The 72,089-nt window shown below is 37.1% G+C and overlaps 1 protein-coding gene across 1 annotated transcript; it reads right to left on the bottom strand.

Annotated features, from left to right (window-relative positions):
- Positions 1-21,443: 21,443 nt before the first annotated feature.
- LOC140246810 (uncharacterized) lies at positions 21,444-60,637 on the bottom strand. The gene is made up of 9 exons (XM_072326141.1): positions 60,346-60,637; positions 52,876-54,425; positions 51,512-51,673; positions 49,130-49,312; positions 28,308-28,490; positions 26,835-27,017; positions 24,362-24,547; positions 22,016-22,198; positions 21,444-21,482 (listed from the first exon to the last, which is right to left on the bottom strand). The coding sequence occupies exons 1-9, from the start codon at positions 60,635-60,637 to the stop codon at positions 21,444-21,446; spliced, it is 2,961 nt and encodes a 986-aa protein (XP_072182242.1).
- Positions 60,638-72,089: the final 11,452 nt, after the last annotated feature.

Here is a 72,089-nt window from a genome sequence, read left to right as displayed (position 1 = left end):
ATCTTTACACAAGCTTCCCTGTAATATGATTTGTTTATCATATTATCAATCTGCACTCTCCAAATTCAATATTTTGGAAGTAAAAATGTGATACCAATATCCCATTTCAAGCAGCACATCATAGGTTTTATATATATATTTCTATATATTGTAATGAATAGTGCCCTAACATGCTGACCTCGAGAAATTTCAACCATAAGTACAGTGAAGGTCAACTTGCTTTTCCTTTGTGATGAATATGAAAATGATTGATATAAAATAAAAACATATATACAGGGGATGAATTGAAAGAAAAGGTGATTTCAGCGCATTTCCTATGTATTTCTTTATATAATTATTGGTATATAGCGCCCTCAGTAGATGGCCTTAAGAAATTTCAAATTTAGGGTAATGTATAGAGTACGGGTTGATCTACCTGTGTGCCAAATATGACGGTCATATTATAAAGAAGTTATATGGGGGGGGGGGGCACAATGTGCTCCCACCCCCTTGGGCCTGGAAGGGGTCAAAATAGCTTGGGCCATATAGGGTTAAACACCCTGCTCTTTGCGATGAATGAATGAAGCGTGATCTTTTACGTGCATGAGTTGTGACTCTCTCATACACGGGACCTTCATTGTATGTCCTATCCGAGGGACAGAGTGTTTTGCCTCTTGCTAGAGGGGACGGGATGATTACACACAACATTGCTCAGTCCAGACTCCGGTTCGAACCCGAACCCTAAGAATCGTGAGGCAGACGCACTACCGACTGAGCCAACTCACCGCCTTTTCGATTTTGTGGATTGTTGTAGTGGATGAAAAAGACAATTTCGGAAATAACGACGTAAATAATTACTAAAATTTGTTTTTTATAAACAAATATTAAGTGACATCAACGGAGAGATGTCGTCAGTCTACCTTTTCCCCAGATGGATAGATACCAATTTTTTATCATTATTATTATTTTTTTTTTGCAAAGACTTCTGCAGTATACTTTGATGACGATCTCTTGACCTATGAATATATGCCTTTTCCCCAATTTTAGCAGGTAGTAAACAAAATTGTTGTTTGTGTTTCATATTTCTGCCTACCTTGCAGGATGTGAGCTGCTGTGAAGTCATTCCTGTGAAGAATGTCTCAGGCACGTAAGGACAGGTGATATCGACCCGTTGGAGGTGAGGCATATGGCAGAGAAATTCTGCAAAGTCTGCAGCTGATGATGCCAACTTTGACCTCCAGCCTACCGTAAATTTCATCGAAAGTTCTCGGATCTGATAAAAAAAAAAAAAAACAATGAACAGAAAAAGGCACACTTTCAAGGTTACTCAATTCCTTGTGGCCCGTCCTCGACATGCATTTTGTTTATCTTTAAGTGATAAACACGATTGTGGCATTAAAAAATATATATATGAATAAATAAATAAATATAAATATAACTATATATATTATTATTATTATTATTATTATCATTATTATTATTATTATTATTATTGTTATTATTATTATTATTATTATTATTATTATTATTATTATTATTATTATTATTGTTATTATTATTATTATTATTATTATTATTATTACTTTCCAGTGTAGGGGAAACGCACGACTTACTTAAAAGGGGCAAACAAAATGGGGAGATGATATCGATTGCCCATGCGTGTATAGCACATTGTATGTATCCCCAGGGAACGTTAGTGCAACTCTGACTAGGACTACAAACTTGAATAATGATACTAATGCTTATACAGTTCATATCACTACTATACCGTCTCTATGTGCTTGGAGGGTGCGAGTTCAATACTAGAAAAGGAAAGTACCGTAGATATTGCAGTTTGCAAGAAAATACTTTTTAAAACTACCTTTATATCTTTCAGCTAACTTCTAGATGCACGTCAACTATCATTATTTTCAACCCCCTTCTTTTTTATTTTTTTAGCTTTTTTTTTTTACAGAAAAAGGAGGAAGAGAAAACAAAAATGGGACCATGATGATTTAATCTAAAGGAGATTCGGTAAAATCACAACATCCTGTAATTTGCAAAGGTCTCGTCCTTTACATTCCCCATTGAAATCGTTCATTTGAAATATGGCTTTCGTTTATGCAATCAAGTGGGGTCTTCTTTGGTTTTATTCTGTGACCGAAACACTGACTACACTCTGTCTTCACTTCCGTACGTTATACGTGGCTTAGACCGGGTGAGATGCAAGACAGAGATGGCCAAAGTGCAATCATGTGCAAAAGCGCTTGATAAAGGTGGGAAACTGACTAGCGTAATTGTAATTGACATGTGGATTTGTTGCTATATAAGACAGATTATACATTGCCGTTATGCTTTGCACTGAAGTTGATATCATTGTCCCTTGGGATCCCAACCCCTTACTAGATGACCCTCTGAGTAAGCTCCTTGAGTCATAGTATGATGAGGTTAGAATCTCTCGGAGCAGTAATATCGTCAGTGTCATGCACGAAAAGTAGTTCATATCTCTATAAAACTTGAAATAAGTGTTGTTTTAAAACACTGCAGTAACAAATGTTGCTTTTACCGTACTCTCTCAGTGAAAGCTGCTAGTATAACTGCGACTGACCCGTACAAATGAGAGGCGTATTCGGAATAACTTTGCGTTTGTATTGACTATCAGTTATTGCTAATTCATAATGAAGCTTGAAGAGAATCGGCAGTTTAACCCTATTCTAACTGGGGGGGGGGGTCAAATTGACCCCCCCCCCCGACGTTTCGCGCCACGATTCCGCAACGCGCAAAGATTTTGCCGCGTCGTTTCACGACTTTTTTCATTGAAGTCTCCCGAAAATTCTGAGACCAAGTTTGCGACGTCCGGGTACACCGTTCTGAAGTTACGTAATGTTTTGCTAATGCATGTCAACCCCAAAACAGCTCGAATTCTTGACATCGTGTGCAAATCCAATGCAAATTGTGTTTTTAGGTTAAATTGATATAAATTAGATTATTTCAACTTTTAACCATTAAAATTAATCAATTCTAGTGTAGATAAGCCTGAAAAAGTGCCTGCAACAAATTTTGGCAAGAAACAATAGAAAACAAAAGTCGAAAAACAATAAAATACATAAGAAATTAACAAAACAATAAAAAACAAAAGAAATTGATTTTGATTGCGTTTTTTTTTCCTGAAAATTGTTTGATATGTCTTGAGGAATTCTGACACAAAAATTTAGCAGTCCTTCAGTCTTTTTGATGGAGTTATAGGTGAAAATATCATTTCATGCACAAATTTGCATAATTAATTTACTGAAAATAGAAAGGAAATATTTTTCTATTTTATGACCATGTAATCTTGTACTTGACATCCAGCTCTATCTTTAGGCAAAATTTCGCGGCTATCGCGCGATCGGTGGCCGAGATCTGAAGGGGGGGGGGGGGGATATCCCAGTTAGAATAGGGTTAAGGGATTTCTAGGAAGGGATTTTTCTTCCCATGCGGTCTCCCTCCACGTAATTGAATGAGTTTGCCTGAAACACCATTAACTATGGTCAAATATGTGAAAAATAGGAATTACAAAACAAGAGATATCAACGAATTTTTAAAAAAAATGCTCAAGAACATTGATGGCTGTCAAAATCACATGTTGTAAGACTGCAGTTTTAGGTACATTATTTCTACTCTTCATCACTTATGAGGCCTTTTTTGATATCTTGGTATAGTGCAACGTTAAAGCGGGGTTCCCACTATCACGATTGGCGCCACGATTGAAATCGTGGCCTTAATTGTGAAGGAATCGTGGTGATCTTATCAAATCTTATCAGATCTTAACGTCAGTCGTGGCAATCACATTAATCGTAGAAAAATTTTGGACGGTTCAAAAATTTTCTACGATTAACACGTTTAGTTGTTGATCGTGATCATCGCATCAGGTTGTCTTGGATCGTATCAAAACGCAGCAAATCTCATCTAATCGTACTTCTTAATCGTGTTGATCGGGATCGACTTTTTCACATCCCTCCTACATATATATATATATATATATATATATATATATATATATATATATATATATATATACATATATATATATTTCTTCTTCTTTTTTTAAATTTGCCCTTATTTTGCTCCAAGATCGTACACATTTTGTATTCCGCGAGTATTAGATATTTTTATACATATCATTATTATTACTATACATTGTTTTACCATAGCACAGACGCACAAAAACGGACTTCCCCGTAGTCAATTTGGGGTAATTTTTTAACGAAAAAAAAAAATAGCAAAACTAAAATGACTGTGGTATGTCTGCACGTACTGACTAAGGTCAGTATAAAAATGAGAATGAGTTCCTGAATCGTGCATGAGTGAGCACACATCAAAGGCAAATTTGATTACTTTTTAGAACTATCGCTACATTAATTGTTGTTGTTGGGTTGTTTGTTTGGTTTTTGGTTTTGTTTTGTTTTGTTTGTTTGTTTGTGTTTTGGTCTTGTTTTTTTTTTTTTTTTTTTTTGGGGGGGGGGTAAAGTATTGTTTCTTGTGTATTGTATATAATTATCAATCGCTGTTGTTTCATCATCCATCATTTCACCCCTTCACATCTACTGTAACAATTTTCATGTTTTTTTTTTTCTTGTGGTTTGGTTTTTAGAGGAAAATAGCTGTGTCTACTCTCATTAAACTGCAAAATCCATTTAGTTTAAGATTGTTGTCAGATAATGCAGCTAAGATCTAGCAGCCCATGTCAAGTGAGCATAAGAAAGAGTAGTTATGTCTTCATTGAGTAAGCATGTACACTTTAAAGATGGAGCAAAAACTGCAAAACTGTACTGTTGATATTGAATAGGGGAGGGCTGGCACAATAAATCCTAAAATAACATCACTGAAATATTCACCGGAAGCAGAATGTTTCTCATTCCCCACGAAAACTTTTGTGACTTTTGAAAAGTGACCATTGTCACTCATACATGACTATAAAGATCACTGTCATTTTTCACATAGAGGTTAGTTAATAAGTCATACAATACCCCTGCGAAATAATTTTGCTTCAAACTTATTTTGTGTTAAAAAGTGACATTAGGGGAGTTACTTTTCTGTTGTGTGTATATCGGTTTTGTTAAACACTGTTAAAAAACTATTCATCAAGCTAAACCCGCCAAACTTTCAATACCCCATGTGATAACGACATTTTGAAATAGAAAGGCATATATACGTATTATGCGAATATGAAATCAAACACATAACCAATACTATAAGTTCGGTCAACTTTCTCATACTGAGCCTATAACACATAATAATGTCAGCATTCAAAAAAATCCAATCCTCTATTTAAGCTTCCATTTCATATTTTCTTCATGTGTTTCAAAGGAAGGCGAAAACATTTGTCTTTATCTTTTTTTTGGGGGGGGGGGGAGAGGGGGCAATGATTTGATCTTGCGTATGCATTTTTTTTTTTTTTTGGGGGGGGGGGATGCTGAGGCCGAGCATGTTGATTCAATAATCTTTAGGTTGAATTAGAAGAGGAAATTTCTGACGTTGTGGCTGACCTATATAGGCACTGCATTCTCTCTGATGATAACGTAATCGTCATTCGCAATATTGCAAAGGTCACGTTGTCGTCATCCTCAGTCAACCCTTGCCATCATCGATGGTTGTGGATAGATAGGCCTAATCACTCTTCAAAAGTTATATAAATAATGAAAGACATTGTCAGTCGGACTATAATATTCCCATTCGGGTCCAATCGTGCCTTAAATCGAGTCGGTTTTGATCCCGATCGTGAAAGATATCGTATCTTATCTCAACAGCCCGCATTGCTTCGCGGTATTCGTACTGGAACGTATCAGAACATAGCTGCACGCACCAGATCGGGGATCCCGATCGTAATGATCGTGTTAGATCGAAACATATCGTAGACTCAATCGGGACAATCCTATCGGGTCATATTGAATCGGAGACCACATCGTGACAGATCGTATTGCTTGAAATAGACCAATCGTGACCATATCGCATCCCAGCGAACCATCACGTATTGACTCGCATAACCTCGTATCCAAACGTGAAATTTCAGACGAGTTCAACAAATTTTCCACGATCAGTTACGAATGTCCAATCGTGGCGTTCGCAATTGATCGCACGATAGTGGGAACCCCGCTTAATGTAATTGTACATGTATTATTTGCAAATTCTTTTTTTTTTTTTTTAGTATAATCATTAATTCTTAAGTATCATTTTAATATTATAGTAGATTTGATATTTGTTTTAGTAATAATAAAGAATATGATTATCATTTGAATAGAACCGAATGTATTTCAGCTTCTGGGCTGCTATTTTCAGTCAACAGTTGGAACTCCATGTGTGCGACATTATTCTTATGCTTCAGCCATCCAGTTTTCAACATCTAAAATGTTTGTTATGGTGGACAAATAATGAGTAAAAATGTATAGAAACTGCCAAGCTTTGCTTTGATGTAAGTCAAATCTACGTTTGTTTTTCTTTCAAATGACTAGTAGCTAACTTTCTGTGAGAGCATAACTTTTGCGCACAAATCAGTGACAGAAACCTATAATTTACACGCAGCAGAAAACACCGATTGTAAGGCAATCACAACATAAAATGCAAGTTATAAGTGGGAGGAACAGAAGCTCAGGAAACGATTCCATCGTACCACGGCATTGGGCGATTTATCGGATATTCGATCAGAATATGCAAAGTTGGCACACCGTCGACTTAGGGGTATATTTGGGGTTTTAATATAAAATAAATGAGATTTTTGTGCAGATAGACTGTTTAACCACAGCACATGTATACACTCCCGCTACACATCATAAGATGGTAAAATGGTCTATCTTCTAGATAGACCACAAACACTATGTAAACTGGTCAAACTCGAAGATAGACCATTTTACCATCTGACAGCGATGATTTAAAAAATCTCAGTTAAGAAGATTATATGGTTTATGTAAAAGTTTTATGGTTTATGTTAAGCTCGTTTTACCTCCAAACGATATTACCGACAATGGGCTAACTCAAAGATAGACTGTTTTACCATCAAATCTGAAGGAAAAATTAAAAAAAAAGTACCAAGATAGCGGAAATTATCTCTAAAACAAGACATGAAGGGATTTTCTCGATAGCACCATTGGAAAGAGCACCCTCACATGACCCGGAAAGTGAATTTACCTCAAAAAGTCAAATTTTCGAGTTAGACCGTTTACCATCTGACGGCCGACCCTTTGTGGTATGAAATGGATGCGTTGCAGTTTTCTTAAATTTAAGCAACGGCCATCAAGTCTAACACACACACACACATAAGGTTGGTTTGGGGATGGAGATGTGCAAGACATTCCGTATTATATACTTTTTTCCGAATGTATTGGAAACTGCGTTGCATGGTGCACGCATGACGGCATAATGATAATTGATTATTATGGCCATAAATCAGCTTTTGATGATCGAGATACATCCGCATTTTCGAGCATTCATAACGAAATTTGACCTTTGGTAAATGTGCAAGTTACATTCTTTCATGGCTCAAAAACTGCGTTGCCATGGTAACAGCATAACTTGGGCAATTGGTTGGGAAAATCTTTTGGATGGAGAAAGTTCATCATTTTTCAAGCAAAATGCTTACGAAGCTTGGCACACAATTATTAATGTAGGAATTAATATGTTCAAGAATTCTAATGTGTTAAATACTGCGTTGCCATGGTAACAATTCATTATGGTAATAATCATGTAAACGGCATATTGTGGTAATAAATCTGGACAATATTGTGGATCGCAGAATCTCCTTATTTTTTCAAGCAAAATGCTCAAGATTTTTGGTACATCAACATTGGTGTAGTGGTGACGACATATTTTTTGTTTTGTTTAATGTGTTGGGAACTGCGTTGCTATGGTAATCAAATATCATGAAAATAAATCAAAACAAAAATGTATTTGGATCATACCGCTTCATTATGTTTTACAGCAAAGCTCATGCTATTCGACACGCAGGTCTTTGTGGAACAATTATGGAAGCAGGACGCCTGGTCCATGTTTTGAATGTGTGGAAAGGACTGCGTTGCCAATAGTAATGGTATATTTTGTCTCCAGCGCTCCGTTTTTGTCCCGGGTTGGACGAAAGCAGACTGGGCAGCCTCTAGAAGCTTTCTGTCACACACGATGATTTAAACCAGCACTCAGTTTTAGCCTCGACGCGTATAGTTGGGTGTATGGCTTTTAGTCCTACATAACTGTTGGGAATGCATGTTAACACAACGTAATCAATAATATTGAAATCACCTGACACATGACATGCTGATAGTTGAATACGTACTTTTCGGTTTTTGCAGCAAAATACTGATTTTAGACTGAAATAATTCGAGTTATGTTTTGCTTTGTTAGAAACTGATTATAACATCCTTAGATTGGTCAAACTGTTCATTAAATCACAATGTATGTAAGTATTGATTTTCATGAAAAATGGACTTATTGGTTCGTGCCAACAAACTCTTCAAATGATTCACATGGCCGGCGCCACGTCTCCCAAAGTTTGTACAGATGCAAGATAAGAGGGCGGGGAGGCGTGCGAGCCCCCTGGGCAGGGCTCAGCAGCTGTTCCGCCGGCCCTGATCCAGTCAACTTGCAGATCAATTTTGATTTATTTCTCACACCAAATTAAATCTAACAAACTATACAATTAATTTCAATGTTATTAAAGCCATTATTTTCATTTTGTTGGAATGGGTGAACAAAAAACCAAACAAAAACCAAACAAACAAACAAACAAAAAGACAAACAAACCTCAACTTACACTGACTGTTTATCTTGATTCAGCCGTCACAAGTTCGTATAACAAAACCCAGATAGCATAATGTTCTACAAACCTTGTCGAAGAGGGCAGCAAACTATTCAAGAAATGAAGCTATCAATCTAGCAGCTGCTGGCGTTGTTTGTGAGATTGCCGTGTGCGGTATACAGGGAGGAGAGAACCCAATCAAAAACGTTCAGAATCTGAACTACACAAGATGTAGAGTTGATGATATGAATGTACAGAATAATCATATGTCACTCAATTTTCTCAAAGAATAAGTTCAAAATTCAGCATTGTAAAGCTAGTTACTCCGAGTTAATGATCATGTATACCGTGATTGTCTATAGACATACCGAAAGTAAGAACTTTTGTTCAGCGCATACTGCAAATGCTGCATTAATTATAGCAAACTTCAAATTGAATCACAAATTCCTTTCATGATTATCTGTTTGTTAATTTTGTGTGGCTGTTGTTGTTGTTCTTTTATTTGTTTGCCTTTTCAGTTCCTGACTGAAAAGAGAACACTCAGTGCCCTATCATTCTGAATACATTCATTTATTGATGCCTCACTCATCAAGGCAATGATCTTGCAGGGATGCCAAGTTAAAAAAAAAGAAATAAAAATTATGAGTGAGACTTTCATGACTCGGCATCTCGGCGCGCGAATGTGCGTGCGAACGAGGGTGTGGGAGGGGTTTTTCCTCCCTGTGGCCTCCCACGGTAGTGACCTTTTTCAATTTTTAGCTCTTAATGGTGCGACCAGGTGCATATTTACGTGACTATTTTTTGTTAGTTTGAAAGACAAAAGGGAAATATACCTTCAATTGCAACTATTACTTTAATCCTTTGAGCTATAATCTTATGCTCCTTATTATAGGTCAAAGTTGCAGACTTCGCCCGATGCGTGAGAAAAATGGGTGCCATGCGTGAGATCGTGAGACGGCCCCTAAATGCTTGAGTCTCACTCTGAATGCGTGAGACTTGGTAGCTCTGGATCTTGAATGATCATAGATTATGAAGTTAACCAGTCTTGACTGGTATTAAAATGCTACAGTATGCGCAGTGACACCAAGAGCATTTTGATACAGGTCAGTTACACTATAATTATAGGAGAAGGTGTAAAGATCCAGACTCGCAGGTCCCCCACCTCGCTGGAAGGATTATTGTACCTACTAGATTCCCATTCCTATGGGATTCTTATTGCAGGCAAATCAGTTCTAGTCATGTCACCAAGCTCTTTACTTGTTTGTTTTTCTTGTGCTGAAAAACTGATGTCCATAAATATAATTATCAAAACACATGCCCCATTCCTGATGCAGAGGAACCATTTGTTAGAAGGATGTGTGCTGTTTCCACTTCAAAATGATTCGGATTGGCATACATGCAGCAATTTCGGTTGTGTTTTCTTTTGTTTAGTTTTTAAATTGTGCCTAGTTGACGTGTTTTTGTTTTTGTTTTGCTTTGTTCTTTGATTGATGCATATGACATGATCTCAAATGCATGGTACTGAGAAGATGAAATTGTTATTTTCTAAAGTATAGGGATCCAATCCTGATTTTATCTACTCAGGGCATCCCAGAGCCTTCAAAGCCAGATGATACTGATCTGAGAGTGTTGCTTGTAACCACTTGGATGCTACATAGAGAAGTCCTGAGTATGCCTATAGGAAGGTGTGTACGGGAAATTTATGTTAAAAAAAAAACCCCAAAAAACAACAGCTCATCCTCATAATACATGAAGCATATTTTAGGGCATTGACCTGATGCTGTCTAAAGTTTAAACACAGTCCCCAAATGTTGTATTTGGATGCTTGACAAACTTCATATCTGATAACTGTGTGATAATAGCACAGTTTGGCACTTTTGTAAACTTTATGGCTACTGCCCTCTATGTGTAACCGACAATCTCACAGTGCTCTGATGAATAACGTCAGTGCAGCTGCTGGTATAATGTATGATTTTGTATTTTTGAGCTGTGTGAACTTTATTATGTTCTGCTGTGTTTCTCTATCATCAATAAGCCTATTGCTGAAATATTTACTTCAGAAAATTTGAGTTGTTGATATATTGGTTCAAAAGGAAAAATCCAAGCCCGCTGGTGTCACTATTTATCATAGTAACAAAAAGGTTTGCTCTCCTAGTACCACGTAATGTTTTACAGGGGCACAGAGTATGTGAAAACAAAAAGAAATATAAAGATTGAAGATCTGAATTTATAACATCTCCTAGCAATTAAAGTGTTTCGTATCGTTATGTCTCTACAATGATGTCCCCCTGTACAAATCACACAATTGACCAAAAAGGTGAGTCTATGACTTCAATGCAAATGAGATTGTTAGTGCTGAAAATTTTGCACGAATTTGCATAACTAATCACTATTAGTCCCGGAAGTATAAACTTGTCTGTGGACACGGAAGTATTTCATAACCATGAAAATGAGTTTAAGTTATTGCTTGGCTTTCAAAATAATATTTCTGTCAGAGATTTGGGACGTACAATGTATTATCATTATTTTTTGTTGCTTTAATTCCTATTTGAACAAGGAAACAAGAAATACATTTAGAATCTTGTCACATGGTTCACTTAAACAGCTATTGCCACGTGCACCTTGTTTTGCCACATGGTCAAATGATATGTTTTGCTGTGTGATAACAAGACATGTTTTGCCATGACGTGTCAATTTGAATGTACATTATATCTTCTGTTCTGTTTTTGTATGTTGATTTTTAAATCTGATGTGTGATAAAATCTATCTGTAAAATAATGTTCAAGCTGAGTTATCAGCCTCATGAAGAAGAAGCAATGATCCTTGTGTTTGTATTCCTCAACATGGAGAGAAAAAAGCATTTATGAATTATGATCGAATATAATTGAGTATATGAATATAAGAACGACCCAAGTCCAATTTTTGGCCAAATTCAGTTTGACATGGGAAATTGTAGCTTATGCATGGACCCATCTTGTGTATAAATGATAAATCCTAATTAACCCCGGAAGTGCCTGAAATAAATGAGTTAAATCTTATATGAATGTAAGAATGAAGGACTTGGGTCATTCGTACATTCATATTATAGCGCCCTCTCTCGTTCTTCTATCATGTATATGAATCAAAGAACGACCCAAGTCCATCACACAAAATGGCCTCTCCACAATTAATGTTAATGTTAATTGTCATAATAATATATGTTCTAATTTGTATATACAATGTTGCCTTCCCATCACAGTTAAATAGAATATTATTGGACAAACAAAAAAGATATGAAGTTTTTTTTTTAGTTTACTCGAAATGGTCTTCCATGGACTTGGGTCGTTCTTATATTCATATACTCAATTGTCATTTACGATCAAATCTGAAGATTTGTTACTAGTGTGTCTGTTCCGAGTCAGTATTTCACGAGTGATTTTATATTGTCTTATGAGTAAATGCTGTATGAGTGAGAGAGATGTGTTTGTGTGCGTGCGCGCACGTGTGTCTGTTGGTGTATGTGCCTTTATGCAAGCTCCACATAATACACAGGAAGCACTACACTCACACACAAATATATTAACAAGCAGATGATCTTTTGTAAAACTTATGGGATGCACAAAAAATAAGAACAAAGATGTACCTTAGTATAGTTCCATAATCCAAGTTTTACAGGGTTTTTATGCATGCATATATGTTTTTTTTTTATGTGTGCATATGGGTCTGTGGGTGTGTGTGTGTGTGCATGTGTGTTTGTAGTCTGTCGCTAAAAACAAAACATAACAAACATAAAAGGTTGTTAAATGCTCTAATTTCTGGACCAGAATAACTGTTTTCTGATTCTGCCAATTAAAATTATAACCATACTTTAAAGTTTTCCTGGTACTGGCACTGGTAATTTCATATCTAAAAAAGCAATTGGCGTGAAAGCCAGATAAATACGGTTATAAAAATGGAATATACCTGTGTATAATCAAGATCTATTTGCAGTAAGAAGTTAATTTAGACCATACAAAAGTTATACACGGAGAACATTCGTTTCTAAATGTTCAACGGGTTCTGAAACCTTTCAATTCATACAAGAGAAAATGTAACTGTCACCTTGTTATCTTCAGATAAAACAAGGTATTCACTTTTTTGATGTTATCTAGCATCGATACCTGCATGGGTTCAGGAAAGAGAGTCGCAATCGGATCATCATAACCAAAAGAAAACAAAACATTTTAAGGTTTATCAATAATGAGTTTGACATTATAAGATATACCAAAGCGAGATTTGTGAGTCCATGACATCAAAGTCATTGATTTCAACAAAAGTTGTGCGAATTGGAAATCAAAGGCAGTGATATCTTGATGTCAATCTCTTTATTGATAAAGTGAATATGTTTTTCTTTTTTTCTTTTTTGGGGATGATGTTTTGATTGGGGGGGGGGGGGGGGCTCACGAGACCGACACCTTGGAGTCATACAGCTCATGAGTCATACAGCTCACAAGTCATACAGCCCATGAGTCATACAGCTCATGAGTCATAACAGCTCACATATTGTCTTACAGCCCATGAGTATACAGCTCATGAGTCACAACAGCTCACGAGTCCTTCAGCCCATGAGTTCGACACTAAAAGCTAAAAGGCCAGCGAGACCAACACATTAAGCCCCGTGTTGTATTTTTAGGTGTAGAAATCGTGGGCTGTTTATGCCAAGTGTCGAACTCATGGGCCTTATTTGCCTAGTGTCGAACTCATGTTCTGTATGACTCGTGAGCTGTTTGACTCGAGGGTGTCGGTCTAGTGGATAACCCCCTTTTTTAATGCACGAGAATCTTCAAAATGACGTAACCTTTCTTTCTGTCTTCTTTCGCTCTTTAATGCTTTCATACTTTCTAAGATTATGAGATTAATTTCCCACTCTGTTCATCTTATTAGAGCTTGATATGGAGTTAATTCTTTTGATTTATTTCATCATAAAATTATTATCTTTTTCACATCCGCATACAACAATCACGTTCAATGACACAGGATGTATATAATATGTCCATTTCTGTTTCTAAGTCTTCATTATTTTTCTCTTTTATGAAATAATCTATTGTTTCGTTTAAACTGGACACAAAGCTGCCAAACTCTTAACCTCTTTTCTATGTAACATTAAACAAAAGGTGGGCAGAGTGACAACATTTGAATATTGATTTTTCATTTCTACTTTTTTGTTGTTTCAGTTCACTCCGTACTATGTAAAACGTGCACATTTGATACATATGTTAACGCCTTGTTCTTTCGCAGCTGTCTAATTGCAATATTTTGATTGCTCAGAAAACAAATGATTCCTGTTTTGTCAAGCTGTCATTCCATCAAGCCTGTTAATTACAAATACACGTAGACTGCGAGTACGTCTTTACGTATGGATATCAATCAATCCTGAAAAACAATACTAGCTTTCATTGATTAATAGTACATGATATTTCATACAAGTTTACATGACACCAAACCAGTGCAAACAGACAATGCATGAAAAAAAAGCTTTAAGTTCTTTAAGTTCGTATTCTCCCTTTTGAACAGAAAAAAACAGTTTTGTAACAAATTGCATTTTTATTGTACTTTAATGATGACTTTGATGATTTTACGATGATACACGCAAAACATAAAATACAGTCGTTGTTGTTTTAGCATACATGACTATTTCCACATTTCTGCGATCGCTAAACGACAGATTTTTGCAATAAAATAACATACGATACTAAAAAGGAAAAAGTCAAAAAAGCAGCCACGGCTTAGCGTATGTATTGAATATTTATCATGAATATTTCCATTTCTATGTCCACGTGTCAAGTTGGCTTGGTAGTGGTAAATTATACATTGTATTGATAGTGCGTTAAGTCATGTAAATATTATTGTTGGAAATGAAATGACATGAAATGAAATTACCATACTGACATACACTGCAAATCGATACAAAAATTGAAATCCCAAACTCATAAGATTGTGAGTCTCTCTCACTCTCTCCGTCTGTACATGTATATAATTACATCGACATAATTACAACCACATAAAAATCATAGCACATATCGGAGTATCACAAAAGTCATATTTGTATACATCATGTATTATCAGAAGACTGCTGACAAATGTTTTGTCATTAAAGCAACGACGCCAAATCAAATGTCATAATGCCAGGACGTTCTAGCTCTTATAGTCTCCTGTAGTCGGGTTCAGAAGTATTTACGTAAACGGCCGAAGTCGAATAAATGGCGCCTGTAACAACGCAATCATTATAATGTTGCGAAAAAGAAAGTGTCATCATACCATACTCCCGCATCAGTAAAATATATTAAATGAAGGTTTAACCATATAACACATGAGACAATCTTCTATACATGCATGCACTTAACAAAATTACAGAGAAAATACATGTGCTTCTATGCATATGCACCACTTTCAACATTCAAGAACATCACATATATATTGATACTAAAATTAATGATAAAGACAAAATATAAACAAGAAACTACCCATTTATCTATATCTAAAATTTGACTCAAACTTCAAAATGCATGTTCTTCATCGGCGCGAAATAGAAACATATAGAAATGCAGAACACGTAAGACAGTAATTACACACATAGTGTATGTTTGATAGTTCCACTGAACCTCAATAAGCTTTCATACGTTCACATTCTCATATCCAATAAATATAATTCAGAAGCATTGTAACAACTCACAGATGATGTCTGGCCTAAATAGTAACTTTACGCTGCGTGTTTGTCCATGTTTAAAGAAAAGGGGAGCAAGTATTCCAAATCTTGTTCCTCTTCACTAATATTAGCAAAACGAAAACCAAAAACGAAACGCATGAAAAACAAAGAAACGAACAAACAAGTAACCTTGCCAATATGATCTATGAAAAATGATGGCTGACGTGGCGGAGTTTCTCCCTGCCACCTAAATTTGCACATGTGCTTGCATGTGGATTGTCTCTGTAGGCCTTCTCTCTCTCTCTCTCTGTCTCTCTCTCTCTCTCTCTGTGTTTTGCCTAATGACTCTTTTGTTTACCTTGGCATCCTATTGGTAACGTGAAATGCGCAGTATTTTGCACCAATGTGCATTGACAACATTATTAAACGAATAAATACACACTTTAAATACACCAATATCAAACACGTCACACGTCCAATGAAGTGTGGTGCTCATCATAATGAGATATCCTACACGTTGAGATATTTTACAGTACAAAGCATTGACAACAAAAAGCACAGACGTATGGCACACGCACTTGTGGGATTCAAGAGTCACTAAGGAATTCATAGATGTATTGCCTCGTCTATGCACGTAGTGTGTAGGCCCTACACAACCATTCTTTTTCTTATTTCTGTTAAATGTTTTACATTATAACAGCAACTTGTAACGATGTATCTTCAGTCAGTCATAATGAAATATATAATGTATGGCGCACAGAGGCACATCAAATTCAGCTAACAAAGAACAACAAATATCATAACTGCGTAGACAACGATTTGTTCAAAGTTAAAGGAAGGATGGGAACATCATGTTTGACTTTGTTGTGTTAACTACATACTTGCATTTAATTATCTTGATTATGACACAAACAACAGTTAGAAATCATATCTGAAATAACGTATGATAAGCATGGATAATTCCTATACTTATCTCAAAAGTTGGAAAAGATACTTTATACAAATTTACATGAGACCAAACCAGTGCACACTGACAATGCATAAAAGTGTGTTAAGTACATGTTGTTCTTTTTTTAACAGAAAGAACCATTACAATAATATTGTACTTTAATAAGCGATAACACACATAGCACAAAATACAGTTGTTTTTAAATTTCTTTCAGCATACATGACTATTTCAAAATATTCTAAGATTACTAAGCGACAGATTTAGTATTAAAATATCATACGATACCAATAGGAAGAATCAAAATAGCTAATTCACGGCTTAGCGTATGTATAGATTTCCATTAATATTTCCATTTCTATATCTACGTGTCTTGTCAATTTAATTGTGGTAATCATCTTGGCCAATCTTTGAAAACATAACGATGAATGAACAGCCTCTTAAATGTGTTATACATTGTATTGATAATATTATTACATTATTTTCGGAGATGAAATGACATGAAACGAAATACATTTAAATAAAATCTTGCTCCTGCCCTTATTAACTTCTGCGTAAAATAATCACCATACTGACATACACTGTAATACAATACAAACATAGAAATCCCATACTAGTAGGATCCTAAAAATATCTCTCTCTTTCTCCCTCTACATGTACATACAGTATGCTGTAATTACATCTACATAATAATTATAACATATGGCGTAGTATTATCACAATCATATTCGTATAATGCATCATATACAATCAAACGAGGAATGAAAAATGTGTTGTCATTTCAACAGTGTCAATAAATCAAATGTCACAAAGACAGGAGGTTCTAGCTCCTATAGTCTTCTGTAGATGGGTTAAAAAATGCAAACAAATGACGCCTGTAACAACTAAATCATGATCATGTTGCGAAACAGAACGTGGCATCATACCATACTCCCGCATGAGTACCATCAATTATAATAATGTAGGTTTAAATACATCAACACATACGACAATCTGTATACATGCATACGCTTAACACAATTACAGAGAAAATGCATGTGCTTCTATGTACATACGACACTATCAAAATTCAAGAACATCACATATAAATATCGATACTAGATGATTCAGACAAACTATAACACAAGAAACAACGCATTTATCTATACACTGTATTTGAAATTTGACTCAAACTTCAAAATTCATGCTCTTCATATTGAGGTGAAAAATATAAATATATGGAAACGCAAAACACACACACACACACACACACACGTAATTCCACATATAGGCTATGTTTGATAGTTCCACTGGACCTCAATAAGCTGTCATAAGTTCACATTCTCATATCCAATAAATATAATTCATAAGCATTATGGTTAAAAACATTGAAATAAATCAAAGATGTCTGTCCTAAATTGTAACTTTAAGCTCGGTGATTGTTCATGTTTAAAGAGAAGGAGAGTAAGTATAGTAAATCTTGTTCCTTTTCAAAAAAAGTAATAAAACAACAACAAAGACGAGACGCATGAAAAAGAAACAAACGAAGAAACAAGTACCATTGCCAATATAATCTAAAAATGCTGGCTGACATGGCGGAGTTCCTGCCTGCCACCTAAATTTGCACATATATTATGTGCTTGCATGTGGGTTGTCTGTGCTGGCCTTCTCTCTCTTTCTCTCTCAGTGAGGTTCGCATTATTATGATGCGGTTTGTCCATCTTGGCATCCTGCTAGTAACCTGAAATGCGCATTACTTTGCAGCATTCTACACTTGACAAAATTAATTGAGTAAATACGCATATTGCAGACGTTAATATCAAATACATTACAAGTGTGGTACTTATGAAAAAGAGAGTATCCTACACAAACAATATTTCACAGTACGAAGCATTGACAACAACAAACACAGACGTATTATACAATGCGGGATTCAAGAGTCATTAAGAAATTGACAGATAGATTGCGTTGCCTATATACAGTATGTAGGCCCTACACAACCATTCTCTTTCTTATTTCTTTGAAGTGTTTTACATAATTTATACAAACTACACAGCAACTTGTAACAATGTATCTTCATTCATTCATAGTGAAGTATGCATTTATATCGCACAAAGGCACATCTAATTCACCTACCAACAAACAGCATAATATAATAGGTGCGTGGACAACGATTTGTTCAAGGTTAAATGGAGGGTTGAAAAAAACATGTTTGCCTATGTTGTGTTAATTACATACTTGCATAAATTCATCATTATCATACACATACATATCATAACCTGTTCGAAATAAAATAGATAGTGACGTACAATAAGCATGAACAATTTCTATACTTATCTCACAATTTGGAAAAGGTAAGAAAAAAAAACGATGTCAAAACTCTGTGGTTATATCAAGCTCCTCTATAATAATGTATCATATTGCCCATTACCTTTCATCCGAGGAGAAAGGTGATGGGGCATGAAAAATGCGTCTATCTAGACTGGTTTAATAGCAAATGACGCACACCCTCGGTTATTCAAAGAAAATGTGAAAATTGTAAAACTTTTAAAAGTGGTTTAAGTTAGGGGCGATACTGTTCGTGACACACACTGCAACATTCCCCAAAAGCAGGCCTACACAGAAATGATCTAGATGAGTAAACAGTTATGTAGAGTTCCCGTACGCCGGTTATCAGCTAATTCATTGCGCTCTCCGAGTCTCGTTGTGGAGTCATTCATTAGTGGACCTCCATTCAAATTAGTATGTCTAGTATTCACTACGGCAAAAATTCTCGTCTTCTCATCTACTCGTACCCCTTTCTCTTTTTCCCTAGCTGTTTCCAGATTCGTTCTATCTGATTAATAATGTCTCTCTGCCGATGCCGTTTGTTCTCGTCTTCCTCATCCGCTCCTTTCCTTTTGCCCATCTCTCCATCTCTGTGTCTTTTCTCCCTCGTTGATCCCAGCTTATTTATCTCGTAACCACTCTGTGACATTCTCTACGACGTTAAATCTCGGTACGTTCTGGTCTGACGTCTTGAAGTCATCATTCTCGTGTTTGTCTTGTCTCTCTCCCTGGTCCTCTCGAGAAATCATTTCCACATACATGGTTCCATCTCTTCATGCTGGTAGTTCTATTCACGGCTGTTGCTTACCGAAAGAAACCTCACCTTCTGGGCTGCTGCTACCTCTGCATCTCTGTGTCAGAAGGTGAAAAGTCATTTTTAACTGCGCCGTTTATAGGCCTCTACCTTTATTCTTTTAGACCATTCGAGACCAAACATGCTGTCCGTGTTTGTGTGTTTGTTTGCTTTGCTTTGCTTTGTGTGTGGGTGTGTATGTGTGTTTGTCCATCTATGGCAACATTGATGATTTCCCCGAGTTTAACTACAAGTTCGTCAAATTCGATATTCCGAATTTCATGAATTACGGTGTAACACGAGAAGAACATGAAATCAAACTGCTAAACGCTAAACAGATTCACGAACAAACGCTTTCCATTTACGCTCGAGATTTATACAACATGATTTAGGGATCATCGATATTACAGTTAAATGGAGTATACCATAGTAAAGTGCTCAATAAGGGCGGAAGCCCCACGCTGCACTTCAATTCTAGCCATCAACTGAAGTACAAAGGGGCACTAGCTAAGATTATCGTTATTATTTTAATTCAAACAAATGTCGACAATAATTGGAAACTGATTCACATTTCTGTCTCTTTCTCGAGTGTTTCCGAAGTATTGGTACCCTCTAGTTGGACTAGCACTCATCCGCAGTTGATCTTTGCTTTGATATGCTACCAACTTCTTCCCACCATGCCAGTTTCCAAGAATACAAACAGGTCAAAATAATGGTAGTGTTTAGGTTATAATATTCGCCCCAGTAACCATTCTTCGGAAACCACTGATTTGTTCTACGTATAACCCCTTTCTTCTGTCTTCATTTGAGATGACAATCATAGGAATGTTTAGAATCTACGAGTTACCAGGAAAGAATGGATCAGAAAGAACAAATAGGCCTAACATACTGCAAAATGAGGGTTGCAAAAAAAGACGAAATCGTAAAAAAAAAATACATCGTACGTAGAACACCGTTTTTAATTACACTAATTTGTGGTATATCGAAGACAATACATATATCATAAACGAGAAAAATTGTGTATTAAGAGTGTTGAAGGACGCAGACATTTTCCAGTATAATGTATACGTGACCCTGCATCACAAAACCAACAAAAAGTCGCCGGGCAAATATTTTTAGTTAAGGGCAGATTCTTAAAGAGCAGACTCTAAGCTTTTAGGTAATGAATAAGTTAATTCAAATGCACTCCCCAACCTATCTAAATGCTAAAACAAAAGTGCACACTGTGGAAAAGTGTGGACTGAGAAAAAAGGTCCTGTAGCACAGGGTCTATTCAAACGCTTAATCCATGTAATCTTCACCAAGACGTCATAGTTGTGCAATGAAAGGGACACAACACAGGATGTATAAACCACAGGAGCAACACTAGGAAGAGGTTACGAGATTACGCTGAAATTGAGCATGGTCTATTAAAACATTTTGTCCACAATTGATGCCAAGTTTCAAAGCAGCAGATTGGTCCTTTCAAAAAAAAAAAATTATCAGACTTGAAACTAAAGAGTGTGTAAGGAACATCAAGAAATGAAAAGGAAGATGTATCTGATCATTCTATTCTCCCCCAAAAGGGGCCGTAGGAAAACTGTTCAAAATACACTTCCCCGTGTGTGTTACGATTCCAAACTAAAGAAAAAAGTAGAGGAAGGATAGCTCTTTCAGAATGTGAAAAACTCAAGATTAACACGATTGTCACCTCTTTCACCTTCTTCATGTTTTCACGTAAATACAAGGGGTTAGACTTTTTGTTCGTTTTGTGATGCACGGTCACATACAGTGCTTCAGGGAGGACATCATACACTTTATATACTGCTCCAACCTGGTTATGCCAATACTATCCTATATGCTTATCAATAAGACTGCAGAATTAGACGATCGAATTAGAGTATTTGAAAGCAAATCCTCATCTGCATTAAACAATACGAAATACAGAATAAGATACAATAAAATACAATAAGATACAATATAAAGGGCATACCAGTTCTGTGTCTTTCCTCCTTTACTTGTCAACGAGCCACTACTTTAACGTCTTGCCGTTGATGGTAATGTCCTCAAGCTGTAGCGTGCACAAAAACACAGAAGCGAATCATACGACAGCTGCTGTCTATTACACCGTGTAGGCCTACATTATTTATATAGAATAACTGATTCATGTTTTCATTTCCAATAATAGGCAATTGCTGTGTAGCAATATTTCACTCTAACATCTTGGTCATGCATAGTACAACTTCTTGGATCTAACTATTGTCTCGTCGATTTGATACATTTAGAAACACTACACTGGGGGAAATGTGGTTAAAGTGGTGTAGCGGAGGCAAAAGACAATAATATTCCGGAAAATGGATCACCCTTTCCTTTGAAGGATAGATATCAGATCATTAAGCTTTTGTCGCAAGACCCTTAAGAATTCTGCAGTAGGCCTATATACTTTGATATCGATCCTATAGGCCTATGAATGTATTATGTACATTATATTATATATATATATATATATATATATATATATATATATATATATATAATGATGTTTCCTTCTTTAATAGTAAGGAGTAAATAAAATGGTATATTGGTCCGAAAATACTCATTTACCTTGCAGTTTGCGGGCTGTGAAGTCATTCCTGTGAAAAAAGTCTCAGGTAGGTAAGTGCAGTTGATATTGGCTCGTTTAAGATGAGGCATATGACACAGGAATTCGGCTAAGTGTGTTGCTGCTGATGGAGACATTGACTTCTGACGGGGATCCTTTTCAAACTTCATCGAAAGTTCGCGGATCTGCAGAAAAAGAAAAGAAGAAGGCACACTTACAGGAGTACTCCATTTCTTTTCACTCGTCTTCGTTATGCAGTTTTTACGTGACAAACTTGGCCGGCGTCACATTTTCAAAAGGGGGGGGGGGGGGGGGGGCACTTCCGGGTTTGAAGCTGTGGCAAGCAAAAAGATAAAAAAAGGCCGTCAACGCCTCACAGTTTTCATTTTCAAGCTCCACTTTGAGGTTGGAAAAAAACATATGTGCGGGGGAAGGGGGGGGGGGAGTGACAAAATGGTGACACCTTATGTATTATAAATATGTATTATTTTCTTTACGGGTTCCAAAAAAGTCCATCATCCCCACTCCCCTCCCCCCCCCCCCCATTCCATTAAAAAAAAAAAAAAACCATCGTGCCATTGACAGATACACAACTTTACAATACAAGGTATAGGGAAGACTCACGACTTGCTACAAAGACGTACAGGACATGAAACAATAATGTCGATATACCACCTTTGATGAATTCTCGAGGAACAACATTCTGTTGCAATTCTGACTATACATGTAAGTATCTGTCCGCTAACCTCTGAATTCACGTCAACCATAAACTTTTCTTTTTGATTCCCTTCTTTTTTTTTCTTACTCGTCAGAATTTTTTTTTTTTTTTAATTTAATTAGAAAAAAAAAATAAAACATCCTTTAATTTGGCAATGTCGCGTCATTGCATATTCTCCAATGGAATCGTTTATTCTGCAAGTATGGTATTCACTATTAAATTAAGTACGATCTCCTTATTCCAGGCCGTACTTCTGGTGTGCATGCTAAACACAAATGCAGATTCGACTGCAATGATGTTATGTCCAACAGAATAAACCGCACAATGCCGGAAGCTCAGTGGGGTTATACTACTTCTTTATACTTTTCATGACTGCAAATTTCCAGATATTAGAGTCTTATAGAAAGTTCACATAGATTAGATTCGATCACTGTGACTTATGCGCGTTATTGTCTTTTGTCTCGTTCTGCTTTGTAGACTTTTCTTTTTCTCTTCTTTCTGTAAGCAACTCATATGTCATGTGCAACTCTGCTGTATATAAAATCTAACATTATAAACGGAAGAGAATCTGTGGCAAGACAGCGCAGAGAGAAACCCGCCCCCTCCCCTACCCCCCCCAAAAAAAAAGGTTTGCAACCCGTCGTACTATTAAAAGTATCACTTAAAAAAATGTTCGAGAATGGGAGTTTGTTTTCACTTTTAATAAATAAATACGTGATTTGATTTCACATTTATATCCTTTGTGAAGTTCATGGTAACGACAAAATTGCTAAGGAAATAAGTACACATAACTCCTCTACTCCACCACCTGGTCCGTTGTAAAGTGAGTTGTTACCTTGGTTATTATTTTTTTCTACCAAAGATTCACCTTCTGCCTTCACACAAACCATGTCTTCATTAATTCTGTCGTCATTTTTTGGAGAAGGAATACCCCTACCCCAGGAATGAAAAAAAGGGGGCATGACATTGTAAACTTCAATGGGTCTTTTCAGCGTTTGTTGGTTTTGTGATTTACAGTGATATTAATCTATCGGATTGATCTTAATTCAGGTCATTAAGTATTGTGTATAGGTCCTCCTGGAATGCACGCAATGCTTCCCTGCTTCTTGGGAAAAATCCCCCCCCCCCTTAAGAACAAACAAGAAATTGAATTGAAGTTATCACTGAAGAAGTTATTATTTCAAGTTATGAAATGCAAGCTGTAGAGGGGTTATTCTGTTACACTACACGTGTTGATACAAGCAGGATTCGGAAATGCTTTTCTCACTGAAGGACATTTTTTCAGCCTTCAGAGGATAATGAGACATTTTCTGTATAGGACAACTGATCTCAATACAAATACTAAATTTATTTTTCATCGAAAATGTGAGCTGTGTTTTATGTTTTATAGACCTGTTTAAAGCAATGGCCTGTGTTAAGGTTGAGATAAACACGTAGTTGGAAGTGGCGCTGTTTCATGTCTATGCGGAATCCCCCCCCCCCCAAAAAAAAAAAAAATACAAAATACAAAAAATACAAAAAATACAAATAAAAAAAATACAAATATGATATCAACATTACCCCTTATGACAATAGTATTGTCGTGTGTCATGTTATCAAATATAACAGTGCGCACTGAAAGGTGACGTACCTGGCAGGATTGCGCCAGCGTTGCGGCTGTAGAGTAGAAATCACCCTGTGGCAGCGAGAAGCATTTCACACTGAAGGTTGAAAGATGGGGCAGAGTACATATCACTTGTGCCAGATCTTTGCGCAAAGAGGACGCATGTGAATCATCACTCCCCCAGTCCTCGATGACCAACTCCAAATGTCGTATCTGTAAAAACACCAACCAAGCAACCAACCAAATCATCGCTCAAACTACACATAAACAGCTTGTTCGTTGAATTCATTAATCGATTATGTTCAAGTCCCTGTTATTTGTAATGTGAATGATACTGAGATCAGTCACTAATGTCTAACTTCCATAATAGAAGGTTGTATTTTCAGGATTATACCAAAAATGAACCAAAAAATTGTACTTTTTAATTGTGTTCCGCGGTTAAAGCCAACACACACACACACACAAACACACATTTGAAAGCAAACAACGATGCAGAAGCATGAAGAACAGGAAAACTCGCAACTGTTACGATATAAGCGTTGTCACATAATTATTGGAATATCATCCTTCACTCTTAATTTATTCTCTCTTTTTTTACAGTATTGCAGTACAGAAGTGCCATGTCACATATACAACGAATGAGACTGGATTATACAATGCTCTTATTCAGCGGTTTAAGAATCCCGCGGCTTATATTTTAGATTAAAGGTACTCTCATAGTTTCTGTTATCAATATGTTGGCCATTTAATACATGGGAAATATATTCTAGCAAAGCACATGCAGATGTCTAAAGAGATAATCAGAAGTTATAAAGAGCAAAAAAAAAAAAAAAAGATGAGAATAAGATGGTTTCTATGACAGTATACTCGCAACTAATCATCAGGTGCTACATGAGGTAATCATTAGGTGCTCGATAATCTTCAATGAAATGGTGTATACTTCCTCAAGCAGTGCCAATCTTGTACCTTCATATCAACATGTATGATGATGTACTGGTTAGGACTTGCTTCAGATAGCCAAATTGGGGGACAATGCATGTTTTAAGGCTGTTTGAATAACATAGAGATATAAGAGAACCAAACCAAATGCCGTGTTCAAAACAAACACGTTGAATAAGGAAAAAAATGTCCGAAAAATTAAATCAATCTGTAGATCTATGAATAATACATGTCAAAGGAATTCTACTGCGTTCAGCTTGTGTAAAATGTATTAAAACATCAAACATGAGGAAATCAAATCAAAAGAGACAAGTCTCTGGATAGCCATTATGGATTTCAAGCAGCACTAAGGGCAGGGAACCAATACATGCAGACCACAGTGCGGTGTGTAGGACGAGTCTCGAGTAACTCGGGCAAGTGTCTATGGGAAATGCGTTTTGTAGCAAATTCAGTCCGTCCTCAAGTGGTTAATCGTGAGATGTAAGAACTTTTATTGCATTCTTTCTTTTATTTCTTTTTTTTTCTTTCTTAGAAGAAACGTACACTCTCCGACATTGTATGTACGAGAGAATAATTCTTTGTTTACTATGTATGGAACTATGGCCCGAAATTTAGGCCTCTCTTGATGTCAAAGCACACCCTTGCGTGCCTCTTTTGGGTTAAGAATTCTTTCATGGATTCTTCTATCGATATGTTGGCCAGTTGAGACATTAAATAAAATGTCAAAACACGTGGGAAAACAGAAGATAAGAAGTTGCAAAGAATTAGATGATTAAAAAGGACACCAATACACCACAAGACTCTAGTACACGAAATAAATAACCATTTCCGCAGAAACTGGCATGGTCCTATATAACTTCACTGTTGATTTTTTTTTTCAGCAATAATGTTGCGGCATTAACTTTTCATTTTCATTATAGAAAATTATCAATATGACAAAATATCATTTTTTGATAATCTTCATTGAAATGGTGTACACTTACTCAAGCAGTGCCAATCTTTTACCTTCATATCAAAATGTATGATGATGTAATAGCCAAAGTGGGAGACAATGCATGTTTGAAGGCTGTTTTAATTATATCAAGATATAAGAGAACCAAACAAAATTCCGCGTTTAAAACAAACAATTACGGTAAAAATGTACGAAAATTGAAATCAAAATCTAGGCTTATGAATACTATTTTTGGGGGGAATTTTATTTGTTTCGGCTTTTGGAAAGAGTATAGAAAAATATATATTCAAACAAAAGTATGAGGAAATCAAATCAAAAGAGACAAGTCTGTGAATAGCCATGGATTTCATGCAGCACTAACGGCAGGGAACCAACACATGCAGACCACAGTGCGGTGTGTACAAACATCGCACTCGATTAAGCCCATTTTACACTTCCAGGGATCATCACGGACGATCATAATCCATCAAATGCCGTTGTTGATCCAATCCCAGCCGGATGTTGACACGGACAAGTATTATGGTGTTTACAAGAATTATTCATACACACACGAAATATAGCGCTGTATAGTTATGTACATCGTACATATTAAGTCCTTACATGACATACCTGACATGATGATGCTAAGGTGAAGGCTGCTGAGAGGAAATCCCCATCCAGGTAGTTGCAATCCAGACTGAAGCTTGACAGACTTGGCAGAGAAGTTACCAATCGGGCTAAGTCACCTCCCACTGAGGATTCATGTTCAGAACCATCATCCCAATACTCTAACGACATCTTCAAATCTTGTATCTGGAGGAAAGCAAATAATACCAACACAGACGAAAACATAGCGTTAAGTTAAGAAAAAAAGAAAGAAAATAAATCAAACATAGAGACAATGACTGATTAAATGACTGTACACAAATACAATGTTCGTATAGACGCCTGTAGGACGAGTCTCGAGTAACTCGGGCAAGTGTCTATGGGAAATGCGTGTTGTAGCAAATTCAGTCCGTCCTCAAGTGGTTAATCGTGAGATGTAAGAACTTTTATTGCATTCTTTCTTTTATTTCTTTTTTTTTCTTTCTTAGAAGAAACGTACACTCTCCGACATTGTATGTACGAGAGAATAATTCTTTGTTTACTATGTATGGAACTATGGCCCGAAATTTAGGCCTCTCTTGATGTCAAAGCTCACCCTTGCGTGCCTCTTTTGGGTTAAGAATTCTTTCATGGATTCTTCTATCGATATGTTGGCCAGTTGAGACATTAAATAAAATGTCAAAACACGTGGGAAAACAGAAGATAAGAAGTTGCAAAGAATTAGATGATTAAAAAGGACACCAATACACCACAAGACTCTAGTACACGAAATAAATAACCATTTCCGCAGAAACTGGCATGGTCCTATATAACTTCACTGTTGATTTTTTTTTTTTCAGCAATAATGTTGCGGCATTAACTTTTCATTTTCATTATAGAAAATTATCAATATGACAAAATATCATTTTTTGATAATCTTCATTGAAATGGTGTACACTTACTCAAGCAGTGCCAATCTTTTACCTTCATATCAAAATGTATGATGATGTAATAGCCAAAGTGGGAGACAATGCATGTTTGAAGGCTGTTTTAATTATATCAAGATATAAGAGAACCAAACAAAATTCCGCGTTTAAAACAAACAATTACGGTAAAAATGTACGAAAATTGAAATCAAAATCTAGGCTTATGAATACTATTTTTGGGGGGAATTTTATTTGTTTCGGCTTTTGGAAAGAGTATAGAAAAATATATATTCAAACAAAAGTATGAGGAAATCAAATCAAAAGAGACAAGTCTGTGAATAGCCATGGATTTCATGCAGCACTAACGGCAGGGAACCAACACATGCAGACCACAGTGCGGTGTGTACAAACATTTTACACTTCCAGGGATCATCACGGACGATCATAATCCATCAAATGCCGTTGTTGATCCAATCCCAGCCGGATGTTGACACGGACAAGTATGGTGTTTACAAGAATTATTCATACACACACGAAATATAGCGCTGTATAGTTATGTACATCGTACATATTAAGTCCTTACATGACATACCTGACATGATGATGCTAAGGTGAAGGCTGCTGAGAGGAAATCCCCATCCAGGTAGTTGCAATCCAGACTGAAGCTTGACAGACTTGGCAGAGAAGTTACCAATCGGGCTAAGTCACCTCCCACTGAGGATTCATGTTCAGAACCATCATCCCAATACTCTAACGACATCTTCAAATCTTGTATCTGGAGGAAAGCAAATAATACCAACACAGACGAAAACATAGCGTTAAGTTAAGAAAAAAAGAAAGAAAATAAATCAAACATAGAGACAATGACTGATTAAATGACTGTACACAAATACAATGTTCGTATAGACGCCTGTAGGACGAGTCTCGAGTAACTCGGGCAAGTGTCTATGGGAAATGCGTGTTGTAGCAAATTCAGTCCGTCCTCAAGTGGTTAATCGTGAGATGTAAGAACTTTTATTGCATTCTTTCTTTTATTTCTTTTTTTTTTCTTTCTTAGAAGAAACGTACACTCTCCGACATTGTATGTACGAGAGAATAATTCTTTGTTTACTATGTATGGAACTATGGCCCGAAATTTAGGCCTCTCTTGATGTCAAAGCTCACCCTTGCGTGCCTCTTTTGGGTTAAGAATTCTTTCATGGATTCTTCTATCGATATGTTGGCCAGTTGAGACATTAAATAAAATGTCAAAACACGTGGGAAAACAGAAGATAAGAAGTTGCAAAGAATTAGATGATTAAAAAGGACACCAATACACCACAAGACTCTAGTACACGAAATAAATAACCATTTCCGCAGAAACTGGCATGGTCCTATATAACTTCACTGTTGATTTTTTTTTTTCAGCAATAATGTTGCGGCATTAACTTTTCATTTTCATTATAGAAAATTATCAATATGACAAAATATCATTTTTTGATAATCTTCATTGAAATGGTGTACACTTACTCCAGCAGTGCCAATCTTTTACCTTCATATCAACATGTATGATGATGTAATAACCAAATTGGGAGACAATGCAGGTTTGAAGGCTGTTTTAATTACATTAAGATATGAGAGAACCAAACAAAATGCCGTGTTTAAAACAAACAATTACGGTAAAAATGTACGAAAATTGAAATCAAAATCTAGGCTTATGAATACTATTTTGGGGGGAATTTTATTTGTTTCGGCTTTTGGAAAGAGTATAGAAAAAATATATTCAAACAAAAGTATGAGGAAATCAAATCAAAAGAGACAAGTCTCTGGATAGCCATGGATTTCAAGCAGCACTAACGGCAGGAAACCAACACATGCAGAGCACAGCGCGCTCTGTATACAAACATCGTACTCGTTTAAGCCCATTTTACACTTCCCCGGATTGCTATTTAGACGGATCATCACGGACGATCGGAATCTAGTAGTATCGTTGTTGATCCAATCCCAACTGGATGTCTACACGGAGAAGTACGGTGTCTACAGGAATTATGCAGACACACAAGATGTTTAGCGACCAACAGTTATGTACGTCATACGTAGACCCGACATCATAGTCCTAACATGACGTTCCTGACATGATGATGCTGAGCCGATGGCTGCTGACAGGAAATCACCTTTTAGATAATAGCATTCCAGACTGAACCTCAACAAACTTGGCAGAGTGAATACCCATGGGGCCATGTCAACGCCCATTGAGGACAAATGTTCAGAACCGTCATACCAACTATTTAATGAGAACTTTATATCTTGTATTTGAAGAAAAGAAAGCAATAAAAATGTAATTTTATTATATATAGCGTAAACTTCAAATGGATATATGAAACATTACAAACAATGACTAAAGGACTTTAAAAAAAAAATACATTACTCATGCAGAAGCCGGAAGGCATAAGCTCAATCGTAAGATGTACAAGCTTTTATTTTCACATTGTCATTGCAAATCTATCTTTACTCTCCTTCACACTCACTTACTCTTCGGGAGTTTGTACGAGAACATAATTCCTTGTGTACTTTGCATGAAGCTGGTATTGTTCAAACTACAGGCCAACTTAGTGGCTAAAGGAGCCCCTGGTGCGGGGCTTTAGGTTAAGAATGCTCCCATGGATCTTGCTATCGACATGGTGACCAGTTGATACATAAACCTTTCGTCAAAGCACGTGGGGGAACAGGAAATGAGAAGTTGCAAAGAGTTAGTGGTTAAAAAACACAACAATGTACCACAAGATTAATATCACAACAAGAAATTAACAAACTTTTCCACAGAGGTACATTTCTATTGCGTCATCATTGTTACATACCTCATTACAAAGACTTATCAATATGCACACGCTTTATTTCTGGAATAATCATCATTGGAATGGTGTAGACCTACACTTCTTCAAGCATTGCCAAATTTGCACCTTCGTATCGAATGAATAGTGATGAAAGTGGAAGTGTACAAAAAAAAATTCAATCAATGTCTGAAGAATTCAATCAAACAGGGGCATAATTTGTGAAGACCCTTAGAATTTTGAGCAGGACGGGGGTCAGGTAACTGAAGAATACATGCAGAGTACAGCATGGTGTATGCACTCTCTGCAGGCATGTACAGATCAGGGCCCCGTTGCAAGAAACTTTGCGTTTAAACGCAACTTGCAACTGATTGTCACTGGCCAATCAAAATCATGGTTGCATGCATGTCTTCTTAATAGGGCAGACCCTGAGCCAATCAGAATGGTTGTTTCAAAATTAGCAATTATTTGCAATTGATTGCAACTTTCTTGCAACGGGGCCCAGATCTGTAGATCGGACAAAATAATGCCTAGATTATTAAAAAAAAAAAATGTCATGTACGTAAGTGAATACCATTTTCATAAGTTTGGACGTTGGAAGTGTGTGAAAGAAAGTCAAAACATGTACAAGTATGTAAGGAAAACAAATCCATTACCATATGGTCCAAACAACATATTAAATACACCGTGAATCAAACCACAGTCTTACACACTGTGATCACAGGGTTATAACCACGTATTCCATTACACTGTGCTAGTCACCACATAGCTCACACACTATGGTATTCACCACATAGTTTACCACACTGTGGCAGTGACCACATAATGAACCACAGTACATTGTGGTAGTCGTTGTTGTTGTTGTTCTTTTAGTTTTGTGGAGCTCTCTGCCGGGTGGGCAATTTACTCCAAAAAATATATTGAATTCAAATGCAATTGTGAAAACCTACTCGACTTCTAATTATTTACAAAATCTAATTATATTTATTTCAATATTTACAAATGAGATATTTACAGAGAAAGTAAGGGACAGGTTTTAGGAAAAGATGTCGCCTGCCTACTCCTGCAACGAAATGCAAGGTTACGCCGTTCCCGTCGGCCAAGCAGGTAGAGGACCCACCGGCCAACGTCGGTGAAGTCTCGGCCTTTCCAGGGGGCACGCGTAGGGGTAGTTGGTGGTCACGTTGTTGTTGTTGTTGTTGTTTTAGGTTCCAGTAATGGCAATCAGTCATAATTTTGACTATTTTTGCCAGACTATATAATATATATATTTCCCTATAGATTAATCATCAATATTTCTTAACAAATTCAAATTCTATCATAATATCCATATTTGTTTTATTTCCAACCATATTTTTATTTTAATTATAAAAATTTTATTGTTTTCCTCGCTCAGTCAAAACGGCCACGTTGCCACCCTCGGTTCTGTCTTACCAACCCGGCGAAGTGCGTTTCGCAGGCTTCTCAGGCGTGCGCCCTAGGTAACTCGAGAAAGATGGTGGCGATCGTCATGCCTGAGCGTGTGGAGAACAATATTCCGATATAATCCAAATCCAAATATATGTATTTCATTTATCTTTTTTTTTTTTAAATATGTATGTAGCGAACATTTGTGGGCAGAATCAAGGGTGCAAATGATGAAGATAGGTGCACTGGTGGTAGGCCTATACCTTCAACATATTCTAATGTATAATAAAACATCTACACTAATCTTCCAAATACTAATATACAGTAATACTTAACATACTGCGGCATATAATATAATATGCCTGTGTGTATATGCCCATATACACACACATACCTACTCATGTATACATCTGAGATCATACAAATACACATTCACATAATATCAATAATTCACTGTTTTACAAATTTTACAAAATAAATTTTCTACTTTACACTTCATTATAAAAATACTACATTTTCAATCTCTAAGGTTCGTCAAACTTATCCTTGACTCAAACGATTTGTCCTGTACACAAATGTGATTATGGAATTTTGAATATTTCGATTTTGAGACGCTAAAAGTTTAATGATATCAGAGTCACGTTTTGTGTTGGTTTCTGCCATTAACATGGCTCTTTCTATTGTATCTTTCGGGCATTATATTAGAAAATGTTTAACTGTTTCAGGAGTGGGGCAGTAGGGGCAGTTTCCTGTGGGGTGTTTTGCTATTTTTGCTAAATCATAGTTAAGGCCGAGACAGCCCATTCTCAACCTGTGTATAATCATTTCATGTTGTCTGGAAAGATGACATGTGAATGGCTGAAAATTTACAGATGATTGGACGGTTTTTAGAAAGGAGGTTGAGTTGTTCCACTTACTTTGCCATTCTGTTTTATACTTAGTTACAAGGACTGACTTTATCTCTGAAAAACTAAGGTCGTTGTAGATTTCGATAGGTTTCGTCAAGGCTTCTTTAGCTCGGGAATCAGCGGCTTCATTGCCGTGAATTCCACAGTGTGACGGAATCCATTCGAGTGAGATGTCCGTGCCTTCATGTTCTAGACGAGTGACAATTGTCCTGATTTCAGTGATGAAGTTGTCGTCGTACGGTTGTGATTTGATGGCTTTAAGTGAGCTCAGCGAATCGCTGAATATGACAGCTCCTGTGTGGAGGTCTAATTGCTCAAGCCAGTTTAGGGCGAGGATGATTGCAGATAGTTCTGCTCGATATGATGATGTGTGATCACGTAATCTTTTGCATTGGGAATAACGAAGTGATGGCACGTAAAAGGCGGCAGCTGAATTGCCTTCATTAGGCAATTTGGATCCATCAGTAAATATGTGAAGTTGATGTTTCCATTTGGAATTGATCAGTTCTAGGCTCCATTGTTTTTGAATTAAAGGGTTGTCGTCTTTATTGAGCCACTCAGTTAGCTCTAATGAGATTTTGATTTCGCTTAAGTGCCAGAAGGGGATTTCTGGGGGAGTGAGGGGTTCGAGTTTTGTTGTGATATTTGCGCTTTGAATTCTAAGTCCGAAAGGTTTACGTGATTTTTTTTCTCTTTCATATACTCGTATTGCCAGCAGTTTTTTGTGCTTTGTGATACCCGATGGTTTGCGATTCTCGTCAAAGACGCATAGTATTTTGTAGTCAGCATCTTTCTTCTGATGTATAAGGGGAGTTCTCCCATTTCTACTTGAAGGGATTCTAGAGATGTGGCGGGAGCTGCACCAGCACATACTCGAAGAGCCTGATATTGGATGGAATCCAGTGGTTTTTTTGAGCTTTCTGAGGCGGACTCATAAGCTTCACATCCATAGTCGAGAAGAGACCTGATCAGTAGCAGCTCTGTACACCATAAGAAGGGTTTTAGAAAAGTTACCCCATGTAGTTCCCGCCAGACTCTTTAAAATATTTATTTTGGGTTTACAACGATCAACAACATCATTTATGTGTCTATTCCATGTTAATTTTTGATCAAAAGTGAGACCCAAAAATTTCTGACTTTGTTGATATTTCACTATATTATCATTTATTTTTATCTCCGGTTTTTCAAGTTTAATAGAGTTTGTGAAAATTACTGGGGTTGTCTTTCTGTCGGATAATCTGAAGACCCATTCGTTGAACCAGGAGTTCAATTTTCCAAGACATTAATTGATTTTTTTGCCAATGAACTTTACATTTTTCCCTGATTTCCAGAGTACGCAGTCATCAGCGTACATTGACATATTTACAGCGGGATCAGTGGGTATATCATACATCATGAGGTTGAGAAGAAGGGGACTGAGTATACTTCCTTGTTGAAGACCATTGCTGATGGTTTGGGGACTAGAATTTGTGTTTGGATCCGCACTTGAATTGATCGATTCGTCAGGAAGTTATGTAAAAAGCGAACCACGTTCCCTTTTGATCCTATGCGTCTTAGTTTGAATATAAGTCCATCAATCCAAAGAGAATCAAATGCTTTTTCGATGTCGAGGAATACAGCTAATGTATGCTCCTCATTTCCTAGACTTTTTTGAATGCTATTTTCTAAGTTGACTATGTTGTCTGTAGTACTACGTCCCTTCCTGAAGCCACTTTGGAGCGCTGGAATTAGATTGCGTTTGTCTGAGTACCACTGGAGACGAGATTTTATCATACGTTCCATGATTTTAATAAAGCAGGAAGTTTAGGTGATTGGACGATACGAGGAGACATTTTGGGGGTCTTTGTTTTGTTTTGCTATCGGGGTGAGTATAGAGTGCTTGCAGGCTTTGGGGACGTGGCCAGTATTCCAGATTTGGTTTATGAGTGAAAGCATGGTCGTTCGTGCTGAAGGGGGCAATTTGCTGTAGACAAGATAGTTGATTTGATCCTGTCCTGGGGCGGATGTTTTTTCCACAATCCAGAGATTTCGACATTTCGTTCATGGAGAAATCTTCATTAAGTACTGAAGGATATTTTTCTAGTTCGTCATGTCGGTTTCTCTCTAGAACGGTATCGTAGAGGGCGGTATTTGGTTTCTTTTTTCCGATATTTGCAAAAGATTGCGCGAAAACTTCAGCCTTCTCTTTATCTGTTATTACTTCAGTGTTATTTACAAATAACGCAGGTATATTCCTAGTAAATTTAAAAGAAACATTATTCATTGTTTTTATGGTTTTCCATATTTCACTGGTAGGGGTAAAGCGGTTCAGTTTGGCGCAGTAGTTTTCCCAGTACTGACGTTTGGCTTGTCTAATAACTTTTTGAGCTTGTGCCTTCTTTATTTTATAATCATTTAGGTATTGCTGTGACATATATTTTGCTGCTCTGTTTTTTGCTTTATTTCTTTCTCTCACTTTTTCAGAGCATTGCTTGTTCCACCAGGGAACAGCTGGACGGTCTTTTTTTTTCTTTTGAGGAACTGATTTTGAGATGATTTTTTGTCAAATTTGTAATAAAATTCTCATAAAAAGTTTCCGTGTCCTCGTGCTGAATGTCAGCGGACAACAAGGTTTCAGATAATTCTGCAAAAGTATTCCAATCTGCGTTTTTAAAGTGATAACGACTTAATCGATCTTCTTGATTTACTTCAACACTGCAAGAGAAATTCTTAATTGTTTTAGCCAATGGAAAATGGTCGCTACTGAAGCGATCGGTAAGGACAGACCAGTTGTTTTTATTTGCTATGTTTGGGCTAGCCATTGTAAGGTCAAGGCATGACAGTTTGCCGGAGTATGGATCTAACCTGGTGCCTGCGCCGTCATTTAGCAGGACCAGGTGTTGGTCGTTGATAAATTCCTCGATGAGGTGACCACTGCGATTTGTGTGCTCGCTTCCCCACAGGACATTTTTAGTATCATTTCGATTGCTTCTGATTGACTGCGAAAGTGCCTCAATTGTGTTTTGATCAATCTTTTGACAGGGGTTATAGAAATTTATTACAGTCAAACGGGAAGAATTTATATGGAGAGTTCCGCATGAGAGGTTGGCGAGTTGAAAGGGATAGTGTTATGCACGTAGATGGCACACCCGCCTCGGGGGCCACTCCTCCTATTTCGTGGGAAGCATATATATATATGTAGTCATCAGGTGTATCAATATTTGCAATGCATGAAGGCACGGTTACTGACTAGATAACACTGTTATTGAATATGAAATTACCCTTTCATAACAAAATTTATATCATTGGGCATGTTGGGTATTTCATAACATTATTAGACAATAATTCAAAGGAAATCCCAGCATAATACTTCGAATTTAGAATTATTTTTATGAATTCACTAAAATTTAGGTTGCTTTCTATGAATATTCATGAGCTATGCAAAAAAAAAAAATACCACAGAAATTCTACATGAAGTATCACATACTGCTTCTCAGCACTTACACTTAATAGGTAATAATGTAGGAGTATATATATATAGGACAGGTTAAGTACTACTTAAATAAATTGTCATAATTCACAGCATAACTCATCTATTAATGAGATTCTGGAATATGTGTTTTGTTTTGTTTTTGCTTTGTTTTTGTTTGTTTTTTTTCCAGTTGGTACGACTGTGTGGTACAGCTTTGTGGTATTGTCCTGTGATAGTCATGTGGTATGGCATGTCCAGAAAAAAACAAACAAACAAACAAACACAAGAATATCCTGTGATATTTTTCTGCCTTTTATTAAAGTGTACAAGAAAGCAGTTGCAAACACAGTGTGTATCAGTGCTACTGAATATTCTCGGCACACTACTAGAAGAAATTATTGTGTGCAAGTTACAGGCAATGAAGTGGAATTTTTACAAGGTTTTGTGGTACTGGAAGATGATAGTGATGCTTTCGATGATGGCCCATTTGTAAAGAATAGAGACAGGGAGAGCCATGCTGATGCTGAACACATCAGAGTAGTAAAACGTGTGACCAATAGATTGTATGCAATACCTCTTAATGAAATCGTAGCAAAGTATGTGATTTATGAGAGAAACAGGGAAATTATAACATGTCAGTTTTTGTTCTCTTTCCATAAGTTGATACATAAAGTTTCCTAAAAACAGGTGGGGGAACATGCAATGAGAAGCTGCAAAGAGTTGTATATCATTGGATTACTGGATATTAATTCCATTTCGATTGTACGTAACGATATCCCTCTGCCAAGTCATGTCGCAATAAAGGGGCGTCACCAGCTTTTTTTCAGGGGGGTGCGTTTTAAAACTAAATAAAACGCCTATTTTTTTTGGACAAACATTTGGAATTCAGGAAGCTCTCAATCCCCAGTCTTTTAGGATTTTTTTTCTTTTTAGGGAAACCAAGCAGGAAAAGGGCACCGGCGTAGCTAGGATTTCATTTTTTTTTTTTTTTTTCTGGGGGGGGGGGGGTAGTATGCGAGGGAGCGAAGCGACCGAACCCGAGCGAACGGAGCGAGAAAACTTTTTGCATTTTGATGTTGTAAATCGTGCAATTTGACGCATATCTTTGCTTGTTTTATCGACTTGAAGCAGTCCCTCTTGTTTAAGGTAGCAGTATATTCTGATGTCGAATATTATTGAACAATAAGCCTATAAAATCATATCATCAAAGTAAACTTTCTGTGTTAATATGTACACTGAATAAATTATCATGAACGCGACCAAGAAAGAGCGAGCGGAGTGAGAAAGGGGAGGGGGTGGGAGGGGGTGTCCCCCTCCCACGATTAGAAGCTTTTGCATAATGATGTCGTAAATGGTGCAATTTGATGCATGGTTTTCCTTGTTTTATCGCCGAATTGAAATATTCCCACCCGTTTAAGGTAGCTGTATATTTTGATGAAGATTATTATCTAACAATTTGCCTATAGAATAGTATCATCCATATAAACTTCCTGTTTTGATATTTACACTGAATATCATGAACGCGACCGAGCAAGAGCGAACATGATTTCAGCGTATTTTCTATGTAATTTTTTTTTTATTTTAGTGAGTAGCGCCCTCAGTGGATGACTTTGAGAAATTTCCAATATTGGGTCATGTAAAGTATGAGTTGCTCTACTTATGTACCAAATATGATGGTTATACATCATTTGTGACCCTGAACCTCAAAACAAACAAAAGGTCGCCAGACATGAATTTTTAGTTAAGACCATACTCTGAAAGAACAGACTTTAAGCTTTAAAATGATGTACAACTCAAATCAAATGGACTCTCCTAACCTATGTAAATAGTGGAAAGAAAGCACAAACTCAGGAAAAGTGTGAACTGAGAAAAGAGGCTCTGAAGTACAGTGTCTATTCAAGCGCTTAATCTTCACCAAACCGTGCTGGCTTTGCAATGAATGGGACAAAAAACAGGAAGTAAACCACCAGAGTAACAACAATGAAGGGATTATCAGATTAAAGTGAAATTAGACATGCCTCATTAATACATTCTGTCCATAATTAATGCCAACTTTCAAAGCAGTAGCACTATCCTTTCAAAAGTTATAGGAGTTGAAACTGAAGAGTGTGGACATGGTTTTTCAGAAATGAAAAAGGGATTCTAAAAACACACCTAATCACACTATTCCACCAAAAATGTTCGAGATAAACTGCTAAAAAAACACACTTTCCTGCCCGTTTTATGATGCCAAATTTTAGCATAATGTAAAAGAAGACCCTCTCTTTTAGAAAATAAATATATGAAAAAGTCAAGTTCGGCTAGGTTGACCCACTTCACTTATTTTCAGTCCTCACGCAAAATCAGTGTGTGCGACTTTATGTTCGTTTTGAGGTGCACGGTCACATATGATAAAGAAGTGCCTGGAAGGGGTCAAAATAACTTGGCCTTTATAGGGTTAAAGGGGATGGCTAGTAACCGATCAGTGAGAATCAGTGGGAATGCTGAGGGATGATTGTTCCAATCCTTGTGGAATTCATTCAAATAGATTCGTCGTACAATTTATATCGAAACAAAGCTTGGCATTCCTCTTTAACTTTGCCTACTATTATGCCCATCTGAACAGAAATTTTTAGAAGTTATACACATTGGAAAAACAGAATTCATTCTCAAAGCATGACTACCTTCGTGTCTCAGAATAATGTGGCACACAGGGGGTTTCCACCAAGGCACATAAAGAGTTAAGAGTACATTATATATCTACTGTTGTGTGAAAATTATTTGCTTCAGAACGATCTCATATTCAAGTAATGTGCAGATAAATGCCCCGTCACTTTACCAGGCACGCTAACCTGGAAACATTAAATTGCACATTACTTGAATATGAGACCATTCTGAAGCAAATAATTTTTCACACAACAATAGATATATAATGTACTCTTCAATGAATCCAACAAGAATTGGAACAATCATCCTCCAGCATTCCCACTGATTCCCACTGATCAGTTACTCGCCATCCCCTTTAAGGTAGCAGTACATTTTGATAGAAATTGTTATTTAACAATGTGCCTATAATTGATGCCATTTAAATAAACTTCTTGTATTAATTGTTACACTGATGTCATGAACGCGACCGAGCCCGAGCAAGCGGAGCGAGCGAGGGAGAGGTTGTGGGAGTAAGGGGGTCGTCCCCCAGCACGGTGAGAACTGAAATTGCATTTTGATGTTGTAAATGGTGCAATTTGATGCATCCAGAAATTGTCATTCCCCGTTGTGTACTAAGCCTAAAGAAGGGTCAAGGCAATGGGAGGGTGGTAAGATACCTCTCCTATATTCGATCATAATTTTTCCACCTTCCAAATTCCAGGTCAAAATCTTGGGGGGAAGGAGGGGGGGGGGGAGGAGGGGCGACTGCTCTTTCGCCCTTCCCCCCACTCACACACACACACACACACACACACACACACACACACACATACTTTTAGGTGAAATATTTGGACAGATTTCTAACAAAATAAAGCAAGAAAATATTTTCATTTCGGGAATTATAATTATGTGTGGGTGGTGCAGATATGGGGCGCTTTCTTTTCTTCCAAAAGCAACAAAATCTTCTCATCTCATTCAATTATTAATTATGGAGGGGGCGCAAAATTATAATATGCTTGCCCGGCCAATTTTTTAGTTGGGTAAACTTTTTTCTTTTGTTTGCCCCCCCCCAAAAAAAAAAAAAAAAAAAGAAGAAGAAGAAAATATTTTCGTCTCGATAGTTAAGGGGGGGGGGGAGGGGGAGGGCAATATTATGATATACTTGCCCTCCAGTTTTTGGTTTCTTTTCTTGTATGAGGTTAAGGCTCGCGCTTGGGCTCGCATTATCAATATGGATTGGTCACCAGCAACGTGCTGTACATAGACCCTTCATACTTGTAAGTAGCACGAAGCACGTACATGCAAACATGTACGTGCTCCGTACCGTACAGTACGGTCGATAAACCATAGTAAACACTGTAGAATACTCGTAGATATGTATGAAATCAGTGCTGACAGAGCCCAGGATGAGAATCGTTTTTGCACACGATTTTGTTGTCCCTGATGGAAAATAAAAGAGAGAGAGAGAGAAAAAAACCCAGAATAATCATTTAGCGTCCGACGTTGAGGTCGCTCTCAGACTGAAGTGGTGATTTTCATTTTTTTTTTCTTCTTCTTTTTGCGGTCTGAAGGGGGGTGCGTCCGCACCACAACGCACCCCCCCCCCCCCAGTGACGCTTATGCGATCTTACGTTATGTTTGACTCTCACATGGCTATGTCTGATCAAATCACCAACATTAAAGCAGTCCGTTTCCAACTGCGCACATCGGTTTTTTCGCAGGTATTTGACTCGCTCTGCAACGGAAAAAAAAAAAATGTTCACGCACTCATTTCTTCACGCCTTGATTTCGGTAATGATTTGTTTTTCAATCTACCAAACTACGAATTGCTCAATTACAAAAGCTACAAAAAAGCCGCTGCACGTATTGTTTCTTTGTCATGTAAACACAGTCATATTACCCCTATCCTGAAGAGTCTTCATTCGTTACCTGTACAGGAGCGTATTCGGTTTAAGATACTTCTTTTGATTTATCACGTTACTGAGAGGGCAGTTCCTGATTACATTGTTTGTTTGTTTCGTGAATACCAACGTAAACGAACTCTTCGATCCTCAACTTCGGGTGTTTTACATATTCCGTTTTCTATAAGAAATCTTGGGGGAACTAACTTTCGCTCACGCCCTTCCAACACTGTGGAATTCACTTTTTCGTGAGCTGAAAGATTCATATTTCTTAAAATCTTTTTCGGAGTAATTTAAAATCTTATTTATCTATCAGTGAATTTTGAAGACAAGTGCCTTTTGAAGACGGACTTTTATATCTTTTTTTTTTTTTCTGCTTTTCATCTTCTTCTATTACGGTGATGTATTTGTATCTACAGTCTTTTTTTTTGCTTCCATGTAAAGCGCCTTGAGCATTAAATTAAAGTGGAGAATGGCGCTATAGAAATTGTATGTATTATTATTACTATTAAAAAACACATCAACCCAAAATGAGACTTATGGCAGTACATGAAATAAATGATTGATATTTCATGTTTAATCACGGCGGATCCAGTAGTGCCCTGAAGGGGGCGAGTTGGGGGAGATAGAGGAGGCGGGTTTTGTTTCACTCTTTCAACATTTTTTTTTAAAGCATGCACGGCAGATTTCACCAAACTGTTGAATGCGATCTTTTACGTTGAATTCGCCATATCAAAACATGAAATTTCAGTCAGTAATGTCCTTATAGCACTGACTTAGCTCTATTAATTGTTTTGATTTGACGGAAGAAGATACCCCCCCCCCCCCAAAAAAAAAAAAAAAAAAAAAATCCAGAGTTTACGGACTCTGACCTTTCAACTCCTCCTCCCTCTTTTGGAGATTGAGGGGGGGGGGGAGGTTCGAATAGAAAGAAATAATGAAGATCGTATCACCATAAAGATGCTATCGGCTAGGTTTGGGGAAAATCCGTCAACGATTTTCTTTTTTGCGCCCCAATGTGTAAAAGAAAGGAACTGCAACTGTAAACATGAACTAAAAAGATCTTCCTTTTCTAAATGTAAGCCCTCCTATCCTTGTTACCGACCTGAATAACAACATTTTCACAAAAGTTCGTTCAAACTCTTATTGCAAAATAATTAGATATCCCCCTGGCTGCGAGAGTAACACATTTTCCTTTTTTTTTTTCATTTTCGGAATGACAAACCTTTGGGATAATGAATAAAGGGAATAACCAGGAATTCGGAGCAACGATTCGTTGGGAGAGGAAACGTATCAAAGTGCGACCTCAAACCTATTACTCAATCATCTCTTTGTTAACATGTTTTGTTTTTTTAAGTGAACACAAAAGTACAAACAACTCGACGATCTCTCTGTCTCTTAAATGTACAATAAAAAAAAATAGTTGGAATGGCAAATTACTATTGCTTTTCATTGATGAGTATAAAAACACCATATCATGCTAAACGGAGGATTTCCGTGTTTTCATCAGACAATGATTGTATACTGCATCATTTTTGTTCGTTTGTGACGAAATTTCAATGCATGAAAAATAAACAAAAACAACCCCTACAGAGAAATTCACCGTCCAGGTAAGGGCATGTCAAACTGAACCTCAACAAACTTGGCAGAGTGAATACCCATTGGGCAAGGTCACCACCCCTTGAAGGCAGCTGTTCAAAACCGTTATACCAGCGCTTTAATGAAAAGTTCATATCTTGTATCTGGAGAAAAAAAATAACAAGAACAAACCAAAACATGACTTAAACTTCACATTAATGAATGAAATGATAAACAAAATGACTAATTACATGAATTTACACAAATACATTGTTCAAGCAGAAGCCTGAGGGTATAAGCTCAATCGTAAGATGTAAGAACTTTTATTATCACATTGCTAATGCAAATCTCTCTTTACACACCTTTGCACTTCCGTACTCTTCAGCAGTATATTTACAAGAACATAATGCCTTGTATACTATGCATTAGGCTAGTATCGTCCAAACTGCAGGCCTACTTAGTGGCTAAATGAACCCCTGGTGTTAGGTTTAGATTAGGAATTCTTCCATAGATTTTGTCAATATAGTGACCAGTTGATACATGAACCTGTCATCAAATCACGTGGGAGAACAGGGGAAAAAAAGAAATTGCAAAGAGTTAGGTGATGAAAAAACACACTAATATACTATAAGACTTATGTTAATACACGAAAGAAACAGACATTTCCACAGAGGTGCATCTTTAGTTTATATCTTTATTGTTAATTTTCTCCACATTTATATTGCGGTATCAAAGTTACAATTGCACATACCTCATGATAAGGAGTTATTAATTTGACCACAGTTAATCTTTTTCTTATAATTATCATTGAGATGGTATAAACCTACACTTCTTGAAGAATTACCCATCTTGTAACTTTATATTGATTGTATTATGATGTAAGTGGAAGTGTATTAAAAAAAGACACATGAACACACAGTCAAAGTAATGTATGAGGAATTCAATCAAACAGGGACATACTTCGTGACGAGCCCCCCCCCCCCCAAAAAAAAAAAAAGGATGGAGGTCAAGGAACTAACCTTGACAGCATAACGCCGAGATCATTAAAAGAAATAGAAAAAAGTGAAATGTAAAGAGATTGGTAAATGTCATAAGCTATAGATTTTGAAAGTGTTAAAAAAAAAACACGTACGTATTAGAGGAAAACAAATCCATGAGGAATCTAAATTTTGGCGCATATTCATAAAGATTGGTAAAACTCTGAGCAAACGAGCTGGGGACCTAATACATGCAGTGCACAATTTGCGGTAACTCCATACACCACGCTAGATGAGCAGACTGCCATGTACACCTTAGAGAAATAGGCTTGTTGCTTGAAAATGCATACACAAGTGATGGCCTACGTACCACAAATAACTGGCATAATGCAGATTAGCAGCTAAGGAAAGTTCAACAGATCATCTCGATCACAGTTGGGTCTTCCCTCTAAATGTCAGCAAACTTAACTGTTCTGATCATTCTATGCGTTTCGGTTTGACGACGTGAAACTATATAACGTCCTGAAGCAAATATTGCGTACAGTATTGGCTCTACATAATTATTTCCAGAGACAATACGTGTAGTATGAAGTACAGAATGTGAATAACAGGATGGCCTCGGACGTGATCAAGGGAATTCGTTAAGCAATATGTGATCGGCATGTGAAAGGTTCATATCATTGGTTAATTTCCATTAGAATTATTTATTTGTTTTTCTTAGGTCTCTCGAATTCCAAGATTGTCAACCAAGTATAGGGGTCACACCTGTAAATATAATTGAATATCCCTGAGTGCTTCAGAAATTGAACCAAAGATGCTAGATATTGGTAAAAAAAAAAATACAAGATAAAAATCATAAATGCAGTTTGGCGAAAAAAAGAGACTATAGGGTGCACAAAATATTATAATATATATATATATATATATATATATTTTTTTTTTTTTTGAGGGGGGAGGGGGAGACTCGTAATCTTGCTTTGCGAACCCTTAAACAGAGTTTGACCTGAAAAACCCCCTCGGAAATTTGATTGAAGGAAGGGATTATCTCACTTTTTTCAGATAAGTGCAGGTAAAAAAACCTCATTTCTCCCAGCGATTTTAAATACAGAGATTCTTTTTTTTTTTTTTTTCTTCACACACGTCTCTATGGGGAACGAAATATGCGCGTGACTCCTGTAGCAGAAGCGTTGTTGAACGGGAATTTTCAAAAAGCGCCGGGATATGTAAAAAACTTTCAATATCGACTGGGAATGTAAAAACGCTGTAGCGGAATGTTAAAATCATGTGTTTCAATGGTATCATCTACCGATGGTATATGTAGAAGAACTCGATGTCTAACAGAATTGCTCATGAACCATTACCGCTGCTTCAATACTTTTGTAAACCTCACAACAGATTTTCACCAAACTTGGCAGATAACGTCTTTATGGTGAAAATTGTTATGATCGTATTTCTTTGAATGATCCCCCCCCCCGACGAAGATAGGAAGGACAGAGGAGTTGAAACATCAGAGTACATGAGCTTTTTTTATCTTTTTCCTTCAAATCGAAAAAGATAGAGCTAAGTTGGTGCTATCAAGACATTAATGACTGAAATGTCGTGTTCAATTGTGACATATCCAGCAGCAGAAAGGGGAGAGGGAGGGGGTTGAAGCCTTGGAGTCCATAAACACTGTATTTGTTTGTATCTTATTCTGTCGAATTGAAAAAAAAAAAGTAGAGCTAAGCTGAGTGCTTTGAAGACATTAATGACTGAAATTCCATGTTTGTTTATGGTGGATTCAGAGGTGTCCTAATGGAAGAGGGATGGGCGGAGGAGTAGTATTTTTCGCTTTTTTCACCTTTCGTTTTTGCTTTGTTTTTGTTTTTAGTTGGTACTTCTGTGTGGTACTGCTGTGTGGTATTGTCCTGTGATAGTCATGTGGTATAGCATGTCAACAGAAGAAAAACAAGCACAAAAATATCCTGTTACATTTGTTCTGTAATTAAAGTGTACAAGAAAGCAGTTGTAAACACCGTATGTATCCAAACTACTGAACATTCTCGGCACACAACCAGAAGAAATTATTGTGTGCAAGTCACAGGCAATGACGTGGCATTAATGTACATGGTTCTGTGGTTTTGGAAGTTGATAGTGATGCTCTCGATGATGGCCCATTTGTAAAGAATAGAGACAGGGAGAGCCATGCTGATGCTGGACACATCAGAGTAGTAAAATGTGTGACCAATAGATTGAATGTAATACCTCTTGGTGAAATCGAAGGAAAGCATGCGATTTATGAGAGAAACAGGGAAGTTATAACATGCCACTTTTTGTTCTCTTTCCACAAGTTGGTACACAAACTTTCCTAAAAACAGGTCGGGGAACATGAAATGAGAAGTTGCAAAGAGTTGTATATCATTGAATCATTGGATATTAATTCCATTTCGATTGTAGGTAACGATATCCCTCTGCCAGGTCATGTCGCAATAAGGGGGCGTCACCAGCTTTTTTCAAGGGGGTGCGTCTTAAAACTAAATGTAACGCATATTTTTGGGACAGATATTTGGAATTCAGGAAGCTCTTAATCCCCAGACTTTTAGGATTCTTTTTTTTTATGGAAACCAAGCGGAAGAGGGGCACTGGCGTAGCTAGGATTTCATTTTGTTTTTGTTGTTTTTTTTGTTTGTTTGTCTGTTGTTTTATTTCGGGGGGGGGGTAGTACTGCTGTTGGTAAAGCTTGTGGTAGGGGGTTGTCCCCCTCCCACTTTAAGAACTTTTTGCATTTTAATGTTGTAAATGGTGCAATTTGACGCATATCTTTGCTTGTTTTATCGACTTGAAACAGTCCCGCTTGTTTAAGGTAGCAGTATATTCTGATGTCGATTATTATTGAACAATATGCCTATAAAATGGTATCATCAAAGCAAACTGCCTGTGTTAATATTTACACTGAATATCAAGAACGCGACCAAACAAGAGCGAGCGGAGTGAGCAAGGGGTAGGGTGTGGGAGGGGGTGTCCCCCTCCCCTCCCACGGTTAGAAACTTTTGCATAATGATGTTGTAAATGGTCTAATTTGATGCATGGTTTTCCTTGTTTTATCGACTTGAAATATTCCTACCCTTTTAAGGTACATGTAGCTGTATATTTTGATGAAGATTATTATTGAATAATTTGCCTATAGAATAGTATCATCCATATAAACTTCCTGTTTTGATATTTACACTGAATATCATGAACGCGACCGAGTAAGAGCGAGCGGAAGGAGGGAGAGGGGAGGGTTTGGTAGGGGGCTATCAAAAGATAGACTCAAAACTTGAATCTTGGCCTGTGAATTGAAATCAAGAAAGTATATAGTGATGTTGCTATCAACGTGGTATCCAGTAGTCATTATAGGAAAGGCATACCGACAAGTGACACCAAATAAATAGGACTTACTTACTTACTTACATTGACAATTCATTAGTAAAGTCAGTTACATTTTTTTTTCGTTTGCATGATTTTCACACAAAAAAAAATGAGCTAAGATCATCCCATTACTCAGAGTCTGCGACGCACATTTTTGTCTTTTTATTAATGAAATATTTTTGATATAATTATTATAAGATGGACTCCGTGGAGAAAATGTGGATATTCTCAAATGTTAAAAGGAAAGGAAATGACTATAATCGAGACATTACAAAGTTATTGATTTAGCGCAGCCAACAACTCAACAACAAAAGTGATTACTATACAGCTGTCCAGTCTGGTTTCAACGAAGCTTTCCGTTTTTAGGCTAAACTCTAGAGCGAAGTATTTTTAGTATATCCTGCGCATCTTTCCTTTAATACTACCAATAATCAGATAGATTAATGTAAAAAAAGAATAGCAATGCGATATCAATTATATGGAAGTTTACGAGGCTATCCTGGAGTTTGCTATGTGTAATTTTGATCATAATTCTAATTGGCCATTCTTCGGAAAAGTGTGCAATTACCGTTGTACAAATGACCCAACAAATGGAAAGAAATCAGCATTGAACATTTCATCCAGTCTTTTATCAATTCAGAAACTTCATTACCTTAGAAATACAAAACAATCAACGCCTGATTTTTGAAAGCTCACATTTTCCCCTACAAACATTTCCAAACATAGAGACCCCCCCCCCCCTTTTTTTTTTGCATGTTAAATCCAAATATCAGATACGTTGCCAACGGCAGCATCTTAAAAATCTGTTGATTGCCGGCTTATTTTTTGCTTCAAAATGGCAATGCTTATTTGTTAAACAACAACCTGCGATAACATAACACACATCATTAAGCTTTGATTTAATCTGTAATAAGAATGATCGCAATCTATAAAGTGAAGGCTAAAAAAAAGTATACATATATATATATATTTTGGTTTAAAATAAGTTCACCTAATCTAACTTGTTTTTTCCTCCATTCTAAATATATCAATGATCTTATTGATCACGTATGCAACTTTATTAACAAGACAATTACACTTCTCATAAATAGCAAATGTCAGGTAACATCTCCATGTATGCGTTACACTGCAAAAAGTCGGGTGTGAAATAGTGAACACCGAGTTGGTGTTAAATTTTCGGTGCTCATTTATGGTGTTAAATTAACACCTTCGGGTGTCATTTCCAAATTTTAAACTGTTTTTGAAGAGTTTCTTAGTAACTGCACTTCTTGTTGATTTTTAATTTAAACAAGACGATCAAGAATTTTACATTAAAATACTAGATTTTTGAAAAAAATGTGAAAATAAATTTACACCAAAGTAACACCAGCTGGTGTGGTCCCTTATTGAAGCTGGACGGGTGTTAAACCATTGATATTAACACCAGCAAATATCAAATCAACACCATGTGGTGTCATTTTTGAATAAACACCAGTACAGTGTCAAATTAACACCACGAAGTGTCAGGTGAACACTTTTCAACACCATCACAGTGCATTTTTAACACCTGTGGGTGTGGTCCTTTATTGAAGTTTGATCGGTGTTAGATTTAACACCCGTGGTGTTAAATCTAACACCGATGTTTTTACAGTGTAGGTTGACTTTGTTTGACACATGAAATGACACTGATATGCGGCATTATACTTTGATATTCTCTCAAGAGTCTGGAAAGGGTAACCTAACTGCGATTTGGCGACATGATTGAAGTAATCCCTTAGAGAAATGTCAAACTATCATATTTTATGTGATATTTCATTTAGGCACTTGAGGGGCAACAAAATGAGGTACAGAAGAATTGATTTGAATGATATGTTAACGATTAAAAACTTTTTATATAATCGCTTCCTTCTCTGGAGGCATGGGGTATTTAGGGTTACATCGGTTACTTGGGATCGTATTTTTAATATTATCCCGGATGTCCTTATAGTTTTATTGATATGTATTTTATGGGTCTAACCTCTCGAATGAATGCATCAAAAATAAAGATTTCTTGAATAGGTAAAATAATCGATGTAAACTGTATGAACATGGTGGCGATACGAAAATAAAAGTTTTGCACACTTTTGGGTAAAATGGTCCTAAGAGCTCATTTTATGAACATTGTGTACCCATCCTGTGCGTGTAGCAAAACTCATACCATTTCCCATATATTCAAAGCAAGATGCCACAAACCATTTCAGCACCATAAAAGTTATAATCACTTGTCAAACAAAATAATGGCTACCATGAGCATGCCTCCAGAATCATGAAGAGACTAAATCAGACGGAAAAAACAATGCATATTAAAAGTCCAAAGTATAAATCTAACATAGTCCTGACATGACGTACTTGACATGATGATGCTGAGGCGATGGCCGTTGAGAGGAAATCACCGTCCAGGTAAGGGCATTTCAGACTGAAGCTTGAAAGACTTGACATAGTGAATGCCCATGTTGCCAAGTTACCCCCAATGGAAGAGTGAAGTCGACAACCGTCATCCCAGCTTTCAATAGATATACTCACATCTTGAAGCTGTAGAAAGACAAATTGACAAGATTCGAATAATAACTTGTAAATAGGTTGTTCGCAAGGAATAAATGCAAATAAATCGATAAAATATACTGCAATTTAAGTAACTGCAGGACGAATGTGAAGAACATATCAGTTAAAACAAACAAACAAACACACACACACACACACAAAGAACTCGGACCTTTCTTTTTTTTTTTTTTTTTTGCAATATCACATTAACCACATCCCATCCCTTGTGTTTGTAAAAAGCGACATGTCTAATTTAACAAAAGACAGACTCAAAACTTGAATCTTGGCCTGTGAATTGAAATCAAGAAAGTAGATAGTGATGTTGCTATCAACGTGGTATCCAGTAGTCATTATAGGAAAGGCATACCGACAAGTGACACCAAATAAATAGGACTTACTTACTTATTTACATTGACAATTCATTAGTAAAGTCAGTTACATTTTTTTTTTCGTTTGCATGATTTTCACCCAAAAAAAAAATGAGCTAAGATCATCCCATTACTCAGAGTCAGCGACGCACATTTTTGTCTTTTTATTAATGAAATATTTTTGATATAATTATTATAAGATGGACTCCATGGAGAAAATGTGGATATTCTTAAATGTTAAAAGGAAAGGAAGTGACTATAATCGAGACATTACAAACTTATTGATTTAGCGCAGCCAACAACTCAACAACAAAAGTGATTACTATACAGCTGTCCAATCTGGTTTCAACGAAGCTTTCCGTACACGTTTTTAGGCTAAACTTTAGAGCGAAGTATTTTTAGTATATCCTGCGCATCTTTCCTTTAATACTACCAATAATCAGATAGATTAATGTAAAAAAAGAATAACAATGCGATATCAATTACGTGGAAGTTTACGAGGCTATCCTGGAGTTTGCTATGTGTAATTTTGATCATAATTCTAATTGGCCATTCTTCGGAGAAGTGTGCAATTACCGTTGTACAAATGACCCAACAAATGGAAAGAAATCAGCATTGAACATTTCATCCAGTCTTTTATCAATTCAGAAACTTCATCCCAGCTTTCAATAGATATACTCACATCTTGAAGCTGTAGAAAGACAAATTGACAAGATTCGAATAATAACTTGTAAATAGGTTGTTCGCAAGGAATAAATGCAAATAGATCGATAAAATATACTGCAATTTAAGTAACTGCGGGACGAATGTGAAGAACATATCAGTTAAAACAAACAAACACACACACACACACACACACACACACACAAATAACTCGGACCTTTTTTTTTTTTGCAATATCACATTAACCACATCCCATCCCTTGTGTTTGTAAAAAGCGATATGTCTAATTTAACAACTCACCAAGTCGTATAATGATTGTAATTTATGTTTGGTGATTTCAAGGTATCTATTTCCATGTTACACTGTATCATTCATGTAGTAAAAATGTACTTACACGCAAGCTGCGGATTTTGCGATAAGCATAAGCTGATCTATATAATAGGGGTACGACAGAAACCTCTTGGCTGGTCAGCTTTTGTCTGACCCGGGACGAAAACGGAAGTGCAGGCAATAAAATATGCCTTCTATATAAAAACGCAGGTTCTCCAAACATTGAAAAATACTATGTGTTCTGCTCCCCTTCATCCACCGAACAGTATTTGTGCTGAATTGGCAGCTGCATGGGTACTAATCAACAAGAACCAAAAAAAGTAGAAAGCTAGTTTTATCCAGAAAAAAGGTCCTTATTTATTGTCATAATAAGTGATAGCGATAACAATATTTTGGTTATCATAGCAATTCAGCATTAAAGAAACTGTATACATTTTTATTCAGTAGAAATTACAAGAAATTTCTGGAATCCCAGCTGCACAGTAATTTGTATAGTTTCAGTTACTGGAAGCAATTTTACTGTGAAACTTAAGTTAAATTACTGTAAAACTTACAATGAATTGCCCTAGGTCTTACAGTAATTCATTGTAAGACTTACAGAATAATTTTTTTCGAAAAAAAACCCCATAATTATGACGTACATGATTTACTTGTGCCTAATGCAGACAGTGCCTACAGAAAGAGAGGGAATGATTCGGCGAGGAACAGCACGTATTTTCTTCATAAAATTGTATACTTACACATCGTACATACTGTTTATCACTTCAAGTTCAGTTTGTATAGCACAGGGCGGGAGCTTCGAAACTGCTAGTATCGTGGACGATCTCACCTGACAGTTCGAAGCCTTGTCTCCGATGATCTTGTAGAAGTCCGCGTGGAATATTGAGTGCTTTATTGTCACTTTGCGCAGCACACGGCTGGAACACATTCCCTCCGCCAGGTCACGTGACACAGTTCTACCGCAGTTGACCTCGTCAAAAGATAGCGACCGCTAATGTATGAAACAAACATTAATTCATGTAGATAAAACATAAAGGTGGAACTCTAATACACACACACACACACACACACACACACACACACACACACACACACACAAAAAAAAAAAAACAGTCGCATTCAATGTGGACGGGGGGGGGGGGGGGACAAAAAAAAAACATGATTACTGCATTCATGTTTTCATTCCAGCCTCCAGGTACTGGATGGTATAAATGAAAAAAAAAAAATGCCTGACCTGCTTCATTTCTTAAAGTTCCAGTTTACCTTTGGGAGCAGTGATTTCAAAAATGTTCAAGATATCACATTTGATTCAAATGTGTAGGTCTGTTGTGTCATGAAACATCCTACCATATAAAATTCTTGCAATAAAGCCTAAAATGTAAGGAGATATCAGTGTTTTTCTCTAGAAACCGTAACTGTATACGCTTTAGTCTGGAAACATTTTTATTATAACTATTGTTTATATTTTGTGTATTTATCAACACTTGACATCGATTATACGGATTCAAATTTTTACAGTAGTTGTTTCTATCCCTAACTCACATTTTAGAACAATTTAAAGCACTAATGCTGGGTATTTGTTTCATCTGCAAATGGTAAATTATGCCTTTAACGGGGCTGACCCAGAAGAAAGAAAATGAGACGGGGATTCATAATACATTGTACTGCGAGCCCTAAATGTACGCACGACGTAGTGTATATCGCATCGAAACATTAAGACAGGAAACTTTTTGAAAATTGATCTGATTTGTCAAGAATATGAAACAGTTGCAGTTCTCTTCCAATGAGATATCACTATTTCTTATTATCTTGGGAAACATCGTAGGGTTGTTTAATCGAAACATTTCAAGCAGGCTGTTGATATGACATTTAATGTCGTATTTATATCATTAACAAAAGATACAGACAATTCATAACAGTTTCATATCAACTCAAAGGCCAATTATATTGATATTTAAGAGGAAAGCATTTTAAATCAAATGCAACATTATACATCTATTTGAAAAGAATATGCTAACGACAATCAGCGTAAGTTTTCAGAATGTTAGCGATTACATTGTATATGGCACAGAAGGTAAAAGGATTCACACCCAGTCATGCAGAGAAGCCACCACTAAGAAAACGGACCAAAAATATATTACCTTTTTTCGTAAATTATTATTTTCAAGTCGATTTGCAAGTCGTGTCACTTACCGCTTGTTCAAAGCTCACAATGAATGCTACTCCTGATTTTGTATGTTGTGGCATTTCCCGTGATAGCTCGTATTCTTTCCACCCTTCTCCGACTGTTTCGGCGGCCTCCTCAGTATGACATTCAAACGCAACGTCAATGCAGAACTCCTTGTCATCACACTCTAGCAGATCTTTTATGATACCAAGGCAAAGTTCTTTTCCTAATGATGAGGCGAAGTAAAGTAGGTAGCGAAACTCTCGATATCGAGGGAGAAGTGTTTGTTTCAGCTGGTTGTACTTAGCACGATTATTGACGTATACATTTGCAATATATGCTCCTGCAACATATTCTTGGAACAATTTGTGGGGGAAAGAAACCACTGACTCAACAAGGGATGTACTATTAGCATCATGCCAACGCTTCTCTCTGGTGACATTTTTCTCTATTGTCAAAACCCCAACTCTGCAGGATGTTTCCATTGAATCGTGACAATCTTTGAAGCGTTCTTCAGGAAATGAAAGCCGTTTAGCAATCAAACCGTTCAACGCTATTTCACCTATGTCTTGAATCGCCCTACCAGCTTCTGTCAAATGATCAGTAAACGCTTTATCCTGTAAACGTTCACAGGCCTTTGATGCGTAGTGTACTTTCAGAAAAGAAATCATTTCTCCAAAAATCTGAGAGAATGTTTGCAGTTTTGCCAATTCTTTCCGTTTCTCTTCAGTAAAGTACTCCCACATAAGGCAAAGCATTGCACAGTAGATGGGAAACGGGGCCATGTTAGACCGAATGATGTCATTTCCCTTCATAAAACTAATCAAGCTTTCTGCAAGAGAATTCTTCTGTCTAATCTGAAAGTATTGACTTATATAAGTTGCTAAGTTCCCCTTACTAAATCCTTCTACGCTGATAAAAGTATACCTTTCGGCTACTTTTTTTGTCATCTTGAAATCGTGGCTTTTCCACGGTCGTGTGGTCACGATTACCTTACATAACTTATATTGCTCTAATGCTAGAATTCGGATGACCTCACTGTTGCTCCGTTCTTCTATATCTTCCTTAAACTCGTCAAAACCATCAAACACAAGAAGAATTTTTTTTACATTTGTTGAGATATAGCCGTCTATCTGGTCCGGTGTTGCTGCATTTGAATCAGGCAAATAACTTTTCAGAATCGCACCCATACTTTTGCCGTCGGTGACATCTCGAAGAGGAATAACAATCACCAAATCCAGATCCTGGAGAATCCTTCCCTGACACCAGTCCCAGGCGATCTTGGAGGAAAGCGTTGTTTTACCGACACCTCCCTCGCCCTCGATCAGAATGTGCTTTGAAAGTTTTCCGCTCTCGTCATTTGCCAAAATGTCCTCGTAGGTTATCGGTGTTTTCCGCATGTTACCTCTGTCTATTAGGCTCAAATTTGTGTAAATGTCATCCAAGCTAACACGTTCCATAAAGTTGAGTGGATCCACAGTGACCATACGCCTTGACTCACGGTAGTACTCCTTCAGGTCTTCCTTGCATTGCTGTACTTGTTTCTCCCCAAGCGACGGGGGGAGGGGGGTTGGTGCTGATAGCGACGGCGAGCTGGGTGCTGAATTTTCGGAAAACACAAAAAAAAAATCACTTTAAAATTCTTTGTCATTTTTTAAGTTTCCTGGGAACCTGCATAGAGGCAGATGCTTGTTGGAGTTGGTTTCCCGAAAGAAAGTAAAACATATGTATATATAATTATACGCATTATTGTTATTATTATTACTATTATTACTAACACTATTTCTAAAATATACAAATAACAATAATACATACTATGTACAAACACAAACACGCACACACAAACACACACACACACACACACACACACATATATATATATATATATATATATATATCGAGAGAGAGAGAGAGAGAGAGATAACGTGGCAGACTGGCAGATGAGGGTTGATATACCGTCATTAGAGAGATTCTACAAGCCCTTTTACTTTACCTGCCCGCATTTTCATAATTTTTAGATTACTCTTTCTTCTATCTTTAATTATTATTTTAGTTATTCTATTACTTGAATACTGGTACCCTCTTCTTGTACACCACTTTTGCTTACTCGTATTTTGAATCTTTAAGTGTTTTTCATCACTCGATGCATTAAAAACTTGCATGTATTCTATTTCTTAGTTGGATTACGTGAAAAGATAGAATAACTGAGATTTCAGTAATGTAGATCGAATACCACCAGGTATTGTCTTTTACTGGCCTTTCGCAAAGTAAAGGCAGAGATCCGAATGAAACGTGTCATGATCTCTATTTTACTCTACAGCTTTGCCGTTGTCTTTATACTCAAAGCACCAATTAATTACGGATAACAACAACCACTAGGCATGCGTATGAGAGGCCTTAAACACAAAGTGGTTGTGAAGGTCATAAACACATTCAATCGAAAATACTGACATAAAGAAATGTATAACAAATATCTTTGTGACCAACAGTTAATGTTCTTTGCCATATCTTTTGTATATTCACATCTCAGCAAAGTTAAATACACTATACAAGATATCTGTAGCTTGTTTTACAGTCTTCAAAGTATATTTTGTTTTGCAGATCACAGGGGCGTCACCAGCTTTTTTTCAAGGGGGATGCGTTTTGACACTAAATGCTTACGAGATTTTTTGGACAGACATTTGGAATATAGGAAGCTCTCAATCCCTAGACTTTTACTGTTTTTTTTTGAGGGAAACTAAGCGGGGAAAGGGCACCGGCGCGCCGGTAGCTAGGATTTCATCCGGGGGGGGGGGGGGTAGTATGCGAGGGAGCGAGCAAGGGTGGGGGGACGGTGTGGAAGTGCCGGAGAGGGTTGTACCCCTTATAAATGGATTATACAATGACGGTGTGAAACGACAAATTACTCGCAGCGATATCAGGGGAATGGCATGATAATCAAATGCGAGCGAGCAAATAGAGCGAGCTTGGAAATTTTGACATTTTACAGTCCAAAAACTGCCGTTTGTAGCCATATTTTTTCGCTTTGGAAATAAAGGAGGGGTGGGGCGCAACGGGCGCAACTGCCGGTAATTACTGGCAGCAACATCAGGAGAATTGCATAACAATTAAATGCGAGCAAGCGAGCAAGCGAACTTGAAAATTTTGACATTTTACCGTTCAAAAACTGCTGTTTGTAGCCACATTTTTTTTGCTTTGGAAATTAAGGGGGAGGGGGGCGCACCGGGCGCAATGCTGGCAATTACTGGCAGCAACATCAGGTGAATGGCATAACAATTAAATGCGAGCGAGCGAAGAGAGCCAGCTTGAAAATTTTGACATTTTACAGTCCAAAAACTGCCGTTGGTAGCCATATTTTTTTTTTTTTTTTTTTTTTTTTTGCTTTGGAAATTAAGGGGGGGGGGGGGGGCGCACCGGGCGCAACTGCTGGCAATTACTGGCAGCAACATCAGGTGAATGGCATAATAATCAAAAAGTAAATGCGAGCGAGCAAAGAGAGCGAGCTTGGAAATTTTGACATTTTACAGTCCAAAAACTGCCATTTGTAGCCATATTTTTTCGCTTTGGAAATAAAGGAGGGGTGGGGCGCAACGGGCACAACTGCCGGTAATAACTGGCAGCAACATCAGGAGAATTGCATAACAATTAAATGCGAGCAAGCGAGCGAGCGAGCATGACAATTTTGACATTTTACAGTCCCAAAACTGCCTTTTGTAACCGTATTTTTTTTTTGCTTTGGAAATTAAGGGGGGCGCACCGGGCGCATCTTACTGCTGGCAATTACTGGCAGCAACATCAGGTGAATGGCATAACAATTAAATGCGAGCGAGCGAAGAGAGCGAGCTTGAAAATTTTGATATTTTACAGTCCCCAAACTGCAATTTGGAGGCATATTTTTTCGCTTTGGAAATAAAGGAGGTGGGGGGGGGGGGGCGCACCGGGCGCACCGGGCGCAACTGCCGGCAATTACTGGCAGCAACATCAGGAAAATTGCGCATAACAATTAAATGCTAGCGAGCGAGCGAGCGAGCTTGAAAATTTTGACATTTTACAGTAAAAAACAAACAAACTGCCGTTTGTAACTATATTTCTTCGCTTTAGAATTTAAGGGGGCGCATCGGGCGCAACTGCTGGCAAATACTGGCAGCAATATCAGGAGAGCATAATGATTACATTGAAAATATCACATTCTACAGTCCAAAAACTGCCGTTCTTTTCTGAGCCATATGTTTTTCGCTTTGGAAATTACGGGGGGAGGGGCACCGGGCGGAACTGCTGGCAATTTATTGGCCGCAACATCAGATGAATTGCATAACGATTAAATGCGAGCGAGCGAAGAGAGCGAGCTTGAAAATTTTACATTTTACAGTCCAAACACTGTTGTTCTTAGCCATATTTTTTCGCTTTGGAAATTAAGGGGGCGCACCGGGCGCAACTGCAGGCAATTACTGGCAGGAACATCAGAAGAATGGCATAAAGATTAAATGCGAGCGAACGGAGCGTGCGAGCTTGAACATTTTGACATTTTACAGTCCTCAAATTGCCGTTTGTAGCTATTTTTTTTTTTTTTTTTTTTTTTTTTTTTGCTTTGGAAATTAAGGGGGGGGGGCGCACCAGGCGCAACTGCCGGCAATTACTGGCAGCAACTTCAGGAGAATGGCATTACGACTAAATGCGAGCGAGAGGAGCGAGCGAGCTTGAAAATTTTGACATTTTACTGTCCAAAAACTGCCGTTTGAAGCTATTTTTTTTTTTTCGCTTTGGAAATTAAAGGGGGGGGGGGGGGGACGCCCGATGCGCCCTCTCCCTGGATCCGCCACTGGTAGTCAAGGGTGTGGGTTTATGTCCATGACTGGGGGAGGTATGACCAGCGAGGTGGCGTCGAAGTGAACAAGCGGGAAAAGGATGTCCAAAATCTGCACTTTTTAGAGCATCCCCTAAACTAATTGTGCGTGTTTGTTTGTGTGTGTGTCTTATATGTACATGGAAAAGTTAGGAATTAGCCCAGGTCAAGTCTTTTTTATTGGCAATGCAAGACATTTTTACATAGACTAGTATGTAAAGCAACACTGCAAAATCAATGATCTAGCTTTGATATAACGAAGCGTAAAGTACAAAGGTGTACATTCTACATCACATTACGCAACATTGTAGCGACTCTTCGTTCGGATGTACTGAGTACACTGCGCACATCCTGCTTATATGCAGAATGCCAACCAGGAATCACGCTGAATCAAACACAATCTTTTGTCGGGTCCGGGCTTTTTGAACAATGTTTCACACTATATACCTATCTAATTATGGTTAAAAGAAATCATAGAAAAATACCTTATTTCTTGATCACCCTTTCATTCAAAAGCAGTTTACTAACACTTGAGGAATACTATTTCGGTAAGTCTTTTTTTTTTTTTAAACCAGCGGATTGGGAGGGGGCGCACCCTAATTCCCCCCTCCCCCTCCCCCCCCCCCCCCCGCTCCGTAGTTACGCCACTGCTTTTGGGTGAAATAATTGGACAGATTTCTTGAATTCTAAAAAAAGCGAGAAAATCTTTTCATCGCGGATATTATGATTATGTGGGATGGGGCAAACGTGTATAAGTGCGCCGTATCGTACGGATTTACAGTACGGTCGATTAATAGTAAACACTGTAGAATACTAATAGATATGTACAAAATCAGTGCTGCCAGAAAGTGCGAATTGATTTTGTGTGTGTGTGTGTGTGTGTGTGTGTGTGTGTGTGTGTGTGTGTCCCTGGTGCAAAATATAAACAAAATTAGAAAAGAGTAATTATTTAGCGTCTGCCGTTGAGGTCGCTCGCAGACTGATTTTTTTTTTTTTTTTTTTTTTTACGATCTGAAGGGGGGTGCGTTCGCACCCAACGCCCCCCCCCCCCCCTGGTGACGCCCATGTGATCATAATGATAATCCCTAGCGTAAAACAAAATGTTGTTTCTGTCCCCAGCTGTCAACAGTTCGTTTATGTAAGACGTATTGGGTTTGGGTTGATCACGAGGTGCAATCTTGTATTTGTGATAATTTCTTTTTCTGTGTAAAAGAATGCATAAGGACACCGACACCTAAGGAAACCTTGAAACTATTTATAGTAAAAAATAAATGGCTCTTGCTTAGGGATACATAATTGAGTATATGAATATAAGAACGACCCAAGTCCATGGAAGACCATTTCGAGTAAACTAAAAAAAACTTCATATCTTTTTTTGTTTGTCCAATAATATTCTATTTAACTGTGATGGGAAGGCAACATTGTATATACAAATTAGAACATATAGTATTATGACAATTAACATTAACATTAATTGTGGAGACGCCATTTTGTGTGATGGACTTGGGTCGTTCTTTGATTCATATGGACTTGGGTCGTTCTTTGATTCATATACATGATATTCTGCTATAGAGATGAGAGAAGGACGAGAGAGGGCGCTTTAATATGAATGTAAGAATGACCCAAGTCCTTCATTCTTACATTCATATAACATTTAACTCATTTATTTCAGGCACTTCCGGGGGTAATTAGGACTTATCATTTACACACCAGATGAGTCCATGCATAAGCTACAATTTCCTATGTCAAACTGAATTTGGCCAAAAATTGGACTTGGGTCGTTCTTATATTCATATACTCAATTATATCATTTTACTCATAATATCTTGAAGATAGCATCATGACAGGATAACTTACTTCGTCTATCTAGCATATCATGTGGACAATCGGAACGTGTTATGAAAAAAAAAAATCTCTGTAGGCGAGCAATATCTTCAGGAGTTATTATTCTTTTCAATTCACGGGGCCCAATATCAACTTGTTTTTTCGCTGAAAAAAAAAATAAAAAAATGTATGATGACCTTCAATAGGATGAAGATCACACACATCGGTGGCAATACATTTGTTTTTCTAACATAATCAGTACGTAAATCGGAATGAAACTTAGATATTCAAGATGCTTAACTAAATGCAAAATGTTAGTAAACACATCAGTGAAAGTTGTAATCATTATGCACTACAATATCTGTACAGTAAAAAGAGAGAAATCTAGATATTAAAAGTACACATTCCCTGGACTTGTTACTGGTAAAGTTCAAAGGTCATACTATTCCCTTTCTGAAGCAGGTCATTCTAGTGCTCTCTCATTATGCTAGAAAAGTCAAAATCCGTTGAATTTCTGAATATTTTCTTTGTATTGTATAGTGCACATATGATGCCATAAACTGTAGTAGTCTTCTGAATCAGCTGTCTCGTCGCCAATACTTGAACGGATTGTCAAATTTTCCTTAAACTTTCACTGATGCATTCTATTTGTATTGCTGCATTCACTGTTTCGACATGTATCTTGGAGGTTCATTTTCCTTGAAATTTTCCGATGATGCTTGTCTGCGTGGTTACTCTTGTCAGATTTACGGCACCTTCAAGACTGCACAGCCGCGGCGGGAGTGCACTTTACAAGTCTCTAAACGGGCACAGCAGTGTGATGACTAACCTGATTGTAGATATGTTTCAGCAATCCGAACTAGCCTGGCTCTCATCAGAGCCTCACGTAGGTCCGATCGAAGTGACGACGGACTCACTCTGTGACTCCACTTACGAAGCATGCAGAGAGTTCCATAGCTCGTTTCTTCGCGATATTGATGGTTAGTATGTATGAACCTCTTGATTTCTTCCACAGTGAAGTCCAACTCTTTCCCAAGGTCCTCAATGGCTTCATCGTCTGGAATATCTCTGGCAATGTCTTTCAGAAGGGATTCCGCATCACTCGACTGTTTTGTAGCCATCCTGTAATAATTTGAAAAAAAGTATTCACTTTTTGCGCTCTTTATTTGCATTAATTAATATGAATACTAGCGCTTTGACTTGACTGTGATTCATAAAACTGTCGGTTGACTCGCAAATCATGATAGCCCTAATTAACGCCTATAATAGGGGATAATGTTCTTAGTGGACACATCAGTGCGTTTCTGTCTATATGAAATGTGTAAAGTAGTCACGAAAACGTCGAACTAAGACACATTATTTTGCCAGCATGTGACTCATTCCAAGTCTTATCGCTTTCCAGGCGACATGCACGATAGTCTCCAATTGCATTGCAAGTTATTTTCCTTGACGTATGTGCTTAGTATGTGTTTCAGTGTTCGGTGACAGTCGTATAATAAGCGCCCCTCAGCGTTTCATCAGAGTATGACTTAAACATAATAGATTTCAATAGCTTTTCGTCGTAGTATACCATACATACAATACATGATCACCACGTCACGTAAGCCTGCACCATCCAGTACGCCGGTGAAACACACATACATCATTGGTTAATTCATTGATCCAAACACCAAATTTTTCTTTTCAAATATCTGAGCATTATTTTGAAATGTGTCACCCTTTACAAGTTATAAAACTGGACAGTCTTACCTCTTTCACTATCTAATAATCACCAATGTTAAATAACACATTTCTGTGAAGGATTTTTTTTTTCTTCTTCTTCATCTTCTTCTTCTTCTTCTTCTTCTTCTTCTTCTTTTTATCATATTTTTAAGGGGATGGTTAGTATGCCATGAAGTGGAAACGACTTAAAGCTTGTAAAGTGCTTCCCAAGAAGATTTTTTTTTCTTAAAGAGAGAGCACCCATTAAAATTATCCACCCGCGTGAAAATGCTTCGATTAGTTTATAGATGATTTGAATCGTGCAATTGGACATGTCAATAGTTACATTTGTTTTATGTCAAGCGTCATACATGTTTTTCCGATTTATCGTCGCTCAAGAGGACTACCAGTTTAATAAAGCCGAAGCTATGTTTCTACTTTTGATCTACTGAACTTGGGTAAAAAAAAAGAAATGATTGATTGATTTACTTATTTTTTATCATTGTTGTTGTTGTTGTTGTTGTTGGAGGTGTTGTTTTTTTTTTCGGGTGGCTTGTTTCTTTGTTTCTTTGTTTATCAAGTCATTGTATACGCATTTTCATTTACTCCCTGGTCGTCAACATTGAGAGTAAGATATAGTTTGCTAGATTTCACCGAGACATTCCTGTATGACAAAAAAAGAAGAAATTTATCAATATGTTGATGACACACTATAACTTACCTCACGTCATCAAACTGGGGTTGAAGCTGGTCACGTTTTCAAGCCTTGCTGGACATTTCTTCCCTTTCGGGTGTTAACGCACGCTTTTCAGATATGACTGCATGTGATGTGATGAGGAATGTGATGATACAAATTTATACTGATCCCCAGCGGTGCCTGCAGACGGTTGACTAGACAGGTGAAGATGGTTCAGGGCGGTGAGATCAATTCCTCCTGTACTGGTAATACCATGTAGTGAACCACGTAGTCACGAAGAAGGGCGTGGCTAGACCCAACTTATTCCACGATCTGCAATGATAGACGCATGAAGACCAATTATTGTCGCCGTCATTTAGCGATATATTCAAAATAGGTTCGGGCTGGGAACCTGTTTAATTACATTCAATTCCATTTCATTTGTACATATTCGCAGGGAAAGATAGAGTAGAAAAGATAAAAAAAGTCATTATGTTTTTTTTTTCTTTTTTAACACAAATGCATTCGAACACTAGTAATATCTACGTGTGCCTCAGACCGATAAAAGATTGAAACAACAAAATTAAAAATGAACATTGGTTTGGAGATATTGAGGACAATGGAACAAACGTTGATCCCATAAAATAACAGCAAAATATATTGGAGATATGAGTGCATGAGGCTATCGTTTAATAACCAAGTTTGAAGGTACGACATCATAAGACATTTGCATTTTGATTTTACGGTTTCGCTTTTTTGTTTTTTGTTTGATTGCTCGCGTTCCGGGAGGGGAGGGGTTAGAGTAATGTGTGCATGTGTATGTATGGAAGGGGGGAAGATTACACTAACTCATACCTACAGGAAGGTCTCTGGCATTGGAAATCTAATCTGTAAACTGCTAAATAGAGTGGACACTACTGTTACACAAAACAAACAGGGTAAATTTTGTTCAAAAGGAAACATAATGTTCTGATTTTCTTCATGACAGTGGTGGGTCAGTTGCACTAATCAGTGCACTAATGTACGGCAGCTCATCTAATCAATCAAGACATGGTTCCTAAAAATATATTTTATATGTTTAATGCTAAGCGGTGTAATATCTAGACGCGGGACGTTATAGCTAATTCGACCATTTTAAAAGTTCTTCAAGAGAGCTTCGAGATATGAGAGTCTTCCTCGAACTATAGGATGGTGCCCATCAGAGCATATGGATACACGAAATCAACCTTCTAAAGTGTATAATGATCTTTAACAATATGTTTATATTTTTGATAACAAAATTCAACACATATATTTGCATGATAGAAAAATATGAAACTGCCCCTTCATTTTTTTTTTTTTGACGTGTCCTTGTTACGGCACATTTTGGTGAATTGCATATTTTGGTACAGCACATTTTAGTAAAATAACCAACTTTCTGCTCCTCCACAATCATCACAAAAACAAATTGTAAGCGTAGTCAGTTTTCGTCCCCACCGAATCGCTTCGGTAGACTAAGGGCACTATACGAAACCGCATGTTTGTGTGTGTGCCTGTGTGCATTTGTAAGTATGTTCAAAGTGGTAAGATTTGCTTCCTCTCTGTGCCGATTTTGCTTCTGATTGCTCTGAGTTATGAAGATAGGTAAGGGGTCTGAAACTCCAACGCAAAATTCTGAAATTCATGAATTATACAAATATATGATTTTTTTTTTCCAGAATTGAAATTAACGGAAATTTTACTTCTCCTACATTTAAGAGTGGGTTTTGATTCTGCTTATATTATTTGATAGGGCTTGGTTGGGACTACCAAAGTTCAATAAAGAATTCTAAAATGTATGAATTATGCAAATGTATGGAGATGCATGTAAAATTATGGAGTTTATTTTAATACTCGAAAATTCTACTATGTTTTAGAGTGGATGTGCTTGTTTTATCTTATAGGGCTTGGATTAGACTACCGATCCTAATCACAGAATTCTGCAAATAATTCATTATGGAACTTTATGAAAATGTATTCAATTTTTCAGTTTTTAACAAAAATGCTTCTTCTCTAATTCATTTAACAGTGTGTTTTGATTCTGCGTGTTCAATCTGATAGGGCTTGATTGGGACAGCCAGAGTTCAGCACAGAATTCTGAATTTCATGATTTAAGCAAATTTATGAAATCAATGTATTTTTAATTGAAAGTAAGAAAAAATGCTTTTTCGACTTTTTTTACAATGGATTTTGATTTTCGTTTTTCAATCTCATGGCTTGGTTGGCAATAAATGCCCAATTCGGAGATAAAGCACTGAATCCACGATGACACACTATACCGGCGACGCCCCCAACACACCCACACGTACGCAGAAGAACGCGAAGATGGTTCTGTAATGTGGTTCTCCCCGTACCATAGCCCCTGACAGTGGTCGTGAATTACCCTCCAACCTTCGAATCTCTGGTGAGAACCTGGGTCCACCCCTCCCCCCCCCCCGGTCCATGGTACATGAATATAACTTCAATGACCCGGAAGCGTTTGTATACCATAGAGTGGGACCTTTGTTTGTCTCAGATTGCATAGGTTTTCCCGCCCATACAGTTTCATCAACTTTACATTCGAATCAATGAAAAGTCGCTCAAATTCAAACGACTTTAATCACTGCTCTACTCACACAACTAATTTCAAATCTTTGAACCTTCACTCACACTTCATGTCATTTTAAAGCTTCTTTTGTAATCAGTTGAAGAGAAATGCATTCATTTTAAAGACTCAAATGACATCATATTTGACGCCAGCTGGACAGACATTCAATTTTGTCCCAAGTATACCATTTTTATTTTCATTTATGGGAACAAAACATCGGATAAATTCAATCAACATAAAGAAGTTTCCACGTGTTTCTATAACGCGTCCTCTTTTCACTTTGATATATTGGAATTTTCATTTCAAAGTTTCATATGATCAATTCATTTTGTATCGTATCCATTGCCTTCCTGCCCACCTTTCTTCCACTTTCAATTGTTTGTCCCCTCTACGGTTGTAATAGTTGGGATGGACATACCAAGAGTTTCTTATGCCCACGTCCATATTTACATATAATGTTGATCCCATTCTTAACCTCCCCGTGTCCATATTATGAGTTGATACAACTCAGCTGTATACATGTACTCTTTTTTTTTTTAATACAAGAGTAATCGCTATACCCGGGTGTCCCCAAAAAAGCGGAACGGTGGATTTTCAGTACCTTGCGTTCTAAAAGTGATATATTTTTTGACATCATTGGAAAGAACATCTTCCGCAGAAGAGCATGACTCGATACCAAAATCATTAAATTTGGCTCAGTACTTTTTATTCTACTCTAATTTCTGTAAATGCAGTCATTTTCAATTTTTGGCTACTTATGAGATAATAATTTGGGTGCGACTCGCGTTCCATACGGTGAATTGTGTAAGCTCGTTGATCCATGTCAACAAAAGATAACGCTTTCATATTGGGAGCGCGCGCACACACACACACACACACACACACACACACACTGTTTTTTTTTTCCTGGCCCGTGCCCAATGTGAAAGCTGTATCTTTTGTTGACATGGATCACCGAGCTTACACAATATTTACCGTATGGATCGCGTGTCGCACTCAAATTATTATCTCATAAGGCGCAAAAATCCGGCGAAATTTGACAATGGCTGCATTTTCAGAAATTGGCATAGAATAAAAAGTACTGAACCAAATTTAATGATTTTGGTATCATAGTCTTCTGCGGAAGATTTTTTTTTCTAATGATGTCATAGGATATATAACTTTTAGACCGCAAGGTACTGAAAATCCACCGTTCCGCTTTTTTTGGGACACCCGGTATAGTCTTGCTGGCTGGTAAATGTTTCACCCGGTAATCCTTCCCGGATTCGAGATATCCGGTATACTCTTCCGTAGCAGGGTTAAGGTCGTGTAGGAATAAACTGTACATGTATGTGTTTGTGTTAAAGTGGATTCATACGAGGTATTAGCTAGTATACGGCAATAACCCCATTTCGAGGTAGATTGATTTTCTAATTAAAACAGATGAGTAACTACAAAGAATATAAGCAACAACAACAGCAACGTATGCCTATTGGTTGTAAATTCAGTTTCCTTGTGGTGAATTTTATTTCCTTAACCTTCTTCACGGCGGAACCGATGCAAATTTGAATGAGTTTTACATGTATTTTGCATTGAACACCCTTTCCTCACGTTTATTTGATAAACTCACATGCCAATGAAATTAAATTGAATGAGCTAGTTACCTTCTTGAATGTTTATCTCGATGATCATTCAAATACACTCGAACTTGAATCATCCCATCGTTAAATCCAACGCAAAACTAATGAAATTCGGAGGGAAACCCTATTTTAGGTTTTCCCGGTCAATCGTATACCTTTGTCGTTCAAGTTCATATTCCGAGCATTCGATTGCACGCATTCCACGCTTGCAGCACTAAATTAGCAATCAAATTCAAGATCCGGTCATTCGAATTCACTATCGAAGCATTCGAATTCAAAAGAGGAGCAATGAACATTTAAATTCATGTCAAGCTGGTCATTCAAATTCGTGAAAAGGCAACCTTGTTCCAAATAACTGACTTCAACTTTTTAAAAGACGTCCTGAATTTAGTTAGTTTGGTACCGTGTATTCGTGTCTTTTTCATTGAGCTTTAGATTATATAGGGATCTGTGACTGAGGTTATATATTTTGCAGTACAGGTCCACCTTTTCATTGAAAATTTTGAAATCTGGCTTCACGAAAACGAATGTCGTGACAGGCACATGTCAATCACGTAGAACATAACGTGGAGGCTTCATGTGTGAGAGAGTGACAGCTCATGCTCGTAAAATATCCCACTTCATCCATTCATCGCAAAGAGCGGGGGTGCTTAACCCGGTGAAGTGGACAGGTCCTATTGCACTTTACATCAAACTGGGCCCCGTGGAAGACCAGCTATTGCAGCTGAATATGGGCTACCCAGCCATCTTCTTAGATGGAAAATAAAACAAACAAACAAAACAAACAAAACAAAACAAACGAACAAACAAACTGACAAACACAAGGTACTGTATGCATACTGACGGGCATGATACAGAAGGTTGGTGGACACCTTCGGAGAAATAAAAGGCAATTTCGACTTCTATTTCATTGAAACTGATAACATTGAACTTTGGATAACGTCTTGTTTGTTGTTTATTGCTATCTTATTGGTTTACCTATGTGGTATTATGTGAGATAATTGTGTGTCAGGTTGTCTTTAAAGGGGGTGGCTAGTAAGTGATCAATGGGAATCAGTGGGAATGCTGGGAATGATTTGTCCAATACTTATGGGATTCATTCATAAGAGTACATTACATATCTATTGTTGCGCGAAAATTATTTGCTTCAGAATTGTCTCATATTCAAGTAATGTACAGTTTAATGATTCCAGGTTAGCAAGCCTGTACAGTGATGGGGTGATTGTTAACATTAAACTGAACATTACTTGAATATGAGACCATTTTGAATCAAATAATTTTAACATAGCAATAGATATATAATGTATTCAATTCAAACTTTATTTCATTTTTCGAAAAGAACATAAACATTTCATTTTCTTTGGTAACAGAGAATAAGGTTACATATAATCAAAACAAAGTAAATTGAGAAAACATAATTGTGGAACCTTGGGGTAACAAATATGTTGTAATGAAAATTGACCGAAGTGATATAGACGATATAACATTACACAAAATATTGAAAAATAGAGGGACCCAGTAAAAAGTCAATGCTTGTAGAATGTGGGCCCCTCAGGTGCAGAATGTCAATAGAAAATGAACTAAAGCAAAAAAAAAAAAAAAAAAAAAAAAAAAAAGGAAAAAAGGTTGGGAATAAATTCAGATAAAATAAAAGTCTGGAAGCCAAATAAGAAGACAGAGTATCAGACAGACACTCATACACAGGCAAATGAAAATTTAACGAGACTGGGAAGACAAAACTTATAAAGGGGGACTAAAATACAAGACAGAACGAGACAAGACTGACAAGATAGGAAGACAATACAACGGACAGAAAGGCAAAACACATCCAGCGATCCTCGACAGAACTATATCGAAAAAATATTGGGATGCGTGGAAAGGATATGGAAATATGGAAAAATAGAGAGAAATAAATGCGGAAGTAAAACAAGTAGAATCGAATGTACTCTGGAAGTGTCTCAGGACAACAGGGACGAGAAAATACGTGACAGTATAATAAATTGGTACTCAAAATTCTTCGAAAAGAAATTAGAATGAGTTAACAGGCTGATTCAATTCTGTAGGAACATAAAATTGCAATAAAAAAGACTTTAATCTCCTTTAAAGGACAATATAGAGGGTGCATTTTTAATGTCATTACTCAGAAAATTCCAATAAGCTGGGCCTGTATAGATAAGTGTGTTCTTAACAAGAATTGTTCGTAAAAGAGGTAAATGAAATTCATTGGAACGTCGAGTGGGATAGTTATGGAATGATTGATTTCTTTGAAACATATAGAATCGAAGATGGATGGGAGTGAGTTGTTGCTGTACGTATACATAAATTACCCCAAATCAAATAATACAAATCTTTAATTTTAAGCAGCTTATTAGCGGCAAATAACATATTTGAGTGGGAGGGCATAAAGGGATAACTGATGACTCGGAGAACTTTCTTTTGTAGAAGGAACACTCTATCCAGTAGGTTCTGGTGAGTGTTGCCCCAAACTAAAACACCTTAATTAAGATAAGGCAATATCAATGACGAACATAACATAAGTAATGATCTTTGTGAGATATACAATTTCATTCTATCTAGAACACCAATATTACCTGAGATTGTGGTGGATATGTAATCAATATGTAACTTCCAGGAAAGTTTGTCGTCCACCAGCCGAGTATACTCGGGACTCGTCGTCAACGGGTTAAATATGAAACTCGTTCTAAATGAAAATCATCCAAAACTATAGCTGTACTCAAAATGTCAACAGTATTCTTAGATGAATCCCACAAGGATTGGAACAAGCATCCACCAGCATTCCCACTTATTCCCACTGATCGGTTACTAGTCATCCCCTTTAAATTGATGCATTGCTATTATGCGGTTATTGTTTGGGCGTTGTCTTCATGCAGTATCGTCAAGAAATATGATTCGATTGTCGTTGTGTTGTTTTGATTCCCTGCTGATTGGAGTTTACATTTCATTTATTTTAGATGAAAAAACAAACAAACAAAGAATACAAGACCAGAGAATAATGTAAAACCATTAAACAATCATAATAACATTATATGCAAGCCTTCATTGGTTGTGTATGGAATTTCTCCTTTCTTAAAAAAAAAAAAGAAGTGACAATCTATTCCATTTTCCTCGTTAAATTGACTTCATAAGGTACATTGTAGGAACTTGATTACCTGAAAATGAAGCATTGAGCGCTCCAAACAAAGTTATCAGGACTATCACATGACTATCCCTTGGAGTTGAATGCAGGAGTAGGAAATGTTATGCTCGCATTTGGAAATTGAACGCCCCAGCATGAATTTAATTTGACCAAAACTAATATAACGTCCATGAATAAAATTGATCGCTCAGAATCTGATTTTGAATGCCCGAATAATTTCGGGTGCTTCCGCTATGTGAATTTGAATGCACATAAAATGAATTTGAATGACAAAAATATGAAATTGACCGAAGAATTTACTAATTCCATTTGACACGATGTAAATAGAATGTCAGTTCATAAATTAGGGCCTACCTCTTATTTTCATTATACAGCCAACTGTGTACTCAGGACCTTGGGTAATTTTTGATAATTATATTAGTTCTGTGGATGAAGAACAAAAGGAATGACAATTGAATAACTGCATTATGTTAATGAATTTGATGATGTCATGTCCTCACTTGTTTTGGCAATAACTGTCTTTAGTTATTCTACAATTATGGTACATTTTGTAAATGATAGGAAACTGCGGTACATGACATCCGTAAATGAATATTTAACTCTTTATGTGCCATGGTGGAAACCCCCTGTGTGCCACGTTATTCTGAGACACGAAGGTAGTCATGCTTTGAGAAAGAACTTTATTTTTCCAATTTGTATAACTTCTACAAATTTCTGTTAAGATGGGCATAATGATAGGCAAAGTTAAAGAGGAATGCCAAGCTTTGTTTCGATATAAATTTTATGAAGACTCTATTTTCAATTTTTCTTTCGAATGACCAGTTGCTACATTACTGTAAAGACATAACTTTTGCACAGTAAAAGAAACTTAGAATGTACGAGCAAATCTAGTTGGGAACATTGCTTGATTAGCAGTAATTAGCGGTTTATCGATCGGTCTTGGCGGCTTTGTTTGTTGAGCAGAATATGCGAAGTTGGCACGCCGTCGACTGAGTCGGACGTGCGAACGTGGCACATAAAGGGTTAAGGGTTATTCCTACCTTATATAGTAGGGCCACAACACAATGACACGGTCAATGCTCGAAGTAGAATGAGGTCGTATCTTCTATCCATCACAGGTAGTTAAGGACTGGACTGATACATTTAGTAGAGAAGTGACTGCAAGTTTCGTTCCCAAAGTCTAGGAAAACTGTCGAATAATCACTGTAAAACAGTTCATCGAAATTGCCACAATTCGTCAAATTACTTACAAAGTACCGTTAACATTCCTTATAGGAGTTGACAACAGGACATGAACAACGTGGCTGTGAATCACGATATACCTGAATCAAGTTCCTTGAGTGTCCCTGGGCAGGGCCCATTATTCTCATCGAAAAATCCTTCTGAGGGGACTGAAAGTCGTATGGTGTGGTCTACAGCATCCAATGCTTCCTTAGCGCGATGACGAAAGATAAAACCATTTCTAACTGATTCTGAAGAATTCTATTCAATCAACTTGAGATAAACATGAGTCTTGTAGAAATGCAGTATCAAAATGGCGCGCCTCCCTGCAAAGAGGAAGCAGAGTGTGCGTGTTACTATGTCGAGGTAAATTTATCTTGCAGATCAAGTGACGTGCAACATGCAGTTGGCATTGGCGTTTCATAGGAAAGTGTCTATCGTCCAAAGTTCAAGTAGGAGAAAAAAAGAAAAACATGTGTTTGATCGCATATAACTTTCGATCGCGGGTCGGAATGATGCTCGTATCATAACCAATTCTTATTTAAAGGTCCAGTTTACCTTTGTTAACAGTGATTTGAAAACAATGTTCAAGATATCATGTTTCATGGATATGTGTAGGTCTGTTGTATCACAAACTATCCTACCATATATATTCTTTGTGAAAAAACAAACAAACTTAAATATAAGGAAATATCTGTATTTTTCTCATTAAACTGTATAACTGTAGACGGTTTAGTCTGGAAACATCTTATATTATAAGTTATTGTTCACATTTTGTTTATTTAACAATACTTTGCATCGATTTAACGGATTCAAATTTTACATTCATTGTTTCTATCCGTAATTCATATTTTAGAAATGTATTAAAGCACTAATGCTGTGTTTTTGTTTCTTCTGCAACCTTTGACTTTTATTGTTATTCTTTTCCCGCGGCCAATGTCCAACATCGTATGATATATGCAGTTTCTGTTTATACTGCGTGCAGCCCGGAATAGTGCACGTCCGGTGCAAGAGTGATAGTACCTCACTTGTTTAAAATGATAAAGATATAATTGCATATGTTATGTGTACAGTCCGAGGCTCCAAAGTCTGTATAGGAAATGGAGATTATAATATGATTCACATTAAAGATGATATTATACAAAATCTAAACCGTGCATTATAGGCACGTATCCTCCTTACTGAATGTACCCTTTTTTTTAATCTTTTGATTGTATTCTAGCATCGAAACATCCCTGAGAGAGAAATACAATATAAATGGATGATGCCATATGACCGTGCACCACAAAACAAACAAAAAGTCGCACCTCTTGGTTTTAAGTAAGGACTCAGAAAAGATGAAATGCTTCAACAAAGTCAATCTTGAGTTTTTCATATTTTCTGAAAGAGCTATCCTTCTACTATTTTACTCTTCAGTTTGGAATCTTAACATGATGGAAAAGTATGTTATTTTAGCAGTTTTTCCACAACCCTTTTTTGGGGGAAGAGTAGAATGATCAGGTGTGACTTAGAGGCCGCTTTTCATGTCTTGAAATCCTTTGCACACTCTTCACTTTCAAGTCTAATAACTTTTGAAAGGATGGCGCTACTATAC

Source organism: Diadema setosum, chromosome 3, assembly GCF_964275005.1.
Source record: "Diadema setosum chromosome 3, eeDiaSeto1, whole genome shotgun sequence".
In the NCBI taxonomy this organism is placed as follows: Eukaryota; Metazoa; Echinodermata; class Echinoidea; order Diadematoida; family Diadematidae; genus Diadema; species Diadema setosum.
Note: the sequence above shows the minus strand (reverse complement) of the source record. Positions and strands in the feature narration are given on the sequence as shown.

What these genes read in the sequence shown, in the direction of transcription:
- LOC140246810 (XM_072326141.1), bottom strand. Translation starts at nt 60,637, where the DNA reads ATGGCTACAAAACAGTCGAGTGATGCGGAATCCCTTCTGAAAGACATT. An exon ending in TTGTGAGCTTTGAACAAGCG is followed by an intron (nt 51,674 to 52,875) that starts GTAAGTGACACG and finishes TTCATACATTAG; the next exon opens with CGGTCGCTATCTTTTGACGA. An exon ending in ACAAGGCTTCGAACTGTCAG is followed by an intron (nt 49,313 to 51,511) that starts GTGAGATCGTCC and finishes GTCTTTCTACAG; the next exon opens with CTTCAAGATGTGAGTATATC.